Source organism: Chinchilla lanigera, unplaced genomic scaffold, assembly GCF_000276665.1.
Source record: "Chinchilla lanigera isolate Chin_1 unplaced genomic scaffold, ChiLan1.0 scaffold00048, whole genome shotgun sequence".
NCBI classification, from domain to species: Eukaryota; Metazoa; Chordata; class Mammalia; order Rodentia; family Chinchillidae; genus Chinchilla; species Chinchilla lanigera.
Window position 1 is genome coordinate 17,653,315 of NW_004955449.1, and position 72,089 is coordinate 17,725,403.

The following is a 72,089-nucleotide window of genomic DNA, read 5'->3' on the forward strand; positions in this document are numbered from 1 at the left end:
GTACTAGCTACGCCCTTGATTCTTGCTCAATAAAAGGTGACTGAAATTGGTATTCGAGGCTGCACTCCGAGAGGCTGTAAGCCCCCTGATGCCAGACTTTTGCCTCTCTTGTGTTTCTTGCCTCTGTTTACTTTTCTTGTTCATCCATGTGTACCTCATGCTCAGGACCTGTCACTTTAGATAGAACAACTCTCCCAAATGACCAAACAAGAAATTTATTTTTTATACTAACCACTACCCCTCTTATGCTACAGTACGTCCAGATTAATCCAAAGATGAGGTCAAAGTGATGTCTCTGATGCTAATATGTGTACCATGTGGAACATTCTGGCTCCATTCCTTTGTTTACTGTATATTCCATTCCAGAAGTGGAAAATCTGGTTCTCACCACCTTGTATCTATTTACTTCATCATTCACTTTCGGTATACAGGTAAACAGCATCAGAACTGATAACACACACTCCTGTGGGAAACACCATTGTTGACTGCACTACAGTTCACAAATGCAATTTATTTTGTCTTTACCCATGCCAACTTCATTCATTCCTGGAATTATTTAGGTAATAGACTTTTCTCCAAGTCCTTCCCTTGAGACTTTTTACACAGTTATACTCTGGTTATATTCATTATCTATATACTTCTTTGGGATTTCTGTGCCTCCTATTATTTTTGTTATAATTTTCACCTATTAATATCTACACTTTTTGCTATAAAATAGTATGTAAACTTTGTGGGTGTGTCAGATATACAACACCTTATGTTGTTGTTGTTGTTTTTTTTTCCGGTACTGGGAACCGAACTCATGACCTTGCGCTTGCCAGGCAGGTGCTTTGCCGCTGAGCTAAATCCCCTACAACACCTTATGTTAAAGTATCATAGAGAATGATTATACCACTCTAAATATCTCATTTTCTTTGACCTTGTCTCTTCAACTTGTCCCAAATTATAAGTAATTTTTTATCTGTATAGTGTCTGTCTATATTTATGAAATCCCTGAGCTACACACAACTGTACAGAATATTTGGTGTCCCTGTTCCTTACTTACAAATGTCAATATTGTTTTTCCATCAATATAGCTACATAAACAGTCTCACCCTATTGAGATCCACTGATTCATTACAAATCCAGTATTCACATAGTAAACTGAAGTTTCTTTAAGAAAGTATAAGCAAATTCTGTACAATTAGGTTGCTTCTTCTAATTTTGCTGGTAATATACATGCACAGAAATTTTATGCTCTTGCTCTGTACCCTTCCCCTTGGTGAGTGTTCCAGTGGTCTAGAGAACATCAGTTCTTTGCTGTTTTAGAAAATACTGAGCCTGGTACTTCAGTGCGTTGTTCATGGAAAGGAGAATATGAAGCATGAAAATGTGTTTTCAAATATTTCAAATGTTATGTTATAGACATTTTGACACCATGAAATAACTATATCAGTGTAAGAAGATGCCATAAGGGAGAAGCTTGGGCCTCAGTCAAAGAAGAGGAGCTTCTAACTAAATATTTATGAACTTACATGGAAAGAAGTTAGTACATTTGAAGCTTTGTGTAATGTTTAACTTTACTCCATGGTTATGGTCCTCATCCTAACAAGAACTTACAGTGGTTACCGAAGGCAAACAACTGAGCAATGGATTTGAGTAAATTTGAATTATATTCTCAACATTAAAGAGATTATGATGACATGTAAAGATAATGAAGTTATCAGAGTACAATTCTTACTATTGATAGCTAAAACGTTTATTAATATTCAGTCCTTTTTTGTCTCCTGATAGCTTATTATAAGGCAATTGTGCAGGCATGTGAAAGTTTTGGAGGAAACTTTATTACTGTGTTCATTCAACTTCCCATTCCCATTATACTCCTAGTCATCAAATAATCTCATCAAAGTAATGATTTCTATTATTGCATGTGTAAATTGGATATTTTCTCATCTATATCCAAATCACAGGTGCCTCTGGGTTTCTCCAGATTTCCTGACTCAATACACATGTAAAGTTGAAGGTGTCCAGATTTCTTATTGTGTTTGGAAAACAAACACATTTGTCTGTCCCCTTAGGAGAAACTTGGAAGATTCCTTCTCTAGAACTCATTTTTCTCCATTTCTACATTGTTATATTGAAGATATATACCTGAAAGTGTTCCTTGGTTCTTTTATCACTTTTTATTTGATAGAAAAAAATTTGAGGCTATTTTATTCTTCAAGAATCTTATGTCAATTTAAAGCTGTTTGTTTCTACAGTTACTACTTAATTCAACCCCTTATATTCTATATATGCAAAGGTGATATATACACTGATAATTTTCTTCATGCCAACTTTAATTTCATTTGCTATAATAATAATTTCATTGTTTTAAATTGAAAATCTGGTCATTGTTTTCATTCTTAACATTTTTCATCAGCCATGGTTACATGATAATTCAAATTTCTATAAAGGTTTGCATTTCCATAAATCTTGGTTTCACCTCTAGCTAATAAATGTATGAAGAAATGATACATGTGATTTAATAAACAATATGGTATTATCATGACTCTAAACATATTATATAAACAATGTGAAATGTACGGCTCTTTCCCTGATCTGCCTTTTGGGATCCTATTCACTTGCCTAGACAACTTGCCTAGGAATGGTAAATTATTCTCTAGTACCATTTATCCACTGCCATAATAATGTTGGTGGCAGCAATAGTTAATGAGGGCATGTATATGTCTCTGTTAATATAAGATGGACCTGCACATAGACTTGGATGTCAGTTGGTAGGCTGACAGCAGCTGTGAAGACCAACTCAGCAGTAACCTTCCTCCTCATCCAGTGGAATAGACTAGGCACATTCTCATGACATAGCAGAGGTAAAAACGTACAGATGAGGGCAAATGAAAACATCCACGATCTCTTGAAAGGCAGCTTCAGAAATGGCACCCTGTCACATCTACCTATCCAATTAGCAAAACAAGCCACAAAAATAAGAGAGTGTAATGCACTTTCCAGGGGAAAATTCTTGAGTCAAGTAGATTAAAGTAGAAGTAAAGAATTGGAGCCATTAATGCAATCATTGTATCTTACCTCTACTAAATCATTCTGAAGTAAGATCAGGATTTTAAGATCATCATGTTAAATAAAAAAACCAGACTCAGAAGGGTAAGTATTGCCTATTTTCTCTCATATGTAGAATCCAGAGGAGAAAAAATAAGAAAACAACTACATGAAAGTAGAAGAGTAACTATTAGAAATAAGTCACATGTGCAAGTATTGCATTGTCTGATGCTACAAATTGAAAGAGTAGGTAAGAAACAAAATATATAATAGATACTGTGAAATAGGAATAAATTGTTCAAATGGGAAGGGAAGTAGGGAGGGGGAGGGGGAAGGGAATGAAAGTAAAAGAAAAACAGGCTAATTATTAGAGAAGAGGAAAAGGATTGGGGTATGTGAGAGCCAGGAAGGGTAATAGGGAAATAGACATGATTTAAATACCTTACATGCATGTAGGAAAATACCATATTATTTGGTACATTTAGTATGCACTAAAAAAATGAAATTCCAGTACTTTTTTATACCTTTAAGACATTCTTCATGCAGAAATAAAAGAAAAGGTCTATTTTTAGTTTTTGTATTTTTATTATTTTTTATTTTAAAGACAAAAACTAAAAATAAAAAGTTTCAAAATAGCCTAGTAGAACATTAATAATTATTAGTACATTGCATATTGTTATCTTCTTAGTAGTTATTCAGAGTAAAATACATAGGCATGAGATATTGTCCAAATAATATTAACTCAAACCTTTCTTTTCAATAAACTAAGAGAAACTATCTGTGTAACTATTTTAACTATTTTATGTTTATATATTTTTTCTTTTCCCTTCCTTCCTTTCCCTTTTCCCCCATCCCAGTTAATCTTTTCTTTTCAACAAGTTCTTCTCAATTGATAAAATCTATTGTACATGTTGGACCTTATTTATTCATTCAGTTAATCATACTAGTGAGATAATGTGATATTTACACTCATGTGTCTGATGTATTTCACTTATGACTACATTCTTGAGTTGCATCCATTTACCTATAAAAGTTTCAAGTTTATCCTTATTTATGGCTGAGTAGTACTCTATCTAAAAAATACATTTTTAAAAAATCCATTCCTCTGTTGATGGGCAATTGGGATGTTTCCAAGATTTAGCTGTTATAAATTGTGCTACTTTAAATAAAGTTACACGTATAACACTGTGGTATGATGCTTTTAAATCTTCTGAGAAGATACCCAGACTGGGAATAGCTGAGTCAAATTAGACCTCTAATCCTAGTTTCTTAAGGAATCTCCACACTGATTTCAGCAGTTGTTGCATAAGTCTACACTCCCACCAGTAGTGGAGAAGGGTTCCTTTCTCCCCACAGCCCCTCCAGCATTTGTTATTGGTTGATTTCTTGATGGTAGCTATTCATTCTGGAGTGAGATGGAATCTCAGTACTGTTTTAAATTGCATCCCTTGAATGACCAGTGACGGTGAACATTTTTTCATCTTCATATTTCTATTTTTTATTTGTATTTCTTCATCTGAGAAGTGTGTATTCATCTCAGATCCCCATTTTTGGCTTGAGTCTGAATTTTGGAGGCCTGATTTTTTCAATTTTTATATGTTCTAGATATAAGTCCTGGGGTGCAGATTTAGCTCAGCGGCACAACGCCTGCCTGACAAGCATGAGGTTAGGAGTTCAATTCCTGGTACCAGAAAAAAAAATACATATCAGTCCTTTGTCTGAGGGACTATTGGCTATAATTTTTCCTTATCTGTGGGTTGTCTTTTCACTCTGTTGGTGATTTCTCTTGTTATGCAAAAGCTTTTCAATAAGGTGAAACCTCACTAGTTCATTCTTTGTAGTATTTTCCTGCAGTCTGGGTTTTGTTCAAGAAGTATCTGCCTACCCCTATGCCTTCAAGATTTCTGCCTATTTTCTCTTCCAATAAATTTAGTGTTTCTGACTTAATATTTAGATCTTTGATCCACTTTGATTTTAGTTTAACACGTGGAGATAGACATGGATCTAGTGCTAGTCTTTGGAATGTGGATAGACAGTTTTACCAGTACCATTTATTAAAGAGACTATTTTTCTTTCATTGAGCATCTTTGGCTCCTTTGTCAAAGATAATGTGGCTAAATGTGTTTGGAGCTGTGTCTGCATTTTCTGCTCTGTTCCACTGATCCTCAGGTCTGCTTTTTGCCAATACCATGCTGATATTATCACAGTAGCTTTGTACTTTAATTTTAGGTCAGGACTGTAATGCCCTCTTACTTGCCTTTGTTGCCCAGAATTGTTTTCACTATCTTAAGTTTCTTCTGGTTCCAAATAAATTTTAAGAATATTTTCTCTAGTTCTGTGAGTTATGTGAATGAGATATTGATTGGGATTGCAGTAAATCTTTAGAACAGTTGTGGGAGTAGAGCCATTTTCAACATGCTGGTTTTCCTATCCAAGAGCAAGAAATATCTTTCCATATTCTGATATCCTGTTTGATCTCCTTTTTCAAACTTCTGTAATTTTCACTGTACTTATCTTTTACTTCCTCTGTGAGATTGATTCCTAAGTATGTCATTCTTGGATGTTATTGTAAAGGGTGTGGTTTCCCTAATTTCTCTCTCTGTGAGTTTGTTATTTGTATACAGCAATGCTATTGATGTTTGGGTGTTGACTTTGTAGCCATCTACACTTCTGAATTTGGTTACTAGGTCTACAAGTCTTTTGGTAGAGTTTTTGTGGTCTTTTTTGTAAAGTAACATGCCACTTGAAAATAATGATAATTTAACTTCTTCCTTTCCTATTCCTATTCCATCTATATCTTTCTCTTGTATAATTGCTCTGAATAATGTTTCTGAACTATATTGAATAGCAGTGGCAAGAGTAGATATCATTGTCTTTTTCCTGATTTTAGAGTGAAAACTTCCTGGTTTGACCATTTATTATGATGTTAGCTGTTGGTTGGTCATAGATGGTTTTTACCAGATTGATGTAAAGACCAACAATTCCAGTTTTCTGTAGGGTTTTATCATGAATGGGTTTTGGACTTTGTCAAATGCTTTTTGTACATCTTTTGAGATGATAATGTGATTTTTATCTTTGGTTCTGTTAATATGGTACATTACATGTACTGATTTCTATATGTTGAACCAACCTTGCATCTCTGGTAAATATCCTACTTGGTCATGGTATATAAGCTTCTTGATGATTTGCTGCATTTCATTTGCTAGTATCTTATTGAGGAATTTTATGTCTATGTTCATTAGGGAAATTTACCTGTGTTTTTCTTTTTTAGTTGGATCTTCTGTGGTTTTGGAATCAGGGTAATACTTACCTCTGGAAATGATTTTGGAAATATTTCTTCCCTTTCAATTTCCTTAAAGAATTTCAATATTAGTGGCATTAGTTCTTTTCTCCATTTGTTGTAGAGTTCAGCAGTCAGAGAATGAGCTATACCTTGTTGGTAAATTGTTAATTGTATTTTCAATTTCATTGGCTGATATTGGGTTATTTAAAATTTTTATATCTTCTTGATTTAGTGTTGGCAATTCTATTGTGTCTAGGAATTTGTTCACTTCTTCTGTGTGTTGACTTTCAGCTACACTTATGAATTTGGTTATTAGGTCTGCAAGTCTTTTGGTGGAGTATTCTTATTAGAATGTAGGTTCTCTTCATAGGTATTGATTTTCAGGATTTCTGTAGGATCCATTGTGATTTCCCCTTTTTATTCCTAATTGCTTGAATTTGTTTTATTTTTTCTTTCATCTTTTTCAGGAGGCTAGTTAATGCTTTTTCAATTGTATTTATTCTTTCAAAGAACCAACTTTTTAATTCATTGATTCTTTACATTGTCTTCTTAGTCTCAATTGCACTAATTTCTGCTCTTTATAATTTTCTCCCTTGTTTGAGCTTGGAGTTTGATTTTTTTTTTTTTTAGAGCTTAGAATGTTTATTTGAGCTGATTCTGTGTTCCTGATGTGAGAGTTCATCACTGTAGTTTTCCCTTGTAAGACTGTTTTCATTGCATCCCATAAGTTCTGGTATGTTGTAACAGCATTATTGTTTAATTGTATACAGTGTTTAATTTCATCCTTGCTTTCCACTGTGACTCATTGTTTGTTCAGAAGGGTGTTATTTAGTTTTGTGGTTTCTGTCTTCATTGATTTCTAGTTTCATTGTGCTATGGTCAGATAGTATGCATGGGATGATTTCAATTCCTCTACATTTAATTAAATATGTCTTGTGGACTAATATGTGGTCATTTTGGAGAATGTGGCATGTGCAACTGAGAAGAATGTATATTTTGATGTTTTGGAGTACAGCAGTCTTTAAACATCTAATGGGTCCATTTGATAACAGGTTTAGTATAATTCTAATATTTCTTTGATGAGTTTTTGTCTGGTTGATTTATCTATTTGTTATAGAGGGGTATTGAGGTCCCCCACTACAACTATGTTAGTGTGCTTATTTGGTTTTTTTTTTTTTTTGCCTCTGTTAATATTTGTTTTATGTAGTTCACTGTGCTGGTCTTTGGTGTATATATATTTATGTTTGGTATCTCTTTTTCTTGGAGTTTTCCCTTAACAAGTATGTAGTGACTTTCTTTGTCCTTTTGATCCATTTTGGCTTAAAGTTTACATTGTCTGCAAATAGAATAGCTATCCCTGTTTTTTTCTGGGTTCTTGTGTTATGGAGAGTTTTCTATCCATTTCTTTTTTAATTATATGTGTTTCTTGAATGCAACATATTGTTGGATCTTGCTTCTTGATCCTTATACCAGTCTGTTTCTTTTAATTGGTGAGTTGAGACAATTTGTGTTGATGGTTTTAACTGATATATAATGGCTTATCTTTTTCATGTTATTTTCTTGTTATTGGTCCCTGTCTTTCTCCTCTGGTTAATTGCTTGGTTTCCTTCTATTTGTGTTCATGTATTTGTGGTCTTCATTTTCTCTTGCTAATATATCCTTCAGTATATTATGTAGAGCTGGTTTAGTGGTCATAAATTTCTTTAGTTGTTTTTTGTTATAGAAGTATCTTATATCTCCACTGATTGTGAAAGATATTTTTTGTGGGGTACATCAATCTGGGTTGAAGTTTTTTTCTTCATATATAATTTCAAGCTCTCCCTGATTTGAGGGTGTGTGTCCAGGTATTTTCTGTAATTATGATGGGTTTTCCTTTGTAGGTGATTTGTTTCTTTCTCTAGCTGCTTTTACTATTCTGTTCTGTTTCTGAATTTCTGGAATCTTGATTACTAGGTGCCTTGGTGTAGATTTATTTTGGTCATGGCTATTTGGAGTTCTATATGCTTAATTTATTTTCATGTCGAATTCTTTATCTACATTTGGGAAGTTTTCTACCATTATGTCTTTTCTTTTTTTTTTTTCTTTTTGGTATCAGAGATCGAACTCATGGCCTTGCACTTGCCAGGCAGGCACTGTGCCACTAAGTTATATCCCATGCCCTCTGCATTATTTCTGTGAAAAAATATTATGCCTTTTGCTCTGTCTCTGGCTTTCTCACTGACTCCAATCAATCTTAGGTTGTTCTTCTTTGCTTAATGTTGAAGCCATTGGATTGATATTTCATGATCTCTTGCTATTCCTAAGATATCTTTTTTTTTATACTCACTAGACACAATCCTTCTTCTAGCTCTGATATTCTATCCTTGCCTTCATTCAATCTGTTCCATATACTTTCAATGGAGTTTTTAATCTCCTGGACTTCTGTTTGTAGTCAGAAACATAATATTGATTGGAGTCAGAAACATAATATTGATTGGAGTCAGTGAGAAAGCCAGAGACAGTGAAAAAGGCATAATATTGTTTCATGGATTCTATTTCTTTCCTGTGATGGAATTTCATGCTTTCTATTGTTTTCCTGAACTCCTCTATTTTTTTAATCTGTGCTGCCTTAGTGTTCACTTTGATTGTCATTTCTTTTTTCATCTTTGAGATTTTTTCTATAGGTTCCTCCATTTGTTTTTTTCATTTCTGCTGCTATCATTTCAGAAAGTTCCAGTGGTTGTCTTATGATTTCCTCTATTTTACTGTGCTCTGGGCTTGTCCTGTGTGAACTGAGGGTGTAAGGTTGCATTTTGCTTCTGTGTCTTTTCATTTTCTGTTTTCTATTTTTTGTATAGCTTGGTTTTTGGTGTTGATGCTTATGTTTCTTATGGCAGGTAGATTCATCCTTAGTATCCAGGCTTCCCTAAGAAATGTCTGTTCCACAGGGATATATCTAGATGTAGGTGGTTCTTGGTCTTTGTGTTTATGTGAAGAATCTACCTTCCAAATGTGTTGTGGATGAGAAGTTGTTACCTATTTGATTCTGCGCCCAGTCCTTTGGTACTGGATTATGGCAAGGATCCCATACAACCATGGTGTTCTCATAGAGGACAGAAAAATGTATTACAGCAGATAGGGTATCCTTAAATAGTACAGTTAACAATAACAATAGTCTTGAGCATTGCCTGGCTACTGATAAACTGTGGTAACTACTAGCCTGATACTTTTAAAAATAGAAGCAAATTCTGCAGTTGTATAACAAAATCCAGCATATACCAGGAATCTGTATGCAATAATTTTCCCTTTAGTGGGGTGATTTTATTCTGTTGTGAGGGGGTGATTAAAAGGGATAGGGCACAGGACAGAGAGATTAATGAGATCCTGTATAGTGGGAGCAAGGCTGGCAGGCATAGGATAATCACCCAAGTTTTGGGAAACTGGAGGACAAAAGAGGGAAAGAATAGAAAAGAAAGCAAAGGAGTATCAAAGTGAACCAGACAGACAAGAGACAATGTTTATTCACATGAAAGTATCATAAAATCCAGCAGAATAGTTGGTGAAAGAGAGTTAGAAGACAAGTAAATAAAAACATAAAGGAAGGTAATGAATCTAATTCATTAAAGAAAGAGGAAAAAAAAGAGAGAGAGACAAAAAGAGACTAAAAACAGAAAACAGAAGTAACCCTAAAAAAATACAACAAGACCAAATTAAACTAAATTTAAAAAGACCTCAACCAGACAGAGAAAGGAGACTAACCAAAGAAGCACAGAAAAATTAACAAACTCAAATTTCTCTGGTGTTTCTGTTTCTGTGATAGGTCCAAGTCTGATCTCAGAATGATGTTATGTGTTCCAGCCAATTTTTCAGTGGGATTGGTGCTAGTTACAGGGCTGATCTTGGCCTCTGCATATGGAGGCTGGAATTGGCTTTATGTTGCTGGGGTTCTCCCCAGCCCTTTAATGTATATATATAATGGGTGGCAATACCACCTTCCCCTTTCTAGTCCACCTGTCTGTGTACCAAAGCACAGCACTGGTTTATCAAACTTACCAACTGCTGGTGTGTGTATCTATGCCAGGGTCTTTGGGGGTCTTTGCCTGGGGCAGTCAGGCTCTGTGCACCCCACCACCACTCACTACCACCTGTGGATGCCTTGTTGGGTCACTGCGGGATCCTGCCTGGGAAGGTCAGATAATGTGCACCCCACTGCCATGACTACCACTGAGGTGCCTTCCAGGGTTGTCCAGCATCCCTGCCTGGGTTGGTCAAATCACCTGTTTTTGTTTTTGCAGTGACATCAAGCTGAAATCATTTGGGATAAGTTTTAAAAGTGAAAATGTTTGAATACGCTTTATACAGTTGTACAAGTGAGTGCAAGTTATATGCAGTGTTCTGCACAGTGCCCATTAAATACTGACTTTATATAACAGGGTGCAGAGTGAAAAATATGTTAAAATTTAATTTTTGTTAAAATATTTTGAAAGTGTATTTTGATTATATAGAATTTTAACTACAAAATATGTGTAGATTGATCACTTTGGTTTTCATGGAACATAGATCATGTAGTAATATAAAGTAGTGACAAGAATTTTATTCTCTCCTTTTCTTAAATTTTATATTGATTAACTATTTCTGGTCTTGAATAACTTTTTCCCTAAAAATAATAAAGTAATAAACTGAACAGCAAAAAGAAGAAAATTTCTATGTCAGCATAAACTTTGTTGCAGAATCTTATAAAATAATTGGTTAGTTAAAAATATAGAAAAATTATGATGATGCTTGCTAAAGAATTGGTACTGATTTATTAGATGGACTTTTAGTTAGAAATAGCAACTTAGAAGAAGTTACTAACTGGTTTCTTTGTGTACCCCTTCATTTGCTTTATTGTTCCTTTTGTTTTGTGTTGTAACCTTAAACAATTTTTTCATATGAAAACATGAGGACTTGTCCTCTAAATTAGAGCTTTTCTAAAGGGTAGATTGGTTACATGATAACATTTTATGAGTTTGATGTTTGTTTTGAACAACTGAATATTTTTCAAAACCTGGGCTAAATCTCAATCATGGCTCATAGTAATTTGTATGGTCCTTGTACCCTGAATCTTGTGTTTTACTTAAGAGGAAATGCTGAAGTTTATTGATTTCAGAGCCTGGACTTTCACATTTTCCTTTTAAGCTCTTAGTTACTCTAACCTTGTAAAATCTTTCATTTCTAAACCCACAGAATTTTATGGTTCTTTTTCAGCTTATTCTAACTCTATTGTCAACATTTAACTCCTGAACTGAGAGAAACATTATTATCAAAAGAAAAAAAAAAACAAAAAAACAGACAAGAGATGGAGCTAAGACAGGAGTACAGAGGGAGAGATGATGAACTCAGGCATGAGGCTAACTGCAGAAGGGATCGCTGAATGAATTCAGGTGGCCACTTCACCATGGAATATTGGTTTTGTGTGGACAGCCATGTTGGAGGTTGACTCAAATGGTTATTTAAAAAAATTTTTAATATTCAATTTATCTGACCTAAGGATGTAAATGAATGATTACCTGGTAATTTTCTCACCAACAAGATAGACTAGAATTAGCTATTATTTTTTGAAAGTTTTTATGTGCCAAAGATTTTATACTCATTAATTCATTTAATGTTCAATTTTATTAAAAATTGCAGGTAATTAACTTGTCTACTTTTATACAATGAGCAGGTGGTAGAGCTAGCTCTTGAACCCAGAATATCTAGCCTCTGAGGCTCAATGAAGGGTACAATGCTAGGGGAAAAAAAAAAACCTTCTTTCCCCTCCTTTATAAATTATTCTTTAAATAACTCATTATAAACTTTAGAGTTTGTGACTGTCTTTTTCTTAACTCAAATGTCTTCTTCTGTGTGTGAAATGTATAAGGTAAGGGGTTAATAGAATGAAGCCTAACTGAATCTATTCATACTAAGTGTAGAGAGCCAATAAACTCACACAGAGGTATTTCCATTTTTATTTTATGTATTCCTTTTTTTCTGGTTGTGTAAGACAGGATCTCATTGTGCAGTTCAGGCTGGCCTCAGACGCACAACAATCCTCCTACCTTAGCTTCCCAAATGCTGGGGCTTATGAGCATGTACCCCCACACCAAGAAGTATTTGCACTTTTAAAGGGGATGCTTATTAAAACAAGTTAATCCCTCACTGGTGAACTAGCCAGTTGCATAAATCCAACAATAAAATAATTTAGGAGTGTGAAAGATAAATATTTTCAAGTGGAAGATTTTACCCATTAGAATAATTGACCTAAAGCTTTCCTAAGTTGGTCCTGTTCTTATTTAGCAATTTATATACATCATACTTCAACTCCATTCTTATATGTTTTGGCTGAATGACTTTTCACTGCTGTTCTCAAATATGTAAGAGTAGACTTGCAGGAAAAGGAATGAAGAATCTGAAAGGCCTGGAGAAGGTAAAGAAAAAAATGCAGGGGAAGAAAATATAAATCATCATTTAAGATGACCATATGCAAAAAGAGTCAGGAGAACTATAAAAAAGTGATACATAAATAGAAAAATGTGAACTTATCAATTTATTGGGCCTTATTGGTGTCATTGTGAACCATGTATTAGTTATTTGAACACCAAGGCACATGCCCTCTAACAGCTGGCAACACATCAGTCTCATAACACCCAGAACGTATTCTGGAAACCATCCAAATTTATATATTCTCTCTCTCTAGTATGTATCAAAAAAGGGTAAATTAATATACACACATGAACTCCTTTAAATTAGCAAATACAATTTACTCAGATGCATTAAATTAAGTCAACTGAGAGTCTGCAGACAAACTATTCATGTAATTCTGCAATCGTTTAGATTTCAACCTAGTTTCAGGTAAGTACTTTAAGATATGCTTTCCTTCAGCATATTTAGATGTAATCGCTGAAATCTACCTTGCCCACTTTAAAGGAGAATGAAAACCCAAATATAACTGCATTGACAGAGAGTTCAGGAAAAAGTCTACATAAAAATATAATTGAGAATAATTTCATGGAAGATTGTATTTCCACTTTCGTCTTTTCATCGAGTTGTAAAGAAAACTTCCAAACTAGTGATAAATTTTTAGCAGAACCAACTTTATTGAAATGTGCCAAGTGTGAAAACTAACTTATAGGTGCCATATTAATAGAACAGATAAATATATGTGCCCTACTTATAGTGAATAGTAGATTATCTTTTCTGTATCTTTGTAGAGCAGACCTGTGCTGAGAATGTCCTTCAGAGTGTGAAATTGCCCCCTGGTGTTGTTGAACCAGTCAAGAATACTTTATGGATGTGGTTATCTATCCTGACTATTCATTTACTCTGATAGACACTGTTCAGTTGAAAAAAATCATCACAATTATTTCATGAGACTGTATTTGGCCAATGGGGATTTTAAATGTATGTGACAGTCACCCTTTATTTTAAGCAAAAATTTAAATCTGAAAGTTTAAGTGAAAGTGAATATAGCAAAATTTAATTTTAAGAAGCAATGGTTTTCTTTTCACATAAACATTGGACCAGAATTTAACTACTACAAGAAGGCCAGTTACACTGATACCATCTCTCTATCATGTAAAGAAAATACCAGTTGCCCTTCTAAATTGTTCTTCTCTTTCTGAATTCCCAACAATTGCATCATTGATTTAAAGTGTCCCCAGTAATGCATAATTGCAAAAATATTCTAAAATTAAAATGCTTATATTCTTTTACTCATCCATTACTACTGAGGTGTTAAAATAATTTCTTCCATTATATTAACAATTGCTTGATGTATCAAAAGATAATTTGCCATGTAATTTTGTTAAACCTGAAACTGTAGCATATTTTCTTGATAATACCATTAATATATCAAGAGTAAATAAAATGTTTAGTGGTAGGCACATTAATTATTGCTTTCATCTATCGGTGTTTAAAACTTAGAAATAATTAAATGTGCTTTAATAAGATATGGTTCTGAGAAAGCAAAATCATTTATGAATTTCTAGAGGTGCGTGGAGCAGCGTTTCCCTTGAGAGACAGAATTTATGCCTAACACCCTGCTGATTGTTCAGGAGGTAAAGAACCAATAGCTGCATGTACAGAGGTTTAATTTAAAGTGTGTTTCTCACTAGGCTGCTCACAACACTTAATTAAGCTCTGCTGTTTTGGCAATGACAAATGTGGTAGTGCAAAAGGAACCCGAATAGCAGTGACTGAGAAGCTTTTGTAATTTCTTTCATGTGCACTGGCAGCCAGATCCAGGTTAGAAAAGAAAGCAAGAAGAAAAGAAGACATATTTAAGGTATTTAGACAAAGTTGCCAGTTTTAAGCATCTATTTTATGTATCCAAAAGTGCTGCATTATTTAGAAGATTTAATCATGTGGTGTTTGTGCAAAATATGGCATGTGACTATAGAAAACAATTTAAAGTCCATTTCTAGGCCATTGTGGGTTTTGGAATGATTTTTTACATTAGCAATTATTAAACTTGAAGTAATAGCTGACTCAAATTTAGACAAATATGCCATATTTTTATTTTCTGGCAAAATATTTTGTGCTATATTTTATACAGATTACTTTATATATTAAGCTCATTTCTGGGTATATGTTCAAAATTAAGAAAATTTATTACCCAGATCAAAGAAAAAAGCTCAAATTTTATATTTATATAAAGATAATTTTGAAGTGAAGCACAGACAACCCATCTTTAAAATTCTTCCTGTTGAATTGCCTAGTTTGAAAAGTATCCTAAAAGTCCCTTACATAAAACTATCATCACATGGCTGAGGGTATAGCTCAACAGCATAAGGGCCTGCCTGGCAAGTGCAAGGTCCTGAGTTCAATTTCTGGTACAAAAAAAAAAACAAGCTATCATCATTTAGGCACAGCTTATTTATGTAAGATAGTACTTTCAATAAGGCATAGACTTATGACTCTATTCCTGTATTGTTCATATTTCAAAGTTATGTCAAAGGAAATATAAATTAGATATTTACTATATGTGTCAAAACTGGTTACTTAAGAATTTTATAATTGGAAACTCATTTACTTCCCATGACAGTGTAAGCATTCAGTGCTTATCACTAGCTCTCATGTGCAGACCAGGACAATGGGGTATAGGGAAACCAAGAAACTAATCAAAGATCACACAACTAACCTGTGAGGAAGCAAGGATTCCAATCGCAACGGTGTGTTCACAGAACCCATATGCTTATCTAGTATACCACACGACAAGCAAAAAAAATACAAAATCAAATCAAAGATAAAATGGCATTTCCATGGTAGTTATTTTGTTCACTTATCATTAAAAGCTTTTACTCTCTTTCAAGAATCATTGAACAATTCTTCAGCCCTGTCTAGGTACAGAAAGTGAGCCCCAGAGAGGTTAAGGAAATGCACAGTATTGCAGCGCTAATGGTAAGTTTCCCATAGTTAGTCTTTCTGCTTTCCAATATACCATGTTTTATTGCTGTTAATTGCTAGTATATCTTATCTCAGAAACAAATATATACACAGGTTACTACAAATAGTTAAAAGTGGAATTCATATAGTCTAAACTGTATTTTCATTAGTTAAAATATGTACCGATTGAAAAGTCATTATAACCAAATATTTTTGCTTATTTTAAGGTTATAGAATTAAAAACTGTATCAATATGGGCTTCAAAAGTGGTCCTAAATACTTGCTTACACTCATTCTTTCTTTTTCCAACCTGTGTCACAATTTCAAATAGACTCCTCTTAGGCAGAAAAGTTGTACCATGGATTTCAGAGAGTGAAGAATATAATACTTTCTCTGATGGGTGACCATTCATTTCTTCAGTGAAAACATCCAGGGTGGAAAATTGCAACTTTGAAAGACAACATTTTCATTGTTACCCAACTCCAATAAAATATAACTCTGGTTTATTTCAACCTTTAGAATTTGCCACATTTGTTAGCCAGTGACCAGGCGTCAGTGTTGGGTAGTATAATAGAATCAGCTACAGAAAAACAACATAAAACTGTTAGGGAACATCAAAAGTGTAATTAACCTATCTCATTTTAGCTTAGATTTGGGGCAAGGCAATTCTGGAATATACTTTTTAAAAAATGTATAATAAAAAATTTTTATAATTAAATCACTTCACATATTAGGTTTTTATGTACAAAGAAGAACTACTGAGCTATAGAAAAATAACTTTATGTTTTTGTCTTTAGCAATTTAGTGACAACTTACACAAGGGAATGAATCACAATTTTCTCTTCTTCTTGGTTGTATATTCCATTTGACAGATCCTAAGACATAGTACAACAGAATTACCATATTCAAAATACTGTTCTGGGACACGTGAAACACTATTTCTAGTATAAAATTAAAATACTGAGCTCTCAACTGAAGCACAGTTTTAGTCCCACTCACTGACAATGGTTTTTTTCTGTTTTTGTTTTATTTTGTTTTTAGAACTAAAATGGGTAAAATAGATGGTACATTTCTGTTTTCACCTCTTCACATTCAGGCAACTTCAGGTTTAGTAGATTATACATGTTTATTCATATTGTCCAGGTGGAGTATTTTGACCTTATGATTTTAATACTTGCATATTTTTCCAAATTTTGGAGCATGTCTAGAGATTTTTGACAGTTGAAAGGCTTTGCTTTCTCATTAAAATTTATTTTGTGCATTGAAAAGACTACATTTATTATTCAGATAAGTATCTTTCATTTTGGTATAAATGCTACCTTCTTATAGGTGCATTGCTTGACTATTTTGTTAAAATAATGCTTTCTATATTCTTTATCACAGAATCAAATTTTCCTTATGGCATTTGTCAACTATTGAAATGCACCTAATTTTCTCATGTATACAATATTAAAATGTATTCTATTACATCTAATTATAAAGTTAAGTCTGTGAGCATTGTTATTCCCCTTTAAATCTGCAGCATTGGCCCAATAGTTGGAAATTAAATTGCTCAGTACACTTTTACTGGAAAAACAAGTTAATAAATGAAAGAGTGGCTAAAAAATGGTCATATTCCTATGGATTCACTGTTTTCTTTGTATATCATCTTTATCTCTTAATTACTTCCACTCTGTGGAAACGTCTTCTCCTGGATCTTCATTTAGGTTTCTCTTGATTAGTCTGAAGTTTCATTCTTTTTCCTAGAGAGGAAAGAATCATCTGAAGGCATTCATCTCCTAAAATCTGAGATTACAAAATACAAGTTTTCTGAAGTTTGGTAGATATCGTTCTACAACAAGAGACACATAGTCAAAAAGAGATAGGAATAAAATATCAGTTTTCTCATGCTCATTTTGCTTTACTATCCATGTGATATTGGGCATATAATTCTAACCTGTCTGTGATCCATCTATATAATGCATGTATATAATAAAACATCAAAATTGTGAGAAATTACTTGAGGTAATACATTTGGAAAAGTGATTAAATACGTATATAAGTTCAAGTTATAATCATGACAGTAACAATGGTCAGTATATTACAAGAATATGATACTCAATAATTTTTATGTACCAAAATATTCTTATTCTGATTTCTGTAATAGTTTTTCCTGCCTTCAGTAATAGTCACTTAGGTTTGCTCAAACATTCCAAGAAATTGTTCTATCTTCTCTACAATACATTTAAATCAAATGAAAGAAAACAGTACACTACAGGTAGAGGTACGGTGATAATGGTGATAGCTTATTCTTCCTAGCATCAGTTAAGGAGATACAAAGTTTTTCTTTAGCCTTTGCACATTTTCACTCCCTTAGCTCTTCCCAAAAGCTGAGCAACCAAAGCAACTCCCCCTCCTGTATTCTTGCCATGTCCTTTGGAACATTTGAAACAAAGTTAAACTGTGAATTTCACAGCTTAGCCACAATAGTGAATTTCACTTGTCTGGACACTACTGTTTTTGCTCACATCCCGTCACCTAACACGTAGTGGTTACAGAATGTACTTGAGTGGTTAAGGTTGAGCTTCACATCCCCAACATTCAGAGAAGCAATTCCAAGCAAATAGTGAGCAATTCAGCCAGGGCATATTTACCATTGTCATTTATTTTAAAACCTTAACATTAAAACGAGACCATTTTAAATGGTAGATAAAAGGCAGTGAAATTGATGAATGCCTTTTGGCAAGTATAGTTGAGTTTCTATGGGGTTTCATACATTATTGACACTGTCAGTGATTTCGGTGATTGTGGCTACAGCTGGGATGTTATTATTGCCATGTTGCTGTACTTCTGTTGGGAGGCTATTCCATGGTCACAGCTGGAAATGTTAGTGGCATTTGATGTTCATGACCTGCAGTAATTGTACCATTTTATAAGAGGAGATCACAAAATCCATAGTCAAGAATTAAGCTGTGCCCAACCAAGTGACTTATGCTAGTAGGCCAGAGAATGAACAGGAACGGCTGCAGTCAGAATTCAATAGTTGCCACGAGAGACTGAGCAGGTCGCTGGGAGGGTAATGCGACTGCACAATGGCACCTCTCTACACTAAAGTCTGGGGTTGCTGTGTCGGCACTATACACTTCAGTCAAGGCTGTCTTGGGGGTAAAAATTTTATATGACTTCAAGGCCAGGTGAATTCTGTTCCACAAATGTATTATGTAATGAATAACCTTTTACTTTCCCTAAATTTTCTTCTCATATTATAACAGTAATACATGTTTATTATGGATAATTTGAACAATACAACAAAAGATAAAGAATAAATTCCAAATCACTTTTAATCTTACTGCTCAGAGGCAAACAATTTTAATATTTCTTTAGATATCTTTCCATATATATGTGTATATATAATTTTTATAATATTGAATTCATGCTGTATATGCAGTTTTTATTTTCAATTTTGTCTTTGTGTAAGATTGAGACTTAAGTAATAAACTGATTTACAGGAAACAAGAAAATTCTGTTAAACCTCAGAGATAAAGAATATATTACTTCATTAAAAAATATAAAGTGAGCTTTTAGCAAAACATAATAAAATATGTATCTTTTGTATGGATTAGGGTCGACCTTATAATGACAAGACCACACTTAGGAAGATCAAACATGTTACCTACAAAATACAGTACAATGGGCATTGAGAAACATCTATGATACCTTCAACATCAAATTATTTCCTTATAAATAACTTCTAGTTTTCTAAATTCCCATTTGACTAATCAGCATTTGAAACACAGTATCTCTGTATACAGTCATTTATACTGAAATCAACTATTTTTGGTTGGTAAATTGTCAGGATAGTGACATGGGCTAGTCTATCTGTGTCTCCTGAGAGCAAGAGCAGAAAGCTGTAGAAACGATTGGCAGTTTGCTGTAAGGGAAATAAAAAAAAAATATTTCTGCTGCAAAAATTTGCAATTTACAATTTCATTGGGATGGATTACCAAAGTCATAAAATGCTCAAGAACTACCTACACACTAGATTTCATGTGTACCTGTAAATGTTACTGCTACAACTAATTTAGTATGACCCGGGATAAATGGATCAAAATTGACTAATTATACATGTGTTTTTCCTTATTCTGTAATAACAGTTGTCTTTTTGTAACTTAAGTATCATAGTAGAGTATTCCCTGCTTATCACTCCAATCATTTAGACTATCTTTCCACAACTTACTGATTTCACCCAAGTAGTAACCGTTCTTACCCACTACTGGGGCTTTTGAAGCACATATCACTCCTGAAGCAGTCTATCACTGCACTGCACTTGTTAGTGTTTGTCCACTAGTCCTTCTATTAAATACCTCTACAAACAATAACTCAGGGATATTTACAACATATGGTGTAGTCTATGCTGATTAAAGCTATCAGTAGTGCTTCGTTAATAATAATGTTAATAATGACAATAATAACAAAACTAAACAGTAATTGAATTGTTATAATCTTCCACAATATAGCTCACATCTCTCTTTCTGGTCTTAATCCCACTACTTCTCTATGACATTCTATTTTTAACACATTTTCTCAAACGTCTACCCCTTATAAAGATATTTAGTGCTTGTCTCTGTCACTTGGGACATGTTGATTCTGTTTTTATCTTTTCTACAATTATTGTTTGTTAAAATCATTTTCATCAACATTTCCTAAAGGGACGACTGCATCTTCCTCAGCACTGCACCCTAAGGGTTCAGAGAGAGATGTCACCGAGGAAATGCTGAAGAAATGCATGTATAGAGAAATGAATCCATATATTTGAAAGATATGAATATTTGAAGAAAAGAATCAGAATCATCAGATATGATGGTTAATTTTATGTGTCAACTTAATCAGGCTGTGATATGGTAAGACAGTTGATCAAATAATTTTCTGAATATATCTCTGATGAGAACTCTTGATGGATAGATGGAATAAAGCAGAGTGGTTTGTCTAATATGAGTAGCCAAAATCCAGTCAGTTTAAGACTTATGTAAAGAAAATCATTTACCCTTCTGCAAGGAAAAGAAACAGTCCTGCTTGTGTGCCTAAGGTAGTACACTGGTCTTTTCTTGCCTTTTGATTTAAAGAAAAACAGTATTCTACCTTGGGTCTAGAACCTCCTGGCTTTCAGTCTGGAATTCTCACTAATCAGCTATCTTGGTTTTGAGGCCTTCAGGCTTGAAATAGAACTACAACATTGCCTTTCTGAGTCTCCAGGTTGTTAATTCACAAATTGGGACTCCTGATTCTTCAGAATTGGGTGAGCCAATAATTTATAAGAAATCTCTTTATGCACCCAAATATATTCCTGTTGATTTTATTTCTCAGGAAAACTGAGAGAAAGTTTGCCTGAAAACAGAGAACACAAAGATTCAAAACCAAGAATAAACATGATGTCTTTGAAGGGAATGAGAAAGAAAGGAAAAGCAACCTATACACACCTGTATCTATATATCTGTATACCAATATCAGTATATAGCTAATGATATAACTGTGCATCTATATATATCTGCATATCCACATATCTATATATATACATCAATACATATCTCTGTATCTACCTACATATGTCTATATATCTATATATCTGTATATCTATATATATGTAGCCCTATATCTACATCTACATCTTATCTACCAATCTATCTATCATTGTTACATGGATCTTTATAGTTTATAATTTTCACAGTTCTTTTACATTACTCTACACGCCTTAACCGTGATCCAGATTCACTAACATAATCACTTAAGGCCTGAAGGAAAGAGGTTTACTTCGCTTCAGGACTTGCTGATTTAAAAGGTAATAAAAAAGTTTTATGTCATTTTTTTCCCAACAGAACCCCTAATCTGGCCTCTTTTTTTTAGTGAACATGAGAAAAGAATTAATGGAAATAAAAGCAAAGTTATCACTTAAAACAAAAATAATTTTTTATAGCAATATAATGTTGATAGACTTAATATTGGTTCTTAAGTATTTAAACCTATGTTCAAGTTATGAAATGTTAGAAGTATGCATCATTCAAAAAAATCTTTCTTCCTGTTCTGAAGAAGGAATTAGCATGTTTTTGTTTGTGTACAAGACAGTTATAATATGTTAAGCTTAATTATGAACTAACCTTTGTATCAGAGACTATGATTTAAAGAAATGTGTCTGATTGTCAAGTTGACAAAGGGTGGACTGTGATAATTAACTGCTTGTGTCAGTTTGAGTAAGAAACACCCAAAGAAATTGGATCTGCATAGTTCTAAGTGTTAGTTCTAGGCTGAGGGGATTTAGTGAATATTTGATGGGATTTACTGGGTGTGAGTGACAGCAACCAATGGACTTGCCACCTAAGTAGTATAAAAGAGAAATGAAGGAGGGCTCACTTCTGTTTCTTTGAAGGAGCTCTAGTCTTCACACTTACCTTCGATGTTATCTCCTTGCTTCTAACACAGACTCTTCAGTTTTCCATTTGAGACTCTACCTAAATATGGCAAATTATAATCAACTAATACTCAGTCATTATAACTATCTCTTTGAAGGTTGTATAACTGTACAGTTATTTTATATGTGAATATTATATATGTGTGTTTGTATAAATAATGTGTATATGTGTCAAAAGTAAATGAAGCAGCCATTTATTAATGAGATTACATTTTGTTTAAAGAAGATATGTTTGTGTATATATTCACATATACAAAGAAAAAAGTCAGAAAAAAAATATAAAATTTATACAGTGGATATTGGACCATAAAGTATTATCTTTTATTTTTCCTGTTGCTTACCAATATATTTTAAATTTTACAAAGTGAACATAAATTAATTCAAAGCTGATTCAAAGAATATATAACCATTTGAAGGCCTTTTACTTCAGGCCTGTAAGCTATTGCCACCTAGCTGGCACTGTGACTGTGTCTTCAAAAGATAATTCCAGCTTTCTATCAGTCCAGTTGCTTCTGGATGGTGAGGAACATGGTAAGACCAGTGAAATTCATGGATTGAGTCCGTTGCTCCGATTCTTTGACTATAAAATGTGTTGCTTGTTCGGAGGCAATGTTATGTGGAATTCCTTAATGGTAGATGTCATTCTGTGAGTCCATGGATGGTAGTTTTGGTGGAAGCATTACATTACAGGGAAAGCAAATTCAGATCCAAAATAAGTGTCAATGCCTGTATGGACAAAGTTCAGTCCTTTCCATGGTGGAAGCAGCCAAATATAATCAACTGGCCACCAGGTCATGGCTGATCACCCCAAGGAATGGTGCCATATTCTCAGGATTTCAGTGTTGGTTTCTGCTGCCAGCATATTGGGCATTCAGCAGTGGCTATAGCCATCATTCTTGGTGAGTGGGAGACCATGTTGCTGAGCCCATGCATAAACTCCATCCCTGCCAGTGTGGCCACTCTTCATGAGCCCACTGGGCGCTGACAGTTGTTGCTGGAGAAAGAGGTTGATTGCTATCTACAGAACAGGTCATCTTATCCACTTGATTGTTTAAGTCTTCTGCTGAGATCACTTTTTGGTGAGCATTTATTTAAAAAAATACAATTTTTTTTACATCATTTTCCCATATGGAGAGGTCTAGCTGCATACCTCTTGTCAAGTATCTTTATCACCAATTTTCTAGTCATGTTCCTTCCAAGTTACTAACAATCCAGCCAGACCATTGGCTATAACCCATGAATCAGTATATAATGACACATTTGGCCATTTTTCCTTCCAGGCAAAATGTACTACCAAGTGCACTGCCCAACATTCCTTCCACTGTAAAGGTTTCCATTCACCACTACCCTTTGGGGATGTCCTGGAAAGGAGCTGTAATGCTGCAGCTGTCCACGTGTGGGTGGTAACATGCAGAACCATCCATAAACTGGGCTCCACCTTTCCAAAATCCAAATTGACCCACTAGGCATTGTATGCATTGTTTGGTTTTGGGGGGAGCCAGATGCAGCAACTTATCTTTTACCTTCCCACACCAGTGGAATTTTAGAAACTTCACTGAGGTTGCAGGACCCTTGAATTTTAGTTAATTCTCATCCTTTGGCTCTCAAATGGTTTACTAACAAATCCAGAGTTGTTGCTACTCACTTGGTTCAGTCAGTAGAATGTAGTAGTTCAGTCAGCAGAATGCAGTGGGCCAGTTTGATGTCTTGATGGAGAGAAAGGTGATCAAGATCCCTGCAAACCATAGTCTCACTTAGCGGAAAATGAATGTTCTTTTTGTCAGAACATCTTACTAAAATATTTAGTCAGTATTTCCTCTGTTACCAATCAGCTTTATAAATTAATGCATACACTATAGTACTTTATTATTCATTAACTAATAGACAGATTTTGGAGTTATTTTCAGATTTCAGCTTTTATAAATCTCACACTGTTTTAAATATTCATGTACAAGTTTTGGTGTGTATATATATTTTCATATATGCTGGCATATACCTACAAGTTGAATCATCGTGTCAGATTAGATTGTTTTATTTACTAAGGAGCTGACAAATTGTTTTATGTGGAGGGTGCATAATTTTATGTTTCCAATAATTTTGATATCTCTGCATTCTAGCCACTGTCCTTACTGTCCATCATTTTATTTTTGCTTTTTTATTGTATGTGAAGTTGAATATAATTTTAGTTTTGAATTTAATCAATTTAAAGGCTATGATGCTAACCATTTTTCATAGCATTGCTAATTTCTATATCCTCCTAGAATTATTTATTCATATTTTGGCCTATTTTTCATTTGAGTTATTTGTATTTTTATTACTGCTTGTAGCAGTTCTCTTTATATTTGGAATACAAAGTCAGAGAATATAATTTGTAAAGATTTTGTCTCGGTGGGGTTTATCTTGAATCCTTTAGGGGACAGAAGTATTAATTGAGATAAACTTCAGTTTATTTTCTCCAGGTGCTGTATTGAATCATGGTTAGGAAACAATTGCCTAACATACATTACTAAAATTTATGCATATTTTATAAGAATTTTATTTCTTTAGCTTTTACATTGAAATTTTTGATCAATTTTGAGCTTATTTTTGTACATGACATGAGATACTGATAGAGCTTCATTTTTTCTTATTTGGATCAAGCTGTCTCAGAGTTATTAAAAAATTCTTACTCCATTGAATAGTCTTATTATCCTTGAAATAACTGGCAAAAATAATGGATTTCATTCTGGATTATCAATTCAGTTCCGGTTACCCATATGTTAGTTTTCACAATAAAACACATAGTTTTAGTTTCTGTATCTTTCTATTAAGTTTTAAAACTGAGTCCTTCAATTTTATTCTTTTCAGCATTGTTTTGCTTGTTCTCAGATATGTGAATTTCATTAATTTATGAATAACTCCTGTGTTTCTGCATTAAAACTAGCTCAGCATTTAAGACTATTGCATATGTACATTGATTTAGAGAGTACTGCCATCTTAACGTTTTTAAGTTTTATAATTCATGAACAGAAAATAATACTGATTTCATTTGTTCATTCTTTTAAGTTTTCTCAACAGTGCTTCACAGTTTTCAGTGTACAAGTTTTGTATTCTCTAGTTACCTTCATTTTAAGAATGTTATTCTTTTTGATTCTATTGTAAAAAACATTGATTCCTTAATTTCATTTTAAAATTGTTCATTACTTGTGACAAATTGATTTTTTTGTGTTGATCTTGAATCTTGCATAATTTTTGCACGTGTTTGTGTGTATTCCTGAAGATTATCCATACCTAAGACCATACCAGTTAGCAATAGAGATTCTCTGTTGTTTGCAAAGGATGCCTTCCCTTCTCTATTTCTCTTTTCCTCCCTCCCTTCCTTCCTTCCTTTCCTCTCTCCCTTCCTCTTCTCTTACCTTTGCTTCTCTTTACTTCCCTTCTCTTCCCCTCCTTCTCTCTCTCTGTCTTTATTTCTTTCTTTTTCCTTCCTCAAAATTATGCAAATATGAAGTTCTAGAAAGAATTCATGAAGTTCAGCTATTTAGACTTTGACTTCCATATGAGGAAAGATTTTGACTGTTAATATCATACCTTTAATTGTTATAGGTTTATCTTTTGGGTATGTAATTTTTCATGCTATTCTTTTAAAATATTTTTATTTTCACAGTTTTGATAACACTATCTAAATTTGATAATATGCTTAGTTTTGATAATATATCTAATTTGCGTTTCTGAATTAAGAAAAGTGCTTCATCTTTTCGTTGTCACGATAAAGCTTTGTTTATTTTGCATTTCATTTGTGTCTCTTCTAATCATTACACTTTCTTCCTTTACCCTATTTTGGATTTAGTTCACATTTCCTTTTGTGCTTTTTTTTTTTCCTTTTGTTTTGTTGAGACAGGGTCTTCCTATGCAGTTCAGGCTGGCCTAGAGCTCACTTTGTAGCCCAGGCTGGCCTCGACCTCCCAATGATCCTCTTGCCTCAGCCTCTTCAGTGCTGGGATTACAGGCATGAGCCACCATATCCGGCTCTCTACTTTCATAAGGTGGAAAGTTGGGTAATGATTTGGAATATTTAATGATATTGAAGGTTATAGCTATAGATTTCATCTTAAGTAGTTTTATCACTACATCTCATATGTTTTTGTCTTTGGCTTTCTTTCATTCATATCATAATATTCCCCCAATTTCTCTTATATTTTCTACTCTTACACATTTATTACTTAGGGGCATGTTAAGTTCCACATGCTTATGAATTTCTATAATTTTCTTCTGATTTATTTATAATTTAATTACACTGTAGTCATAAAACATACTTTGTGCAATTTTAGAACTTGTACTTCATTTGACTTCTTTGGTGACATTTTAAATAAGATCTAGCCTTCAAAATATTTTTGTACAACTGAGAAATATATGTATTCTGCTATTGGGTGGTGTGTTCCAAATATGTACATCAGATATAATTGTTAATAGCATAAGGAAAGTTTTCTACTTCTTTCTCTAGTTGTTCTTCCTAATTGTTCTACTTATTATTGAAAATGACAAATTAAAAATTCCTACTATTAATGAGTCATATAATTCTTCTTTGATTCTGTCAGTGCATGTTTCATAAATTGAGGTGCTCTGTCCTTTTGTCTATTTGTCTGAAAGAGAACAATTACTGTTTCTTCTGACACTTGCCTAATATTTGCATGATAATTTTTCCCATTCTACTTTCATATTATTTCTAACCTTGATAATTACAGTTAAAAGGGTAAAGAAAGAAGAATGAATTTTTTCAAATTCTTGCTTAATTTCCTAAAGAAAAGGATGGGAAACTAAAGAGCAAAGATTAATAGCATGCTTACTGATTGATTTTCAATTACATCACCACTTATTCTCAATCATCCATGAATAGAAAATATAATTGTGATATCAATGCTCCAAAACTCTGGCCAAAGATAAGGGTGCATTTAAAAAATAACAATGATAAAATAAGAGAGATAAATAAGTGTCTCTCCCTATGTGTAAGGACCACATATATCTCCACAGAATCATAAGCTTTGTTTCTATGTAAGAAAATTGTTTACTTTATATTTGTATGCTATAAATGTTTTGTTTCTTTTTCCCTGTTTAACTTGAAAATTTAAGATGGAGCAATAGATGCATTACATAATATGAATGATTATGACTTAGAAACATGGCTAACAATATAAGAAGAACTTTTTCTTCCAATTTTCTGGACCAATAGTTTTTCTTAGTCAAAAGATTATTTGGAAATCACTTCTTGATGAAGGCTAAATTTTCCTTAGCCTTGATTTAGTGTTCAAGCACAAGTTAAGTATTTATACTTTTCTCGTTCTCACTCTAATAATTGAAATTTGTTTTCTCTGCTTTACTTGTGTACCAAAGTGTTCCTGCCTAATGTACCTTAAGATATAATTGGTGATGTCCTTCACTTTATCAAGAAAAGACCTAGAATTTGAAGGAAGTAACAGAATCATATTAATCATAGGAAGATTATATACTAGCAACATGAAATGAAAAGTTGGTTCTACTTCTCTGCCCTGTGAACATTTCTAGTCCCTATGCAGTCTCACATACAAGTTTAATTGTTTTTAGGGTCTCTTTTCTTTTCATCAAAGATGCTCCATCCTTCACAGTCTTATTATGTATTCAACCAAGAGAAGAACTTATTGCAAAAGAATATTGCTGAGATAATCTTCATGTACACTTTTCCTGTTTACCTACATGAGTCATTAAATAAGAGCATTCTTAATTTGCAGACTATAAGCACAAAGTTGTTTGATTGCCTTGCAGGATTCAAAAAGGAAATCTGGCAAAATTACACATTTGGGGCTAGGGATATAACTCAGTGGCACAAGCACCTGCCTGGCATGTGCAAGGTCCTAAGTTTGATTCCTGTCACAAAATTTTACACATTTGTCTCATTTCTGTTTCCTGGTCCAAAGTTTTGCTAGTTTATGGTTCTACAAAGACAAAAAGAAATGATTATGTTGAAACACAAAAGCCTGAGGTCTCTCATTTTGAATTGGATTCTCTTGAATGGACTTGACCCAGGGACGTTATATAAGATATGTGTCAGATCTGAGACTATGTCTTAGGGCGGTTATGAATCACCAGTAGTCATAGTTGCAGATATGCTGATTTGGCAAGGCTACATGTCCTGCCCTGATCCTCTGGCTCTTGGTAACATTAATGAATACAATTCCTTGCCAAGACTGTACACAAAAATAACCTCTTTGTCATGACTAATCAGAAACTCTTTGCTTTCTAGAGATTTTCATGATAGATCTTTGGATTTTTTAATACTTTGTATATAAATTTCTATGATATATGGAATTTCAAGGAAAAATACATTTTAAAACAGTATGCTACAATAGACCAGGTGGCCAATAATCCTGCCACCATTGCAGTCCATGTGTGGGCCCTGCTTATGCCCTGAGCTGCCTGGGGTCACTGGACCAGGTGGTCCATGATCAAGACTCTATTACAGTCCTCATCGGGGTCCTAAGCATGACTTCAGCTGACTGGGGACTCAGGACCAAGCAGTCTGCAATCTTCTGACACCAAGGTTTATGCCTGAGACCTGGGAAAACTGGGCATTCTCCACCAACTGCCTGGTGACCCCTGACTGAACAGCTCATCTCTGCAACCACCGAGGGGCAGGTCTGGCCCCAGGAAAACTAGGGATGCTAGGGACATTTGGTGAGCTGCCAGGGAAGAGAAAGACTGGGTACTGTGCCTCCAGCATTAAAAATGAAAAGACAAAGGACCAAAATGCAATCTCAGAACTCAACCCCACTCAGAACAAATCCAGGAGAAATTGACATGAGAGAATTTGGTGAGCACACACCTGAAATCACTGAAATGATTTCAATGGAAGTAACAAACAATTCCATCAGGCCATAGAAGAAATCAGATCAGAAATAATCTCTCAGATAAAATTGTCTGGGTAATAACAATAATGAAAGAATCACTCAGCACATCTAAAGAAGACATATATAAAAAATAGATGAGCATAGGAAACTCATGGAAACAGTAAGTGAGCAATATAGGAAAGAACTAGAATACATGAAAAAGATTCAAAGAGATATCCAGGATATCAAAACTTCCATTGAACGCTGGCAGAACCACTAAATAAAGCCAAAGAAAGAATTTCAGATCTTGAAGACAGCATTGTAGCTAATTATCATGACAGGAAGGATCTCTTAAAATTAACAAGGAATCAAGAAATATCAATTCAATAGCTGCAACAAGATGCAAAAAGAAATAGTGTAAGATTAATATGTGTCAATGAAACAGCAAGAGGCAATACAAATGTCATAAAAAGAATATTTTCAGAAGTAATAGCAGAAAATTTCCCAAGCATGGAAAAAGAACCTGACATACAGTTAAGTGAGGCACATAGAACTTCAATTAATCATAACCAAAATAAAACTATACCCAGACATATAGAAATCAACATCCCATTTATACAACAACAAGAACAAAAAACTAATATTAAAAGCTATTAGAGAAAAGAAACAGATCACCTATAAATGAAAACCCATCAGAATCACATCAGATTTCTCAACACAAAAGAGCCAGTTGAGAAGAGCTTGGAGTGAATTACTCCAGGTCCTGAGACAAAACAGCTTCCAACTCTGACTGATGTACCCTGCAAAATTACCCTTCAAATTTAATAGAGAAATAAAATATTTCCATGCCAAAGAACAACTGAAGACCCCCATGAAAACCAACCAACCCTACAAAGAGTACTAAAAGATATTCTAGAAAGAGACAAAAATGACTACAATTTCAAGAACAACAATACAAAGGAATACCCAAGCAGACCAAGCAATTAAACAGAGAGAAAAAGTAGAAAACCAACAGCAAGTAAATAATATGTCAAAGTTAAGCCAACACATATCGGTTTTAACTATTCATGTAAATAGCCTCCATTCACCAATCAAAAGCAACAGACTGGTAGAGTGGATCAAGAAACAACATCCAACAATATGCTGTATACTGGAAACACATTTCACTCAAAAGGAAATCTATAGACTGAAAGCCAAAGGATGGAAAACAATTCTCCATGCAAGAGGCATCCAGAAAGAAAAGCAGGGGTAACTATTCTGTTTGCAGATAATGTGAACTTCAGACAAATAACGATTAAAATAAAGAAGGTCACTACATACTCATTAGGGGAAAACTGCAAAAGGAAGAGATAACAATCACAAATGTGTTTGCACCAAATAAGGGAGCACCCAACTATATAAGACAAATCTTAATAGACATAAAAAAACCAAATAACTAGTAACACCAATTGACTAGAGGACCTAAACACCACATTTACACAAAGAGATAGATCAACTAGATGAAAAGTCAGCAAAGAAATAACAGATCTGAACCAAATTTGAGAACAAATGAACTTAGTAGATGTTTACAGTGTTCCACACCACAAAATCAGAATACACATTCTTCTCAGCTACACATGGGATGTTCTCTAAAATAGGCCACATTCTAGCCCATACAACACACTTAACTAAATGCAGAAGAACTAAAATTATCCCATGCATATTGTCTGAGCATAGTGCAGTGAAATTGGAAATAAATCATCAAAAGAACCAGAAAACCTCCATTAAAAATATGGAAATGATATAACAAACTCCTAAATACACAATGAGTCACAGATGAAAGAACAAATTAAACAATACCTACAAACAAATGAAACTGTAAAAACAACTTACCAGAATCTGTTGGATGCACTGACAGCAGGCCTCAGAGGGAAATTTATAAGGGTGAACACACACATCAGAAAAACAAAAAGAGAACAAATAAATAACCTAATGCTGCACCTCAAACTTTTAGGAAAAGAACAAGTGAAGCCAAAGACCAAAGAAGGCAGGGAATTATAAAGATCACGGCAGAAATTAATGCAACTGAGATGAAGAAAACACTACAAAAAATAAATAAATAAAAGATTTGGTTCTTCAAAACAATGAATAAAATTGAAAAACTCCTACCCAATCTTATCAAAAAAAGAAAAGAAAAAACTCAAATTCATACAGTAAGGAATGGAAATGGCAAAATCACTACAGATTGTACAGAAATTCAAAAGATCATCAACACCTACTTTGAAAATCTGTACTACCATAAGGTGGAAAACTCAGCAGAAATGAACGGATTCCTAGATATACATGAATTACCAAAGGTGAATCAGGAAGAAATAAAAATCCTGAATAATCCAATATCAATTAATGAGATTGAAAATATGATTAAAAACTTACCAAGAAAATAATGCCTAGGTCTTGATGGATTCACAGTGGAATTCTACAAGAAATTCAGAAAAGATTTAATGCCAATACTCCTCAAAGTCTTCAATAAAATTGAAGAGGAAGCAATTCTCCGTAACTCATTTCTGGAGAGAAGTATTATATTGATACCAAATCCAGAGAAACACCCAACCAAGAAAGAGAACTATAGACCAATCTTCCTAATGAACATAGATAAAAAGATACTGAATAAACTACTAGCAAATAGAATGCAGCAAATCATCAAGATAATCATGCTCCATGACCAAGTTGGATTTATCCCAGGAATGTAGGAATGGTTCAATATACATAAATTAATAAATGTAACACACCATATCAATACAGCCAAAGACAAAATTCACAAGATCATCTCAATGTATGTAGAAAAAGCTTTTGACAAAGTCCAGCACTCATTCATGATAAAAACCCTACAGAAAATAGAAATAGATGGTCTATACTTTAACTAATCAAAGCCATCTATGATAAATCAACAGCCAACATCATATTGGATAGACAAAAAATGAAAGCTTTCATTTTAAAAGCAGGAACAAGACAAGGATATCCATTGTCACCACTCTTTTTCAACATAGCTCCTGAATAATTTGGCAGAGCAATTAGACAAGACAGAGAAAAAAAGAATAAAGATAGGAGAGGAAGAAGTGAAATTATTATTATTCACAGATGGTGTGATACTGTACGTGGAAGACCCCAAAAACTCCACCAAAAGACTCCTAGAATAAGTAAACAAATTCAGTAGTGTAGCTGGACACAAAATCAACTCAAAAATCAACAGCTTTCCAATACACAAACACAAAACCACTGAGAGAGAAATTAAGAAAACCATACCTTTTACCACAGCATCAAAAAATTGAAATGTTTAGGAATCAGTCTAACAGAAGAAGTAAAAGATCTATATAAGTGAAAAGTACAGTACTCTGAATAAAGAGATAAAAGAGGATTTTAGAAAATAGAAAGATACTCCTTGCTCATGGATAGGAAGAAACAACACTATGAAAATGGCCATACTACCAAAATTGTTGCATAGATTCAATGCAATTCCAATTAATATACCATTTGCATACCTTGTAGATCTACAGAAAATATTCCTAAAATTCATCTGGAACCAGATGAGACTCAGAATAGCAAAAGCATTCCCAGGCAACAAAGACAAGTCAGGTGGCATCACAATCCCCGACTTGAAATTGTACTACAAGGCCACTGTCAGGAAATCAGCATGGTATTGGTAAAAACATAGACCTCAGGATTAATGGAACAGACTGAAAGTTACAGCTACAACCACAAACACACTTAGCCACTTGATCTTTGACAGAGGGGCCAAAAATATTCACTGGAAGAAAGATAGCCCCTTTAATAAATAAATGATGCTATAAAAACAGGCTAGTCACATGCCAAAGATTGAAAATAGACCCATGCCTATCATCATGCACCAAACTCAAGTCACAGTGGATCACAGATCTCAATATTAAAACAGAAACACTATATTTACTGGAAGAGAAACCAGGTAAAAATCTTGGAGAGATATGGGTAGGCAGAGAGTACATGAACAAAAAGCAAACTGCATGGGAAATACTTCAAAAAATCAACAACTAGGATATCCTCTTATGGAAAAGTTTTGCACATCTAGAGAAATCACCAGCAGAGTAAAAAGAAAACCCACAAATTGGGAAAAAATTTTAGCCAACTATTCCTCAGACAAAGGACTTCAATCTAGAATATATAAAGAATTTTTAAAAAATCAGCCCCCCCAAATTCAAAGTCCAATCCAAAAATGGGCATCTGAGATGCATACACACTTCTCAGATAAAGAAATACAAATGGCAAATAAATACCTAAAAAAGTGTTCAACATCATTAGTTATTTGAGAAATGCAAATCAAAACAACACTGAGATTCCATCTCACCCCAGAAAGAATGGCTATCATCAAGAAATCAAACAATAACAAATGCTGGAGGGACTGTCGGGAAAGAGGAACACTTCATCTGTTGGTGGGAGTGTAGAATGGTGAAATCACTGTGAAAATCAGTTTGGAAATTCCTCAGGAAACAAGGAGTTGAGGTCCCATTCAACTCAGCTGTTTCCCTTCTTCGTAATTTTCCAGAACTGAAAATAGCATATCACAGTGATATATGTGCACTCATGTTCATAGCAGCACAATTTGTAAGAGCCAAATCGTGGAAGCAACCCAAATGCCCATCAACCGAGGATTGGATAATAAAATTGTGATATTTTTACATAATGGAATATTACTCAGCTATAAAGACAGATGAACTCAGGGTTTTTATAAGTAAACGGTCACAAGTAGTGACCGTATTCATAAGTGAAATAAATCAGATGCACATGTGTAAACACTGTATTGTTTCACTAGTGTAAAAACCTAAAAGAGGGAATAAAATCTAAAAGGTACAATAGATATTATGAAAGGGAAAGGAATTGCTCAAAGGAAGGAACATCTGGCATGAGGGAAAAGAGAAAAGAAAGAAGGGAAAAATATGTATAAGGTATACATAGGATAATTAAGATAGTTGTACTACTGATTTCTATTACTGTATTGAAAGGAATAGTTAATGTTTTATTGCTTGATCAATCATATATCTATTTATTTATCTGAGTAACCAATTTGAACATATCAATATGTAATACAACCACCATTGCTAATTTCCTATCATTCTGTCTGAAAATATGTACTGCTTGTTTTGTTTTTGTGTTTTTTGTAAATGTCTGTGTGTCTGTTAATATGTTTTCTTTCTTTTATCTTTAAAATAAAAAATAAAACAGTATGATAAATATTTCATAGACAATAATAATTGAATATTCCTCAAAATCAATGATATAACAAACATGAGTGAGAAAGGTATGTGGGCTTCAACTCTTCACTTAGACAGAAATGAGTATTTTAAGGACCCTCATTGACAATTTTTAAAGCTTCCACTACCTGATAATATTAGTCCAATTAACCTTTTTATGTTAGTATAATGAAATATTAGAGATTGAGTAATTTATAAAGAAAAAAGGCTTATTTGGCTTATAATTATTGAGGTCGAAAGTCTTAGGCAACACAACCTAAGCACTCATCAGTTACCCTCACCCTTCTGCATCACATGACAGTGGGAGCACGCATCAAAGGAGAGGTCACATGGTGAAATGGCAGCACAGGAACCTAGGGAAGACCAGTCTTGCTTTTTACAATAGATTGTTTCCAGGAACTCACTAAGTCCAATGAAAAATCTTAATTCTCCAGACAGCAATATCCCCAATAACCAGTCACTTCCCACTATACCCCATATTTGAAAGGTTCCAACTATTTCCCAAGCATCACTACACAGAATACCAGTCTTTCAACACAATGAGATTGTATCAAAACAACAATGGTGAAATGAAAAGTAGACTGACATTAAGTATATGCTTATTCTCCACTGCAATAGACCTGAGCCTCCTTGGTTTACCACTGACCAACACCTCACCTGTGTACTCTGATCATCTGCTTTTAAAAAATTTAAATGGAGACAAAGACAGATTACAATATGTCAAAAATATATTCTTGCTATCAAAATATGAGAATAAATGTGTAGTAATTCAATAGATATAGTTCATCCTAAGCAATTTTAACCATATTAAACTGACCCCATCCTATGCACTTCCATTTACTCTGTATAACTATTACAAATCATAGTATGCAATGAATCAGGTTATGAAGATATGATGTTCAATAGTAATTAACTTTTAATGAGACTTTTATCTGGGTAGAGATTTTTGTCTCAAAAATTTTAGATTTTATTTTTAAGGGCAATTGCATCTACATTGATTCACAGAACAGTTACTGTAATTTGATGATAATTAGGATGATATGTAGACTAAAGTCTATATTGCAAAAGATCAGACACATAATTGAAAGAATATTTAAATGATGTGAAAGACATCTGTTCTTCAAACTCAAAAAATAAAATATTTACTATAAATCAGTAACACATTTTATCTACTCATTAAAATAAGCTTTGTATTATATCTTCTAGGTAATTCAGCATTAACCTTATCAACATTTCTAAACTATACTGTAATTCCAATTTGAATTACTGTTCTCTTCTTTTTTCTTCCCTTCTCATCTTCCTCATGTTCATCCTCCATTTTCTTCTTCATGTATAATAAACAAAATTATTCAAATTTTTCATTCCATACAAAAAATTTAAAAATCAACATTGACCTAATGCTATAACTCAATATGCAAAGTACTAAAGTACAATTAACAAATGAATTTCTATGGTTTATATCTAGATGTCCCCCCAAAGCCTCAGGTATTCATAGGTGGGACTTTTGGCAGATAATTGATCATGGCAGCCTAAATAATCAGTGGATTAGTCCACTGATAAGTTTATAGCCCAATGTGATGTTGGGAGGTGGGGCATGATCAGATGAGGCAAGTCACTAGGGGGTTTGTTCACCTTCATTCTCTCTTCACTCTTTCCCTTCTCCCTCTCCACCTCTCTGGCCCCCTTCTTATCTCTCTCTCTCTCTCTCTCTCTCTCTCTCTCTGTCTCTCTTTCTGTATCTCTCTGTCTCTCTATCTCTGTCTCATCTCTAAACTATCTCTGCTTCCCAGTGCCATGCCATGAGCTGCTTCCCCTCTGCTATGCCCTTCTGCTGTGTACACTACCTTGTAGCCACATGAGGATGGTATGGAAGGTCCAAAAACTATGAGCTAAAATTAAACTTTCCTCTTTTAAGTTGTGGGTATCATGTCTCATTTATGAGGAAAGTGACTAAGAAGTGAATCTACTGGAAATTTAGCAACAAAATGCTCAGCACTTTGAGGTGGTATTGATATAGTTTCAGAACCCAATAGAATTTACAATGAATTGCAAAATTAAATATGTTTGCTAAATGCTGTAATAAAGGTTTTCCAAGAAAAAGTAATCAAGAAGGCAAAGGCATAGAGTTTTCAGGTGATTTTAGAGACTCCCCACAGTTGAGTATGGCTGTAAAAGGGCATGTGGATGAACACAGTGGAATCACAAGGCTGGATACACTGTCAAAGCCTAAAACTAGGGTTTTTCCTGTCACCAAAAACAATCTGGATTTACTTCTACAAAGCAGTGACTTGATAACAATTGGATTTTAAAAGTTTCTTGTTTAAAAAGGCTGTGCAAAATAGAAATTAAAGATCCTGGTTAAATAGAAAAGGCAAGATAACATTTATTCAGATGGTACAAAACTCGAGCTCAAAACAAAAACTTTAGAGTACAGGAAAAGGACAAAGAAGAGATCATAACTAATGGTCTGAGTGGAATATGGGTGAATGCAAGGAAGGCATTCACACCTAGGCAATTTCTAGTGTGTGTCTCTGTCTCATCAGTGCACCTTCCTTACTGCCTTGTGTAAATGGCATTTGTAAGTTCTCAAGTAGCATCAGTGTGCTTGACCTGTTATCTTGTATCAGTGATAGAGAAATATGAATATAATTTATGATTGTGACATATAAAATTGAAGTTCAATATATACTTAAAAAGAACTTGATAAAACTCACTAATATGTCCTAAAAAATCCAAGTAATATAGAAGAACATTACTGGAATATATTAAGACCTATTAAATGGCAATAATAACATCATTGAATGCTGTTGTAAACAGCAGAATGCCATATAATTTTATTACATTAGGCATAGCATAGGACTTTCTTTTCTTCCTCTGATTAGTCAATATTATCTTAGTCATGGTACAAGTCTAATATATGAATATAAAAAGAAGCAAAATCAGTTTCATAAGTATTACTAAAGACATGTCTATTACTTTATTATAAAAATATGCATAAGCAAAAAATACTCTGTCTATCTGCATAAAAAGGGAAGTTGAAGACTACACAAGAGTAGAGTGGTGCAAAAGTTCAAGGCAAATATAGAAGGATTTCTTACAATTCAAAAGTAAATTAAAATTATATGGGATAAAATTTGGACTAAAATATTGCCAAAATCTAGATTGATTTTATTAAGCTGGATAAACATTTCAGTCTACTTCTTCAAATTATGAGTGATGTTTAGATAAAAGGATCATTACAACTTTAAAATATGAAACAATTATAGCAAATAAAGTAATAAGTGATAATTTGTATATACATATGTCATTAATTATATATTTTGCTATCTAAATATAGTTAAGGAACATTTTATTTCTCTCTGAAATTTAACAGTATCTTCCACTCTAAAAATTGAAGTAAGAGTGGTCAAGACACACTGTTCATTGTGAGATTTGTATGGGCCTTTGCAATAATTTTCAAAGCTGCGTTCTTATTCTGTAATCTATTTTGTGAGCCCTGTTGAGAACAACTGCCCCTGTAGGCACTTGAGAGAAGCAGAGTTCAGGTAATCTCATCCTTTGCTCTGCCTCAAAGTGGTTAACCCTCTCTTCTTTCTGTGCACACACCAGTCAGCATAGACACTTTTCATCATTTCCTGAAAACCCACAGCATCAGAATCTCTTGGATTTTTAGATAACTCTAAGATCATCATAAAGGGACTTTGGGGCACCTGACAAAGCTGCTTCACTCAACTACTAATTGGATGGAGATTTTCAGCATTTAAACTTAAGCTCTGTGGGCATTTAAGGTTGACCAAGATTTAAACTGGATATAGAAGAGAAAATAACTGGCTTCCCTTATTCATTTCCAGTGTGAGCATTGGGGAAAAAATCTAAAGACCAGCTTCTGAAGTTCTACAAGTATCCTTGGTTTGTGCCTTGTTTTAGCACTTTGTGAAAATAAGGCACAGAAAAAAAAGACCCAAACCCACTCACATAGTCTGGGGATAGGGAGAAAACTTGGAACAAAAAAAAAGAAGGGAAAGGTAGTGAGAGGAGAGGAGAAAGGCATCACAAAATACAATCACCAAAAAGATATTTTACATTTGTCCAAAATGAGTTTTGTCGACACAGTCTGTGTTTGCTAGCAGAAACAATATACCAGATTGAGAGTACCGAAGTTAGAAGGCATCGCACTGAACAATATAGAAGTGGGTACAGGGAAAAGAACAGAAAATGGAGCGTTTAGACTTGAGAATATGTTGACAAGTATATAGGGGAGCTCCTTCATGATTTTAATCTTCCAAACAGGAAAAGTTCACTGCTTTCATGCAGAGGATTCTCAGAAGCCGCTAGTCATCTGCTTCCTTATTAGGCAGGAAGTTGGTGTCACACATCTTTAATTCAGAGTTGTTTGTGGGACTGTTTGCTTCCTAAAACCTTAGAAGAGCCAGGAAATGGCTAAGAGACATTTTCTTGCACTAATTTTCACAAAAATGTGACTTAGGAGCAAATGCTGACGAGCATAATATCAGAACTTGACACAACACATTTTTTATCACTATACCTCCTTTATATGATTACTAGACTGAATATTATTGCACTCAAAAATATACTAAATGCAATGTTTTTTAGAGTGAGAAAATAAGTGCACTCACAAAATAAAATTTTCTTCAGATGAATTAGTAAATAAAACTTTACTTTAAGGTTAGTCATGTCATCACCCATATTCCACTCTCTAGATAACTTAAAATGGCAAATATCTTAGTTTCAAATGACTTTTCCTTTTTTCTCATTACTTTTGATACAAAAAAAACATGGCACCATGCTATAATATAAAGAGTAACTCTAAAACTACTTTTATGTGATAAATTACAGGCAGTAATATGAAAAATTAACTATTATCTCCAGTTACTTAGCACTAAATTTAATATTGGCTAAATTCCAACTATTCAACTCCACTACTACAAACGCTCATAAAAACCTGATGCTTTTACAGATTATCCTTTGCTGCTTCTCTCCTTTCCTATAATTTTCATTATTTTATTCTGCCTACAGCCCATATTATTTGTGAATTATTTATCATTAGCTAATATATATAAACAATTTATAATTAATTGTACAGGTATATATTCATTAGTGTCAGAAAAGGTAGGAACCAGGTATTCAAAGGATTGCCAGGATAATGAGCTCTGAAAATCCTCTCCTCCATAAAAACAATGAGAATATTGGCAAAAACAATCTTTTTTTAAAACTCTGTAAATTTACCAAAGGCTTACAACAATACAGAGTACATCTATTCAAGAAAAATGGCAGAATCACGGTAAGAACTGCAATCTTTGTGACATCTAGATTTGGATTATACCCATCCCTACTCTATCTCAAAAGCAGCTTGAGAATCCAAAAGCCTATGGTTTTAGTCAAAATCAGCAGTCTGGAAGCCAGTGCAAGGGTAAGAATAGGACTGAAAAGATACCAAGATGGTGGAGGGGCAAGCAGCAGAGAAAAACCTTCTTTGAGGGTTGCCATCCAGATGCTGGAATATAGCAATGTGAGGAAGACAAGAAGCAGGGATGTGGGTCCCCTGGACCCAGGAAGGTTCTGAAGCACAAATTGAATCCCACAGAGAGAGTGAAGAGAGAAAATTCAATCAAGAAGAAGGAGATAGCCAGCAGAGCCTTTTCCCTGAGACGGAACTCAATTATGCTAGTGGAATATTCAAACCTACGGATACACGGACTGCTGGTGACCCAGAGACCTCCACAGAGAGATGCAGCAGTGGAGGGGAGCAGCAGACATGAAGGGCTACACTAGCTGGTGGTGAGTGCTGAGGGCTCAGTCGTCCTGCTCAAGAGAGTGGTTAGCCAGGAGCCATCTATTAAACTATTAAACTATTTAGTAGTTTAATAGTGAATCTCTTCAGTTATCCATTCATATCTTCAGGCCTTTCCAGAATTGTCAATGTCAAGTTATCTCTAATCCACTAAGTCTAGTTGTGTTTTACTTGCTCTGAAAAATGATGAATGGTTATTTGCCATTCAAAGTTATATTTCACTTCTAAAAACAAGTTTAAGAAAACCAACATTTAAGAGTTTGGTTTCTGCCTCCCTGACCAGCGTGCAAGGCAGGTGAAACCTCGGGCACCCCCTGGGGCCTCTGTGGCTACTTGCCACACCCATAGTGTGTTGCCCCAGGCTGGGCTGAACCTAGGACAACTTCAGGAAGCCTCCTGAGTCGGGGCTCTGCCTCCCTGACCAGCGTGCAGGGCAGGCGAATCCTTGGGCACTCTCTGGGGGCTCAGTGGCTAACCACCACAACCATAGGGTGTCTGCCTGGGCTGGGCTGAGCTCCAGACATCTTCGAGAAGCCCCATGAGTCTGCTCTCTGTCTCGCTGACCAGCGTGCAAGGCAGGCGAAACCTCAGGCACCCTCTTGGGCCTCGGTGGTTACCCACCACACACATAATGTGTCAGCCTGGTCTAGTCTGCCACCACTCACCATTACAGGAGCTACATTGATCACTGGGGGATCTTCAGGCTCTCACCCTGCCACTCACAATCAGGACAGTGAGACTGCACTACAGGGAGTCTCTGGTTCTTCAAATATGACAAAATGAAGGAGCAAAATGCAATCCCAGACCTCCACACCACTCAAAACAAGTCCAGGAGGCATCAACGCAGAAGAGGCTAGAAGTCATACACCTGAAATTTCTGAAATGATAGCAACTGAAGTAAAGAAATAGCTCCATCAGGCCATAGAAGACATCAGATCAGAAGTAATGTCTCAAGTGAGAAAAGAAATGGCAACAGTAATGAAAGAAATGTTCAACATATACAAAGATGACATAGACAAGAAAATAGAAAAGCATAGACAACTCAATGAAGCCTTCAGGGAACAATATAGAAAAGAACTAGAAGGTATGAAACAGATGGAAACATATATTCAGGAACTTAAAAATTCCACTGAAAGCTTGCAAAACCACCTGAACAAAGCTGAAGATAGACTTTCAGACCCTGAAGACAGCATAGCAATGAATGAACATGAAAGGAAGATCTCTTAAAAACAACAAGGAACCAGGAAATAACAATTCAATAACTGCAAGATGAAGCAAAGAGAAACAATGTCAAATTAATAGGTATTAATGAAACAGCAGGTGTCAACACAAATGACATAAAAGACTATTCACAGAAATAATAGCAGAAAATTTCCCAGGCATGATAAGAGAATTGGACATCCAGATAAGTGAAGCGTATAGAATTCCAGTTAATCATAACCAAAATAAATCTACACCCAGACATATAGTGATCAAGATCCCTGAAACTCAACAAAAGCTCAGAATATTAAAAACTATTAGATAAAAGAAACAGATTACCTATAAAGGAAAGCCTGTCAGAATCATGGCAGACTTATCAATACAAACAATCAAGGCAAGAAGAGCTTGGAGTGAAGTACTTCAGGTACTGAAAGAAAACAACTTCCAACCCAGGTTGATGTAACCTGCAAAGCTATCTTTCAAATTTAATGGAGAAATAAAATATTTTCATGATAAAGAACAACTGAAGAAATTCATGAGCACAGACCAATCTGACAAAGAGTACTAAAAGCTATGCTAGAAAGAGATAAAACAGATCGCAACTTCAAGAACAGCAACAGAAAGGAACCAACAAGCAAGGCAAGCAATTAAACAGAGGGAAAAAGGAGGATACAACAACAGGAAAATAGCATGACAAAGATAAGCCAGTATATATCAGTTATAACTATCAATGTAAATGGTCTCAATGCACCAACCAAAAGAAGCAGACTTGCAGAGTGGATTAGGAAACAAAACTCAACTATATGCTGTATACAAGAAACATATTTAACTCAAAAGGAAATTAATAGACTGAAAATTAAAGGATGGAAAACAATACTCCGTGCAACCTGAACCCAGCAAAAAAGCAGGTGTAGCTATTCTGCTTGCAGACAACATGAACTTCAAGCCAAGAACAATCAAAAGAGATAAAGATGGTCACTACATACTTGTGAGGGGGAAGTTTCAAGAGGAAGAGATAACAATCATAAATACCTATGCACCAAATATAGGAGCACTCACCTATATAGGACAAAATGTAACAGACACAAAAAATGATATAAGTAGCAACACAATCATAACAGGGACCTTTAACACACCACTGTCACAAAGAGATAGATCAACTGGACAATAAATTGGGAAAGAAATAACAGAACTTAACCAAACATGTGAACATATGGGCTAAGTAGACCTTTCACAGTGTCCTACCCAACAGCATCAGAATACAAATTCTTCTCAGCTGCACATGGGACTTCTCTAAAATATACCACATACTACATAGAACATGTTTAAGTAAATGCAAAGGAATTGAAATTATCCCATGTATACTATCAGACCATAGTGCAATGAAATTGGAAATTACTGACAAAAGAAAACATAGAAACTCCATAAAAAGCTGGAAATTAAATAACATAAATTAAATAACATTTTCTGCTATTACTATCCTGAACAATCAATGTGTTACAGATGAAATCAAAGTAGAGATTAAAAGCTATTTACAAACAAACAAAAATGGAGATACAACCTACAGGAACCTGTGGGATGCAATGAAATCAGTCCTCAGAGGGAAATTTATAGCAGTGAACTCCCACCATGGGAAAATAGAACAAGCACAGATAAACAATCATATGCTGCATCTCAAGTTCCTAGAAAAAGAAGAGCAAGTCAAACCCAGAGCCCAAAGAAGGCAGGAAATTATAAAGCTTAGAGCAGAAATTAATGCAATGGAGACTAAAAAAACAATTCAAAGAATTAATGAATGAAAGACCTGATTCTCTGAAAGATAGATAAACCCCTAGCCAACCTTATCAAAAAAATCAAAGAAAAACCTGAAATACATGCAATAAAGAATGAAAGGGGTGAAATCACTACAGATCCTGAAGAAACTCAGATCATCAATACCTACCTTGAAAATATTTACTCTCATAGGATGGAAAACACAGAGGAAATGGACAGATTTCTAGATACATGTGAATTACTGAAGCTGAATCCAGAAGATATAAAAATCCTGAATAACTCAATATCAGCCAGTGAAATTGAGAATGTATTTAAAAACTTTCCAATGAGGAAAATCTTAGGTCCTGATGGATTCACAGCTGAATTCTACAAGCAATTTAAGGAAGAGTTAACTCCAATTCTTCTCAAACTCTTTAATGAAATTGAAAGGGAAGGAATTCTCCCCAACTCATTCCTGGAGGCAAGTATTATTCTGATACCAAAACCAGAGAAAGACCCAACCAAGAAAGAGAACTACAGACCAATCTACTTAATGAATATAAATGCAAAAATTCTAAATAAAATACTAGCAAAGAGAGTACAAGTCATCGAGAAGATTATACACCATGACCAAGTGGATTCATACCAGCAGTGCAAATATGGTTCAATATACACAAATCAAACAATATAATACACCATGTCAATAGAGTCAAGGACAAAAATCACATTGATCATCCCCACTGATGCAGAAAAAGCCTGCAACAAAGTCCAACACTCATTCATGTTGACAACCCTACAGAAAATAGAAATAGATGGGCTTTACCTCAAGCTGATCAAAGCCATCTATGATAAACCAACAGCTAACATCATATTAAATGGTTAAAATTTGAAAGCTTTCACTTTAAAATCAGGAACAAGACAAGGATTTCCACTGTGACCACTCTTATTCAATAGAGTTCTGAAAATAGTGACTACAGCAATTACACAAAAGAGAGAAATTAAAGGAATAAAGATAGGAAAGGAAGAAGTAAAATTGTCGTTATTGGCAGATCACATGGTACTCTACATAGAAGACCCCAAAACCTCCACCAAAATGCTCATGGATTTAACAAACAAATTCTGTAGCATAGCTGGATACAAAGTTAACACTCAAAAGTCATTAGCATTCCTGTACACAAGTAACAAACACACTGAGAGAGAAATTAGGGGAACCACACCTTTCACAACAATGTCTAAAAAGATGAAATATATAGGAATCAATCTAACAAAAGAAGAAAAAAATCTATACAGTGAAAATTGTAGTACATTGAAAAAAGAGATCAAAGAGGATATCAGAAAATGAAAAGATATTCCTTGCTCATGGATAGGAAGAACCAACATTGTGAAAATGGCCATACTCCCAAAATTATTGTACAAATCGAATGCAATCCCAATTACAATACCATTAGTATACCTCACAGATCTAGAGAAAACTCTCCTACAGTGTATCTGGAACCAAAAGAGGCCTAGAGTAGCAAAAGCAATCTTGGGAAACAAAGGAAAGGCAGGAGGCATCACAATTCCTCACTTAAAATTATATTACAAAACTACTGCCATAAAATCAGCATGGTACTGGCACAAAAACAGACCTGAAGATCAGTGGAACAGATTAGAAGATACAGATACAACTGCAAACACACTCAGTCATCTTATCTTCAACAAAGGGGCCAAACATGTTCAATGGAAAGAAGATAACATCTTTAATAAATGGTACTGGAAGAACTGGCTTTCCACATGCTGAAGACTAAAACTAGACCATGTCTTTCACCATGCACTAAATTAAAGTCAAAATGGATCAAAGATCTAAATATTAAAACAGAAACACTAAATTTATTGGAAGAGAAATTAAGGGAAAATGTTGACAACATTGGGGTAGGCAGAGAGTTCATGAACAAAAACCAAACTGCACAGGAAATACTTCAAAGCATCAACAACTGGGATCTCATCTTATTGAAAAGTTTTTGCACATCTAAAGAAAGCACCAATAAAGTAAAAAGAAAACCCACGAATTGGGAAAAAAATTTAGCTAACTTCCCCTTAGACAAAGGACTTCTATCTAGGACATACAAAGAATTTTTAAAAATCAGGCCTCCCATATTCAAAGACCCAATCCAAAAATGGGCATCTGAGATGAATACACACTTCTCTAATGAAGAGATACTAATGGCGAATAAATACATGAATTCAATGTCATTAGTCATTCAAGAAACTCAAATTAAAACAACACTGAGATTCCACCTCAACCAGGAAAGAGTGGCTATCATCAAGAAAGCAACCAATAACAAAGGCTGGAAAGGCTGTGGGGAGAAAGGAACCCTACTCCACTGCTGGTGGGAGTGTAGACTGGTGAAAACACTGTGGAAATCAATTTGGAGATTCCTCACCAAACTAGTATTGGAAGTCCCTTTTAACCCAGCTATTCCTCTTCTGGGTATTTTCCCAGAAGAATTAAAGACATCCTACCATAGGGATATATGTACACCCATGTTTATAGCAGCACAATTTGTTATAGCTAAATCTTGGAAACAACCCAGATGCCCATCCACTGAGGAATGGATAAAAAGCTGTGGTATTTTTATACAATGGAGTACTACTCAGCGATTAAAGATAAGCTTGAGGCTTTTGTAGGTAAATGGATGCAGCCATACTCATAAGTGAAATAAATCGGACCCACATATGTAAACATCATATTGTCTCCTTGGTGTAGGAACCTGAAAGACTAGGTAACACTCAAAACGTACAATAGATGATAGGAAAGGGAAAGAAATTGCTCAAAGGAAGGAATGATTGGAATGAGGGAAAGAAGAAAAAAGAAAGAAGGAAGGCAAAATATCAATAGATGTATGAATAGCTGAGATAATTGTATTGCTGTTGTCTGATGGTGTATTGAAATGAACAGTTAATACTCACAATTTTTCATGTTCTGAGGGACTTTGTATGCTTGTGTCTACTGGTCTGAGCAACTGTTTTGGAGGTAACAATATGCAGTGGAATTACAGTGGTGAACTCCTACCATCTTGTCTAGTGAGACTCTCTAATATCTCTAATGGTTTATTGAAGAATTATTTTCTTAATCTCTTTAATGGTTTGAGCAATCTTTCATTCTTACATCTGATAACCTGAGCAACGTAGTTGAGGACAGTGGTATACAATGTAACAACCACTGTTGATTTGTATTAATTTGTCTTCAGACCTTGTATCACTGTATATTTTTGCTTTGATTTGTTTATGATCATGATACTGGTATGCTGCTACTGTTCTATTTTTTTGTGTGTTTCTCATGTACTACTCTCTTTAAAACAAAAAAAAACCCTAACATTTAAAAAAGGATTAGCTCATTGTAAATATATGTATCATTGTTTTTTAATTCAAATGATTATTTGATATCTTTAGTCTATTTCTTGTGTAGAAGCAAAATTATTTAAAAATTTGGAAAATGCTATGATTTCTCCCAAAATATTGACAGTGTATTTTTATTTGTGTGTCATGGCTCTGGAATAAATGTTTGCTTTAAAAATCAGATCTTTTTTGCCAAATTCTAGGAATTTAAGTCTTGATCATCTCATTATATAATTTTAGCAAGAGTGTCCTCACAAGTATATTTACTGTTTTTCTGAGTTTTTAATTCTTTTAGCATAGAATGTCATTTATTTGCAGTTTTTGTTAAATTTTTGACCTTTTTAGCCTTCCTTATTTTTTCCCAGCTTTTTTTGTTTTTGTTTTTGTTTTTGTTTCTGTTGGTTTTTTTTTTCCTGTACCAGGAATCAAGCTCAGGACCTTGCACTTGCCAGGCATGCACTGTGCTGCTGAGCTAAATCCCCAGCCCCTTTTTTTCCTGCTTTTTGAACTAGGGTCTTGCTCTGTAATTTATGCTGGTCTGAAGTTCACAGTGTAGCCCAGGCTGGCCTCAAACACACAGCAATCCTCCTGCCTCAGCCTCCCAAGTGCTGGAATAACAGGCACGTGCCACTATGCCCAGCTGCTTTCCTTATTTTCTGATTCTAAATTTAATGTTGCCAAAGAAATAAAGTGTCTGAACAAACTTTTAACTGAACTAATAATAATTTTATGTAAACTTCCACTTTCATTGTGAATTATCACATTCTTTTAAAAAGAATTTGTACATTTTACTGCTACATTTAGAGAAATCATTAGTATCTTACAAAATCCATAATGCAGTAATTATAAAATAGTAATGTTTCTAATGGCATATAATAAGAGTATTGACATTAAGAGTAATTATTTTTATAATTGTATCACTAAATCAGTAAAGCATAATAGTAAAATTACTAAATAAAAAATATAAAGCAAAATTTGGCAGAAATAAATATAAAAATAAAGTCCACAAACATTGTTGGTGGCTAAAAAGTGAGAAAAACTTAATAATAAAGAACTAAGTGGTATGATCAGTAAAGCTGACCTCATAGATATTTTAAGAATAATGAATCAAATAGCAAAATATATTATTCTCAAATATGCATAAAGCATTGATCAATATATGCAAAACTGTAAATCAATGTTCAGTGCATTTCATGAAATCAGAACCATGCACTACATTTTCACTAACCATATAGTATTTAATTGAAATTAATAATAAATATTTGAAAGTTATATAGTACACTATTTACTAAGTACCCTGATGCTCAAAGATAAATCATAAGAAATATTGAAACAAATGATACTAAAAAGGCAGACTACCAAAATTCATGAGGGCCAATTAAAGCAATCCAGAGGTAAACTTTCAGATTTAAGTGGTACTTTCTAAAAGAAGTTAAGCACAGGATGAAAGTTTCAAATTATGCATGAATCAAAGACTGTACTCAATATCAGTTTTATAATCCTTTCTAAGATATGAGCAACTTTAGAGCACAATCATTAATCTTTTTGAGTTTATTAGTTTCAGAAGACGTTTTCCCCTTTCTTTACACATGTCAACCTAAATTACTTTCCTCCATTATCAATATCTCATGTCTCAATACAGAATCCTTCAATGTGTTTATCTTGATAAGGTTAGGCTCCTATAACAAAGTATTATAAACTTGGTAGTAGACAAATAACAAATTTATTTTGCACAATTCTGATAGTTTAAAAACCCAATATCAAATCACCTGAAAATTCAGTTTCTAGTGTGGTACAGTCCCTTGAGTAGTAAATGGCTTGTTCTTGCCATATTCTCACATTGCAGAAAACATTCAAAGAAGTTTTTTGAGCTTCCTCCATAGGGTATTTATACCATTCACAAGTGCTTTAAAATGCTCCAGCTATATGCATACCATCAACTTGAGGGCTAGGATTTTCACAAATGAGTTAGCTTCTTATATGTCCCGTTTGTAAGTTTTATTTAAGAGAGGTTGAAAAAGGATCTCAAGGACCTCTCTTTGTACTTCACAGAGACAATAGAAATTGTTAGATAGAATTACTCTATAATCTTGATACAATCCTTATACATCTAACTGTATACATTCAAATTATGTTTCTTTTGTGGCACAACTAAGGATAAGCTCAACATCCCTTGTAAAGTTCCTCTCTGCTTTTCTGAAAAGTTTCTTTTCATTTTCATGAAAACTTACTGTTACCTACTACTATTTTTTCTGTTTCCTGTATACTTCCAATGAGCTTTTTAATCATGTTCAGTTTCTCTTCTATAGAAATATAAAGCAGCAGTACTTTCATTACACGTAATATCTATTTAGTTTTAAATTTAACCTATCTCCTCCTGAAACAACAAAACTTCTGGAATAAATTCTTCATATTGACCCAATTTACTTTTTATTCTTTGTGGTTTGTCTATTTCTGTCACTAAAGCTGCTCTTGCCAATGTTGTTATTGTTATTCGTTTTAATGAATCATATATATACATTTCATATCTCTTGTCTTATTTTATGAGAAGCATTCAGTCTCCTTGAAAAGTATTGTGTGAACAGTATTCCGATGTATTCATGTCAGAATGTTCTCCCAATTTTTCCAATATCTTTAATAATTTCTTCTTAATATCCTTTGTTGGCACAACTTTCTATACTACATTACTCTTATTATATTTTAAGTTTCTCTCCTATCCCTTTTTCTTCCTGTACTACTTAATTTGTATGAGATGACATATATTTTGAATTACAAATATAATTACAACCATGCACCACATAATGAAATTTTGGTCAATGACAGATTACATATGTAATGATTGAACTATAAAATTATAATAGAGCTGAAAAATTTCTATTACTTAGTGACCCCATAGCTGTTGTAATATCATAACACAGTTTGTGTCATGCTAACTGGTAAAAACAAACCTACTTTACTGATAGTCATATAAATGTATAGCATATATAATTATGTATAGTGTACAATACTTAGTAATGTCAAAAAATACATTTGTTGCTGTCCTACATATTTACTATACTATACTTTTATTCTTGTTTCAGGTGTTACTTTTACTTTTAAAATATTTACTATAAAACAGTAAGCTATATCTCATATTTACTACATTTCTTGTTGCATCATTCTCTTCTGCATTTAAATAGACTTGTGCTGTTTTGCCTATAATGCACCCTACACATATAAAGTCCATGTTAAATGACTGACTTAAAAACAAATTTCAGGTGATTGAAGAGAGGGGAGACAGAAAATCAGTGACGGTTATTGATTACCAGTCAGGTATATCCCATGCCACCATTGCTCTGATCCTGAAGAACAAAACCAAAGTGACAGAAACTACTTAAAAATTTATATTAGACATGAAGATACTTGAAATGATTTGGGCCTAGCACAGTGACAACTGTGTAGTATTCAAGAAAATCAGTATACACTGCCAGTGTAGCATAGGAACAATAAATAAGAATGAATGAATGAATGATGACTTGGTACAATAAGAAATCATGAAAAATTACCTTTTCCTTGATGCCTGCCTGAGTTACTATGCCATCAAAATAGGAAAATAGTATGTGAAAAATTAGAAGTTTTCAAGACTATGCTCTCTGATGGTAATGCTCCAGTGAATTCTCTATCTCAATATTAATTTGTTTTTTGCCTTGGAAATATCATCTCTTTTATCTAATTAATGGATCAAGGAGTTGTAACAGATTTTAAATCCTATTAACTAGTGAAGGCCTTTGCCCAGTCTACTCTTACAGCTGAGGAAGACACTGATGCACCTGGATTAGTTATGACAGTTGTCATTGTATTGTGAACATTATTTGACTTTAGAGTGATGTCATCAAGGACTGTAAATGATATCTTAGAAGAAGCCATTCAAGAAGTTGGTGTATGATTTCAAGAAATTTGCCAAGTTGAAAAAAATCAACAGAATTGTAGTTTAGATGGCAAGCAATTACAACCTGGGTGTGAATGCAGATTCGAGCACGGAGCTTCTAGAGATTTTTCCAGAGATATTTACTAACGAGTTCATGGAAGTAGAACAGAAAAGCATAGCTGAAAAACGAGGAACCTACAGGAGAAATAAAAAGAATATTCAAAAGATTAACAGTGAATCATATAGCAAAAATACTTACTGATGTTAATTAATTCCTTGTTGTTTCAAAAGTTTGAAAACATGAACCCCAAAACTGAAGAGTTTTCATTAATAAAGAGGAATGCTAATAGTGTTTCATGTACTTAAAAGCAAATCTATAATGAAAAAAGTATAAACCAAGTAAATAACCATAAATATATTTCTAGAAAGAATAACATGCCCAAAAGAAGAGCACCAGAAGTCCCTCAGGAGGTGTTTCAGAGGAAGGTATTCTTATCATGGGAGAGATAGCTGCATATATGCTATTGCCCTGAATCTTTCCAGTAAGAGAAGATATAGGGGTGGAACAAAGTTAGACTCATGATTCTGGACCTGCATAGATTTAGGCTAGATGAGCACTGGTTGGTACATTGTGTCAATTTGAAAAGCATAGAAGTTTAACTAAACAGTTCAGCAGGAGGTCAGGGCCCTCATTTTGTAAACATCCTCATTCTGTGGAAGAGGAGGGCATGGAGATGGTGTGAGTGCTACACATGCTGTAGGACAGACAGCCTGCATGCAATATAAGGAAGAGGAGGCTTATTCTCCTCCCTTTGTTCTTGCTTTTACTATCTTCTGCTGCCTTGCAGTGTTGCCCCTGTGCCACGTCACCCTACCTTAGAGCCAGCTGCTTAGGGATTGAAACCTCTACAAAGTGTGAGCTAAATAAACTTTTCCTGTTTTACTTTTGGGTATCAGGTATTTTGTCTGAACAACAAAAGAAAAGTAACCAAGACAATGTATTTGTGTTTCACTTTTGAACAAAACTGTTTAAACAATAAAAAAAGTTAAACACAGAAAAGTTATTGAATTAAGATTCAAAGAAAGAGAATGCTTTTATATTTGAATGTATTTGTTTTTAAACTGAGGCTCATTACATAAAGTCAAAACTGTAAATATTTATAGAGTAATGAATATTATAACCAACTCAGGTTAATTTATTAATGAAGAAAGTCCGTCGATAAATGTAGTACAGCTGAACTGTACAGTTTTAAATTCTGAAGTTATTCAGTAGTGTAGGACCTGCCATTTACTCACCTCTCCCACATTGGCTCATTCAGAGCAGGTCCCAGCCTGAAATCTCATTCATATTAAGTGCCCTATACCCGTGTAGCACACTTTATATTTTGTAGAGAAGTTTTACTATACCTTGAGTAATGAGTAGACATAAATGCTATTATGTTAAAGTTTAGTATTCAATAAAATAACATGCTGTACAGGTTTGTGCAGAAAAATAAGTTGTGCCAGATAGCCAAATTATGTAGTAGGGTTGAATACCTAGGTTTCTATAAATACTCCCTGTGATGTTCACACAAAGATGAAATCACTTGATGTATTTCTTGGGACATATCCCCATAGTTAACCAATGCATGGCAATCTTCTTATTGACAGAATTTCATGAATTCTAGAAACAGAAACCATTTATACATCAATATTTTGATAGTTTTAGCACCTCAAATTCAGTAAAATTAAAAGTGAGTTTAATTTCTCCATTATGAAATTTCTCTTCTTGAGTTACTTTGGTCTATTCATATTCCATTCATAAAATTTAATGATCTTTGTTTTTCTTGCACTTATTCATGTTCCTCATTATATACTGTTCATGTCAAAAGGAAGATATTTGTAAAATTGCAAATTTGATCTTGATCCTTCTCTGATTTCTCTTTTCATGATAGTAAATCAAAAATAATTGATGACCATAAGGTACCATAAAACTTCTTTAAAATAAAAAGATAAAAACTTGCAATGTTTCAGCTCTTCAAACTGAAACAAATATGGTTATGCAAAATTACATGCCAAGAAATGTAAAGTTTATTTTGTGAGAAGTTGCTACTCATGTGAATATTAGAGACATAATTAACTGAGCAATGATCAAAAAATATACCCTACATCTTTTTAAAAGATTTAGATAATTTAACAACTCCAAGTAATAGATAAATTAATATTAAGATAGTAAAATTAAAAATCATCAGGTTAATAAAGCACATAAAATGAATATTAAGGATTAGAAACTTCTTACATATACACATGTAATAAAAATACTGTTTAGGCAAAAATGGAATGAAATTTAAAATATATAGAACATATTAATGAAATATTTTAAAATGATTTTTCATAAAATGCCTGATACATACTGATGTACTTCCCATTTCCCCTGATAGGTAGGGCTTGTTTTAGCAGCTGTTGCCAAACAGCCTATAGCAGTGGGCTTCTGTAGGATATGGCTGACCAGCAGAGTGAGTTTTCATAAAGACTCCAGCTTTCTAGGATTAGAGACAATTATTCAACCACACAGACACCTACTTTGGCCCACCACGGGACAAGCATGATTGGTCACATGTACACCAGAGATTTGCTTGCGATACCTAAGTTATTTCAATCCTATACTTCTCTCTACCCCACTCTACTTCCAAGTGCTTGCTAAAGTTTGTGTTAGCAAATACTTCCAGAAAATCTAACCTACAGAGAGGGGTTATTCATGATTATGAAAAGATGAGAGTGTTTCCATGTTTTATTTATAGTGTTTTCAATTATTTTACAGAAAACCTTTTCTCTTCTTATTTTTCATAGACACTTTTATAATTACATAACAACATTCTATTATCATTAAGTAAAATTTTGGAAGTTACAAAGAAAACTTTAAGCAAAAAATAAAAATCCGACTCTGTAATTAATATGATCAATTCAACATCACACTTTCATCAATAAAATTAAAAATCCTAACTAATATTTTTTGTAAAGTGACTATAATGAGAACGTTGTCTTTCAAAAACAATGCTTGTTACGTATCATAACAGATTCATAGCCAATAATTTTATTACTTTTGAAAAATAACATATAATCAAGTACCTCCTCCATAAAATTAGACCATATATTTGTCCAAAAATGTGCAAAGAAGCAGTAGCTCTTGGAAAAAATAAACAAAAATAATTACAAACTTATAAAAATGCTAAAAATGCTGCAATACTGTACATGAATGAATATCATCATAAAAGTGTTAATAAGCATGTGATTTAGACTTATAAAATTATTAATGCTAAATATATATATATGAACAGATTTCAAACTAATAACTTACAACCACATGCTAATAAATATTGCAATCTCTATGGAACTAATGGAGTTAAAATGTAAGTTTTTATTTTAATAAAATAGAGAGAATAATACATAAATAATCTTAGATGAAATTGAAAATTATTAGAATTTGTAAATAATAAGTGGAATTGATCACTTTAAAGACATGGTTGGATTTTTGTTTACTATTTAAATTTTGTTTATGACTTCCAAGTTTTTGCATAATGATAGTACAATGTGATAGTGTAATTATAAGATTATGTGTAAAAATGAAAAGGAGAAAATATGACCATTGTGAAATAAATCAAAACACTATTCATGAAAGATAGCACTCTCATCTTTTAATAGTCATAGAAAAACCTTTTCTGTAGCCTAGATCTTCTTTAAGTAGATCCTAACCCAAAAATTTAGTAAGCATATATTACTTAGTTATTAAGATCTGTGGAAAGTAAGATGGGAAGCAAGATTGAATACAGAGATTTTGAACTGCAATAATTATACCAGAAATTATTCCAATTTCAGATGTTATCATGTTCTTTGTGATAACTGATAACTAAAGATTACCAGTTAATTCATATTTCATAGTCTATTTTAAATGAGTTAATTAATTATTTAACAATGCTTTCATAACTTTGATATAAAAAAATTTCATGGGCAAATGTGGAAAGAAGAACTACTAACAAGTTGCATTTATGATAATGTATTTGCTTAGCCTGGATAATGTCTGTGCTAGGTACTTCACATAAGTTATAAAGTAAAAAACTCTCAAACATATGAAAGGGAAGAATATTGTTTTATTTGCATGTTACACAGAAATATACTCATGTTAAGTAGACTTAGACAAGATGACCAAGTTTACAAAGCTAAAGAAAGAGTGAAATGAGATATGAATTCAAATTTTCTCACTGTAAGGCTTAAAGTATGACATTCTATAATCTACAAAGTCAAATATCATAAAGATAATATAAAAACCTTCCAGCTATTTCTGCAGATATAGTTCAATGGTTGTGTGCTTATCTAACAAGACTGAGGTTGGATCACAAGTACAATCAAAAATAAATCTAGGTACATTTTATCATTTTTGATAATATGATGAAGTTACCAAATGTTATGTTTTCTAAGAATAAAAATAATCCAATATTGAGAAATATACTGATATATTTCTTCAAGTGTATAGTTTAATGAAAGAAATCTTAATGCTTCTTAATATATGCTAAGAAAGTGATAAAAAAATCTAAAATTAAAGACAACATGGCTGAATAGAGAAAGAGCCTCATTCAGAGTTACTCAGAGAAATTCAACTAAAACACAGGTAATTGGAAGAAAGAGGAGGGACATATACCCTGAAACTATAATCAATCTTATATAAAAAAATAAAGTTCAAGCAAAAAAAACCCTAAAAGTTCAAGCAAAGAAAAAGTTCATTGACAGCAGAGGAATTGGGCAGCAATTCTTTGGACAGCACAAGAATTTTGAATTTTTTATTTTATTTTATTTTTGTTCTCATTTGGTTGGTTTGTTTCCCTTTCCTTTTCCTTTTCCTTTTCCTTTTTTTTTTTTTTTTTGTATTTTACCTATATTTTTGTTTCAATCTATTCATGCTCTTTCCCCATTTCCTTAATTTACCCTTTGTAGACTTAATCATATTGTCCTAGAAGTGAATAATCTCTCTAAATTTTCTGGTCAGATTCAATAATCTCTTGCTTACTCCTTCATTCTTTCTCTTATTCCCTTTTCTGTAGCTTTCCAAATCTTGCACGATTATCCTTTGTTTGCTAGCCTGGCTTATACTTTATTTCTTTTCAATTACCTCTGTTCTATCCACTGTCCTTAAATTTCACCACCACAGGTAAAACCACTCTGCCGAGGGGAAACACTTTGCATACAAGCTTCCAATTTATGATCAGTTCTGTTGTATAACTAGATTTTGCTTCTATGGTTGAAGGTACATAATTAATAGTTACCACAGTTTGTTAGTTTCTAAACTGTTCTTGATGCTATTGTTATTGCTAATTATACTACTTTAGCTAGGATGTCTTATCTATTTTAATGAGTTGTTCTCACTTGTGTAGCAATACTGGGAACTTCTGGGATAATAATCTCACTGTACTCTGCACCACGGAACTGGAGACTGAGCCAAATAGATACCAACATCTCACTCTTAATTAATTTGGAAGGTAGGATCTTGGGACAGGCACAAATCAAGAACTTTCCACACAAAGAAGATACCTCTGAAAAACAAACCTTGCCAAGAGTGGCCTTCAAACTAGTGATAAAGTTGACTACTACAAAAACTTAAAGGATCAACATAGAAAATAAACTAAAAACTTTTGAAATACAAAATGAACAAAACACAGGAGCAAAATGCAACTTCAGAACTCCAGCTTATCCACAACAAGTCCAGGAGACAATGAGACACAGGAAAATGGAAGGCTGTCTTGGTTACTTTTCTTTCATTGGTGAGACAAAATACCTAACACCCAGAATTAAGGAAGGAAAGGTTTATTGAGCTCACAGCCTGTGGAGGTTTCAGTCCATAGTCCATAGTCCATGGAGGTTTCAGTCCATAGTCCAGTCGTTGGCTGGCTCCAAGGAAGGGTTACACATGTCAGAGGGCAACAGTTCATGGCAGCAGAAGATAGTAAAATCAGCAAGAGCAAAAGGGAGGAGTTGCTGCATGCAGCCTCTTTCTTTCGCTTACATATCTGGCAAATTATCTGGCCCAGGGTGGGTGTAGCATTCACACCCATGAATCAATCATAAGCCCTAGAAGCCTGCCCCATGACTGCATGAGGCATTGTGAAGGACATCTAGAATCAACCCATAACATTCCACCCCTGGCCTCCCAAAAATTCATGAACATCTCTTCATGTAAAAGACACTTTAGTCCAGCTCTAAGAGTTGCTACAATCTAAACAGTTATAGCATTATGAAAAGTCCAAGTCCCAAATCTCCTCCAAGATGTAAGGCAAACTCTTAGCTGTGAGCCCCTGTACAAATGAAAAGCTAAACACTTCCAACATTCAATAGCACAAAATAAACATTACCATTCCAGAAGAGGGATATAGAGCACTGGGACCAAAGCAACTCCAAATTCCAGCAGGGCTAACATTATGTCCTGTAGTTCCATGTCCAGCATCTGAAGTAATCTGTGGTACATTGTGAGCTCCAAAGGTTTTCCATGACTCCACCCCTCTGAGATTTCCAGTGGTTACAGCTCCCACAGCTTCTCTCTTAGCCCCTACTTTGCTCCCTCCTTGCTGCTTTCCTCAGACAATCCACGTTCCTGGCTTTTCCAAACTTCTGAGGTCTCCACTGCACCTTTCACTTCACACTCACACTTTCACACACTGCCATCTCAGGGGCACTCTGCCTGGCCTCCTAGGCCTTTCAAAATCCAGGTGGAAGCCTTTATAGTCTCAGAACTCTTGCATTCTGCATGCACCTAAAACCAATGCCATGTGGATGATGCCATGGTCTGCTGCCACCTGGAGCAGTAGCCACACTTTCCTCTCTCTTCACCATAGGGGCTGAGTGCCTGGATCACTGGGCACTCTGCATCCAATTTTGTGGAGCAAATTCTCTATGCCACTGCCATTCTAGAACCTGGTGCAGCCACTGCCACCTTCTGGGACATGGTGCTTTGCGGCTTCCTTCTTAAAGCAAAGTCTTTCACATTTGCAGTTTTGAGGCTGCAAATGGTAGAGACTTGCTGCTTCTTGTGATGCCCTCAGGCCATTTTTTCCATTCTTTTGTTCCTTCTCAGCAATAGAGATCTCTTCGCCCTTATCATTGCAGTCCATAGCTTTACTGGAGCTTCATTTCTAGCCAAACTCACAACAGTTTAAATCGTTCTGCTGGGCTCTTTGCTCTTGATTTTCAATATAAATGTGACTAAAAGCCCCCAACAATAGCCATGCCACAGCCTCAACATTTGACTGCCTTGAAATTTCATTTGCCAGATTAATTAGTTGACCACCCTTAATCTCAGTCTCAGGCAAAGTCTCTGGGCACAAGTAAAATGCAGACAAACTTTCTGCCAAGCCATAGCATACATTATCTGGAGTCCAACAACCAATGCAGTCCTTTTTCCCAGCAGACAACACCCAAACCCAGTCTTTACCAGCAAGATTTCTATCAGCCTCTGGTCTTCAGAGCTCTTACCAGAATCTGCCAGACAGAACCGCCAAAGGTGTTCCACCTCTGCTCTTTTAGGTCACACCTCCAAACCTTTCCAAATAATTCCCATAAGCCATTTTCAAAGACTCTTGAACCACACGGTCAGGTATAGTCACAGCAATTACCCCATTTCTCTGGTACCAAATTCTGTCTTGGTTACTTTTCTCTTGTTGCCAAAACAAAATACCTGACACCCAGAATTAAGGAAGGAAAGGTTTATTTAGTTCACAGTCTGTGGAGGTTTCAGTCCACACTCAGCTGACTCCAGGGCAGGATGGTATATGGCAACTGTTTATGGTGGCAGAAGATAGCAAAAGCAGCAAGAGCAAAAGGGAGAAGTGGCTGCAAGCAGCCTCCTTGTCTCCCTTACATATGAAAACTATCCACTCCAGGGTGGGTATAGCAGTCACACCCATGAATCAATCATAAACTCTCAAAACCTGCCCCATGACAGCATGAGGCATTGGAAGGATATCCAGAATGAAACCATAACAAAGACACACACCTGATATTTTTGAAATAATAGCAATTGAAGTAAAGAAACAAATCCATGATGCCATAAAGGAAATCAGATCAGAAATAATCTCTCAGTTAAAAAAGAAATGTCAAAATTCATAAAGGAATTGCTCAGCACATCTAGAGTAGAGCTAAATTTAAAAAACAGATGATGATAGGAAAAGGATGGAAGCCATGAATGATTAATATAGGAAAGAAATAGAACACATGAAACAGATTCAAGCAGATATCCAGGAAATTGAAAATTCCAGTGAAAGCTGGCAAAACCGCTTCAGTGAAACTGATGATAGACTTTCAGACCATGAAGGCAGGATAACAGCTAGCAATCATGAAAGGAAAGATTTCTTGAAAATAATAAAAGATCAAGAAATAACAATTCAAAAGCTACAAGACAGCACAGAGTAAAATAATATAAGACTAATTGCTGTTAATGAAAAAACAAGAGTGAACACAAATGACATTAAAAAAAAAAACTATTTGCAGAAGTAGTGGCAGAAAGTTTACCAAACATGGAAAAAGAAACTGATACACAGTAAGTGAGGCATATAGAACTCCAACTAGTCATAACAAGAATAAATCTACACTCAGACATACAATAATCAAGATCTCAGAAATTCAGCATGAGGACAGAATATGAAAAACTCTTAGAGAAAAGAAACAGATCATCTATGAAGGAAAGCCCATCAGAATCATGGTCTACTTCTCAACAAAACCCTCAAATCAAGATGAGCTTGGAGAGAAGTATTTCAGGTCCTGAAACAAAACACCTTCCAAACCAGATTAATGTACCCTGCAAAACTATCTTTCAAAATTAATGGAGAAATAAGGTACTTCCATAACAAGGAACAACTGAAAACATTCATGGTCACCAAACCAGCACTACAGAGTGTACTGAAAGATATTTTTCTATAGGGATGTTATGAATTGGTGCTTGACTTTCTCAAATGCTTTTTCTGCATTTATTGAGATGATCATATGATTTTTGTCTTTGGTTCTGTTAATACGGTATATTACATCATGATCCCTGACTTGAAATTATACTACAAAATTACTGTGATAAAATCAGTGTGGTACTGGCTAAGAACAGAGCTGAGGACCAATGGAATAGATTAGAAGATGCAGTACACTACAAACACACTCAGTCACCTTACCTTTGACAAAGGGTCAAACATGTTTACTCGAAGAAAGATAGCCTCTTTAGCAAGTGGTGCTGGAAAAAACAAGCTCTCTACATGCCAAAGACTAAAACTAGACCCATGTCTATCACCATTCACTAAACTAAAATCAAAATGAATCAGAGATCAAACTATTAAATCAGATATACTAAACCAACTGAAAAAGAAAGTTGGTAGAAATTTTGAAGGTATAGACATAGGTAGAGTTCATGACCAAAACCCAGACTGCATAGGAAATACTTTAAACAGTCAACAGCTGGGATCTTATAGAATTAAAAAGCTTTTGCACAACAAAGGAAGTCATCATCACAGTGAAAAGAGAACCCACAGAATGGGAACAAGAATTTCTCTATCTGTAGAAAAAGAATTTTTATCTAGAATATATAAAGAAATGAAAAAATCAGACTCTCCAAATTGAAAGACCCAATCCAAAACAGGTCATCTGAGATGATTACACACTTCTCAGATGAAGAAATGCAAATTGCAGATAAATATATGAAAATATGTTCAACATCATTGATTATTCAAGAAATGCAAATTAAAACAACACTGAGATTCCATCTCACCCCAGAAAGAGTGGCTATCATCAAGAAATCAACCAATAGCCAATGCTGGCAGGGCTGTGGGGAAAACTGAATCTTTCTCCATTGTTGGTTGGAGTACAGATTGGTACAACCACTGTGGAAATTAGTGTGGAGATTCCTCAAAAAACTAGGATTCGAGGTCTCATTTATTTTCTGGGTATCTTCACAGAGGAATTAAAATATACTACCGCAATAAGTGTGAACCAATGTTTATAGCAGCACAATTTGTAATAGCTAAATCTTGGAAACAACCCAAGTGTCCATCAACCAAGGAATGGATAAAAAAAAATGTGGTATCTTTATACAATGGAGTACTACTCAGCCATAAAGAAGAATAAACTTGAGACTTTTATAGGTAAATGGAAACAACTTCAGACCATACTTATTAGTGAAATAAATCAGGCTTACACAAGGAAACATTATGTTATCTCTCTGGTGAAAGAAACTGAAAGAGTAAATAAAGTAAAAAAATGTACAATGGGAAGAAATTGTTCAAAAGGTAAAAGGAACTAAAATAGGTGAAAGGGGAAAGGACAGTAGGGAAAAGGGAAAAATGCAAGTCAGTTATACTATTAGTATCTCTGAGTTCATTAAAAAGAAAGATTTGTGCTAAGATTGGTTGGAGAAACTTTTATGCCCATATCTTGTACACTGAGAAGCTACTTTAAAGATAAGAACATGTAGTGTGTTAACTATTGTTATTCTCCTACTATTTTGTTATGAAATTTTATTTTACCTTTTTACATAAAAATATTGAAATTCATTTTAAAACAAAAAAAATGGCATTACTCAATAAAATTATGAATAGTTAAGTTCAGGCAAACATACTTTTATTTTAACCAGAGATTAAAAGAAACATGATATTGACTCTCAAGATAAAATGAAAATGAAATTTTTATTAAATTTTATATTCTTTGTTTCTATGTTTCCTACCTATTATGTTACCACTATATGAAAAGTGTACAGAGGAGCTATAGCATGGAATAAGAGAACCATATTATCATTATTTACAAGTTATATAACTTTTATACTGGTACACCAAATAAATCAAGTGAAAAAATTAATAGAATTAAGATGTTTCATTACAGATAATAAAATAAATAAAATCAAGATATCTTTATGAAAGTAATACCATAAAAATAGAATGTAAGATAAATTTCTTCACAATGCAAAGAAAAGCTGAAAATCTAATAAATACATGCATTCAGGTCTTAGAGAAAGAAAACTATGAAATTTTAATGAGGAACATATATATATTTAATCATGTATACATATGTACATTTCTATGTATATATATTTATGTATATGCATATTTTATCATGTATATGTTTATAATTTTTGGTCTACTAGTATGAGGCATATCACTTTAAGTAATGAAAAGAGATTAGGTTCTTGAAATAGTTTACAGACTAAGCCTATTACTGTCATGAGGAGATAACATACCAAAATATCCAGGCCACTCCAAACTAAAATACAATTATTTTTGTGCTTCTAAAAAGAAAAATGGAACTATTATTTGAATGTAACTGAACTAAATTAGAAATAAAATATCAGCAAGTGAATGATTAATGCTGATCACTACAGAGGGTGAATCAATGTATGGAAAAGCAGATTAGAAAAAATGCATTTTCACATACATAACAGACATTCAACATATTTTACATAAAATTGAAAGAAATATACTCCTACCTCTACAGTGAAGGGCATTTTTAGAATTCTTTGTCCTATTAGAGACATATATGAGTATATTGAATACTACCATTGGATTTGAAAAGTATCAATCATGTAACAAATAAGGAAAATATTATATTTGTTCTCATTTTGTTGGAATAGAAATAAAACACTATAGATTTTCTTCTTATCTCTTCATTGGAGTCTTTTTATATGTTAAATCTTCCAAGGTAAAATACGAACCAGAATAGTCCTCTTCCCTCGAAGTGACTTGCCCTCTCACAGCATAGCCATATGATACTTGAAATCTGTACTTGAGAATAGTCCACTTCATTGTTTGTTTCAGTACTAATCCTAAAGTATGTTACTTTGGAAGGTAAGAAAACTAATAACTGTCATGCAAAGAAAACATGACCCATTAATGTAGGTCTTGCTTTTTCTGTACATGTTTGTAGTATGTATTGATCAAATTTATCATGGGGGATATGTTCATGTACATCACACATTTTAATTACTTTTGTCCCGTTTTCCTTCCCTTCCTCAAACCATTCTTCTCCTCACCATTTGCAAAATCTATATTTCCATTATTTTTATTTCAATTCTTTGTTTCTTTAAATACTTTTTGCTTCCTTTCCTCTCCCCTCCCCCATTTCTTATTCCTCTTCCCATTTGAGAAAGTTCTTCTGACTTCCTACTAACCTCTATTTTTCTCCTTACTTATACTCTTGATTATAAATCATTCAAAATGCTTATACACAAACACACATAATCACAGTTCAGAAAACTTTTCTTCAGTTAATTAATTTGCTATGGACTGAAATGTGTCTCTCCAAAATTCAAACACTGACGCCTATACCAGGTAGGCCTTTGGGGAGATAATTAGACTTAGATGGGACTATAAGGGAGGGGTCCTCATGTAGGATTATTTCCTTTATAAGTAAAGAAATATATGCCAGAGGTCTTTTTTTCATCATGTGAGATGAGGATGCAGTAAAATAGTTTCTGCCTTCAAAACAGAAAGTGAGCCCCCTCCTGAAGCCTAATCTGGCATGACCCGGACCTTGGAGTTCCCAGCCACTGTCAGTATAAGAAATAAATATCTGTTCATTTTGTTTAATCACCTATTAACTATATTTGTTTAGATTCTTTAAATTTTTTAGGTAGGAAATCATATCAGTCTGATGATGAAGCAAGTTCATTTCTTAATTTATCATATGTATTACTTTAGTTTTATTTTTCTTGTCATTGCAGTGTTGTGCTTTCCACTATGATTTTTATCAGGAGCAGTGAGTAAAATCACCTTTGTCACTCTTCAGCACTTAGGAAAGAGAAAGAGTATTTAACAATTAAGTATGATGTAAATTGCAGCTATTTTATGGAAGTTCTCTAATTGATTTTCCCCTCTATTTTTAGTTGGCTGATATTTTTATTAGTAAAAACATGTCAAATCATGTCAAAAGTTTTCTTCTATATATATTTCTCTAATTGTTTTTATGTAGAACTGCAGAAAATGTGGTATAACTTGAATGGTATTCAAATATTGAAAGAGATTTCAATTCCCAGGATAAACCCCTCTTTGTCATTATATTTTTGTCTTTTTATATATTACTAGATTCCATTTGCAAATATTTTGTTGAGAATTTACATATTTTTAAAGAATATTATGCAATTTTATTTCTTTTTATCTGTTGCTTGATTTTGCTATCAAAGTAATTGCTTGCCTTACAAAAATGAATAAAAAGCATTCACTTCCATTTTATGCAGAAGAATGTGTGCAACTGGAATTAAGTTTCATGTAAGTGTTTGGTAGAAACCACTAGTGAAGCCATACTGACCTGAAGTTTCCTTTGTTAGAAAATTTTACTTACAAAGTCAGGTCCACAAATACATATTTGACAATTCAGACTATATATTTCTTCTAGAGTGAGGTTTAAGCATTTTACCAATTTTATTGAATTTGCTTAATTCGTGGGATTAAATTTGTTATTCGTGTTTAACTCCCTATTATTCTTTCTTTGTCAGAGTTGCAAGTGTTTTCTCTTTATATGTCTGATAATCTCAGTTTTGGCAGCTCTCATCTCCTTTTCTCTCCTCCTTTCTTTCTTTGCCTCCTCTCCCTCAAGTGACTTATATTTATCAATTTAAATGATTGTTTCAATGAACCAGCTTTTTATTTGATAGCCTCTGTTGATTTTCTTCTTCAGCTTCATTAATATCTAATCATGCCTTAGTTCTTTTCTTTTGCTTGCTTGTGTTCAATATTTTTCTACTTTAGGGTTTAATTTTTAATAAATGATTTATTTTATAATTAATATTATGACCATTTATATGACACATATGCTTTATATTTTGTCTATAATTATATCCTAATGCATAGGTTTATATTATAAACTATGATGCCATTATGTATCTGCATATATAATTTTATATAATTACATAATTGTTACAAAAATAATCCAATTTTCCAAGAACTGTTTTAACTGCCTCTCATAAAGTTTTATATGATGTTTTAATTTTTATTTAACTCAAAATAATTTCTTCTTTTCTTTGAATTACTCATTTTTCTAATATGCTGTTTAATTTTTAAATAATTTGAGATTTTATTAATGTTATCTGTTAAAGATTTCCAAATTATGGTTTAATTAAAAGCAAACTCATTTTATTTAAAGTTCAGGCATTACATTTAGGTTTTAGATCCATTTGGGGTTGATTTTTATACAGAGTGAGAGATAGGTTCAAGTTTCAGTCTTCTTTATGTAAGGATCCAGTTTTCTCTGGACTATTTATTGAAGAGGCTGTTCTTTCTTCAATGTATGTTTTGGGTTTTTGCTTTAGTATCAGTTGGCTGTAGATATGTGGGTTCACGTCTGATATATGTGTGCTGTACCATCATATTTCTTGGAGAAACAAGTCTAATTTAAGTTGAACACATGGCTACCAAGCTTGTTTTTTTTTTTTTAATTTTGATTTTGTTTTGTTTTGTTTTGTCTTTTTAAGACAAGGTCTCGCTATGCAGTTCAGACAGGCCTTGAGCTCACTTTTCAGCCCAAGCTGGTCTCAAACACACAACGATCCACCTGCTTCAGCCTCCCAAGTGCTGGGATTACAGGCTTGTGCCACAATGCCCTGCATGGCTACCAAGTTTAAAATCACTTATCGTGACTATAATATTGTTCCATGTATTCCTATAAATAAATATCATTTAAGGAGTGACTCTGTATGCAATTTACATAGGAAGATACTTTTAAAGGAAAGGCAAATTCTTTACCCCTTAGCTACTGTTTGGAGTAGGAATGGAATAACTAGAACTATAGCAGTCATCTTTGATCATGTGTTATCCTACTGAGTATGACAGAACAGAAAGCTAGCATTTGGATTTCTTAAACGTACTTTGCAGCCACAAACACATTTTATGCACTGATATCATGGATTTTTTTCTATTATATGCTGAGGAACTAGCTTCTGTGTTCTCATCTATATAATGTGGAATAAAACATGGTTCTCTGATTATTTTATTAGATTTATTTTTGCAAAAAATAAGTGAGTTAATATATCAAATTGTGTAGCCCACTAGACAAGATGGTAGGAATTCACCAATGGTTGTTATATTGCAAATTATTCTCTTTAATGGTTTGATGAATCTTGCATTCCTACATCTGGTAATCTGTGCAACTTCATTGAAGATAACAGTGTGAAATATAGCAACCACTGATAATTCCTATCATTTTGTTCTAAAACCCTGTATCATTTTTATTGTTTTTGCTTTGTTTCATTTTTGTGTATGTTGTTGGTATTTTGCTATTGTTTTTTTTAAATTCTCCTTAAAATAAAAACTAAATAAAAAATAAAAAGTTGTGTAGCCCAGTGCCTGTTATGTAGAATATTTTTAAAATTTAACTATTTTTATGCATTATAAAACAATTACTTCTTCTTTCAGAACTACATACATTATAAAGTCTACTTTTTCTCTATTTTCCACAATCCATTCAGCCAAAAAAAATATTATTGGTAATTATTTGAATACACAGGTGCTCCTTGACTGTGAGGTTACATCCTGAAAGACCAATCATAAATTGAAAATATCACAAATCCAGGGGCATTAATTTGCCTATTCTATCAATAGATACATCACAACTCAGTGCAGCCTACTTTAAAAGTGTTCAGAACACTTACATTAGACTACAGTTGAGCAAAATCATTTAACACAAAGCCTATTTTATAATAAAGTGATGAATATCTCATGTACACTCACAGATGGGCATTTTGCAGACATGATGGGATGTGAAAACACAAAACACGATATCCAAAAAAAACGCTGGCAACACAGTATGCTGCAAAGTATTGATGGTTTACTGTCATGATTGTGTGCCTGACTGAAAGCTGCAGCTCACTGCTGCTGCCCAGCATTACAGGAGATGTAATACTGCATGCTGCTAGTCCAAGGAAAGATCAAAGTTCGAATTGTGGTTTCTCCTGAATGTTGGTTGTCTTCATGGCATCATAAAGTATAAAAATTATGTTGAACCATTATGTAATAAGTATTAAAGTATATGATAATATATAAAAATCAAAGTGGCTAAAGAATAAATAAAAGTTCCATGGAAGTCCTTTGATTTCTTTCATTTTTTAGTTCTCAAAAGTATTGCTATCTCTCGTATATGATGCAAATGTCAGTTATCACTATATAGTAATATATCATTCTATGTATAAACACACCATGTTTACAGAGGTAAGCAAAGAAATGTGCTTACTCTTACAAAAGAGTCGTAAAACTAAATATTTAGGCATATGTAGCAAGATTTAAACATATGTATTTATATACTTAAAATTTTAGAATAAATCATATTTTGATAATATTTCACTAAATTGTTTCATTCGTCTCATTTTGTCATCAATAACTTTCTACAAAACATCACTGGAAGATTAATCCATTTTTTAGGTTATGTAAAAGACATGCAAAAAATTTGCACTATTTTAAGATAAGCATTAAAATTTCACATCTCTGTCAGTTGTTCTGGGGTGACTTGGATCCTGTTCTATTGGCAACCCTGAAGTTATATTGCTAGTGAGAACATATAATCTATTTGGCCAACAGTTATCCGAATGTCAAACAAGAGCTGCAATTTTGTGATTTGTCTGCATGCCCTTATGTACTGGAAGTAAGGGTAAGGAGGATGATGCACTTCATGGTTTCTTTTTCTAAGCTATGTAATGGATAAAGTTGTCTTTCAAATTAATATGAAATCAGATGGGTGCTGAATCACAGAAGCTTCTGTGGTAGATACTGAATGAGATCCAGTTTTCTTGTAAACAGAATACAGCAGATGTAGGAGTTACATTTTGTAATGGAAGTTGTCTTATCACAGGCCTTGCTTATTGCTCTCTGATAAGTACTATTCCTTATTTTATTGAACCAGTGAGTAAGTAGTGGCATAAAGTATGTATACACTGGCTTGTAAGTTAAGGCCTCAGGCAAACCATTTTCTCTTTTGTATTCTCTCATTTTTTTTTTTTTTTTTGTGGTTTTTCTCCGGTACCGGGAACCGAACTCACGACCTTGCGCTTGCCAGGCAGGCGCTTTTGCCACTGAGCTAAATCCCCAGCCCCTGTATTCTCTCATTTTTGCAAGACAATCCCAATGTTAAATTGCTGTCTCCTGAAAAGACATTTTATACTTTGATCTCCCCAAATAATAGCTATGAAGCATGCTTTATATTTTCTAGACTTCAGATATGATCCTTAATCAAACAATTTTTATCATTGTATAAATGAATGACTGTTACTTAAACATTAAAATGTATGATTTGCATAATAAATACACATTTCCTCCAAACAAAAAAAGGTTCAAAATAGTGTTCTAGTAACTTGGTAAGAGAAAGTGAAAGTGTTAATTATCCTGTGCTAGAATGGCACTTGCCTAATACTGATGTGGAAGCAGATACCATATTTATCTTAAACTACCCCAGAGCAAAGAATCTGTGAAGACAGTTACCTTTGGAACCATATTTATCATGTAAATAGCTCAGAAAAGGATACTGCCAGTTACATCTTTAAAATACAAAACTGCATGCATTTCACTATTTTGTAAATGCCAGAGAGATGCAGCATCCGTTAGAGTTAACGGCGCGGCACTTTTGTGTTCAGTAGCATGAATCATTAATCATGAGACAGGCCATATTCTTGTACTGCTTCTGCTTTCATTACTTGGCCTAATTAAACAGTTCTCTGAACTGGAATCTCAGATTCCTCTGTTACAGATTATCATTAATTATGGTGAAAGTGCTCAGAGATGTTGGACTCAATTATATTCTACTCAACTCTGGCACCGTGTGATTCATTGCGCAGCCTGCTCTGCAGATGTACTCTTTTCTTATCTCGCACTCCCACTTTTGTAAATTGGGCTCTGGCAGCCAACAAACTAAGAGTTATGTGCTGCGTTTTCATTAAAAACATGTTGGAGAAGCACAGACCAATTAAGGATTCTGTATTTCATAAGGAGTGATGAGATGAACAGTGGATTCTGGGAGAATTAGCCCAGTGAAGAAGCAATCTCAATCTCATTGTGCTGCTAAAGTTCACGCCTATTTTGTATTTGGAGTACAATTGGTTAAGTCTCTGGCTTGAAACTATTTAGAAATTTCAAATAAATAGAAAAAAATTAAAATTTGGTTTGGTGCTTGTGTGAGCTACTGGAAAACATTCTCAGTGACATGTGCCAAGCACATTATAACTCAAAAGACACTAATTTCATCAATTTTGACAGTCATTTACAATGCTATGTAATAAAACCTGCTCTACAGCACTAGGTCTAGGCAGACTGGGCTAATATTTTATCACAAATAAACCCAGAATATCAGGATTTGCAGGCTTTGGATAGTGTTTGAGGCATGTGTTTGGGGGAAGGGGAGTGTATGATTTGACATATGGCACATGTAAATCAAATTATCTCAAATTAATTCTATTGCACTTAAAATTTACGTATTTGTTTAAAGATGATTTCTTTCTTTCTTCCTACCTTCTCCTTCTCTCTATTTTCTTTCTTTGGATTAAAAGCTTTTCTTTTGTTTTGAATATTATACTGATTGTATACACAGTACATTTTAGTAATTAAAATAGAAGAAAGCATGCAATGAAATAATTTTTCCTTTTTCCCTACTGACTATAACAAAAAACCAGATACTTAAAAATCAAAGGTAATCTAGGATTTCATGACAATTAGAAGAGTTTATGTAATTGAAGTGTAGAAAATATAAAACTGAATGATATGAAATTTTATTTGTCCCTATCCATTAAGAAGTTGGATGAGTTTTGATACCTTGTGGATCAAAATTTAGAGATTGTGTAGAAATTAAACTACAGCAACAAACATGCAAATACATTTGAGAAAAATCTACAAAGAAAATCCAGTTTTCTTTTCCTTTCCTGCCATGAATTTTAAATTATAATAGAAATTATCTGCTTGTAGAACAGTAGTCCTTAAATGAAATCCATTGTCATTCAATTTACTCCTGCTGTCATTTTTAAATAAAATCATTAAGTAAAAAAGTATATAATAACTAATACTATATGTAATAACTAATATTAAGAATAATTTGTATAATGTGTGAAATGTGTGATATTAATAATAAAATGGCATAATTATATCATTCACATGGCAGGATATGATTTCAAAGTTGTATTTACTTGGACAGAAGAAAGCATAAGAGCTTTAACTGCAAATCAATCATTTAGTTAAACGTAACAAATGAATTAAAGTCAATGTTTCCTATCTAGCAAATATGTGATTCTTATTAGTATGTGAGAACAACATATAAATATGTTCTATTCAAAGTAAATATGAGGTTCTGTATCCCTCTATTTGTTTCCACTTTAAAAGTATAGTACCAAATCACATAGGCAAAACTGCTGCTTGTCTTCCTTTGTTTCTCATTTGAGAGGTTAACAAAAATAGCACAGGAATAATTCCTATTTCAGAGGTATTTCCAAGGGTGAAATACATTTAGTATTGTCTTGGCTTGAGTCAACTTGTCTGGTCACCTGTATCATCATTATTTCTAGTTTTCTGATTTTACAAACATCATCTTTGTTTACTTGATATTAAAAAGTGTCCTCATCTTAATTCTATCTTTCTACATTTTAACTGGATGTGTTCACACAGAAGAACAAGGCCAAAAGCAAGGGAAAGAGATATCCCCTTTTTTATGCTTATATTTTCTAAAAGTATCTATTTTGATATTTCTTGAATGATCTCAATTTGTGTGTTCCCAAAGACTATATGTCCACTTTCCCTGAAAGCTGGTCACAGAAAGAATCGAATTAAAGAAAATGTGAAGAAAAAAAGTTCTAAATGTAAGTCTTTTGGCTTAACAGTTTGTAGGTTTTCATATCCTGCAGTAGTTTCAGGTTTTAATATATATGAAAATCAGTGGTCTTGTATCTATGCATATGTGTCTTCGATAATATAATTTTGACAGATGGTGAGCTGGATAAATCTAGTCCCTGACTGTAGAAAACCTTGGCTTGACTTGCACTCTACCAAAAGTTGTTCTAAAAGGCATTAGCATATATTTATTTTTTAAATAAAGATGCATTTTTTGGCCTGCCCTGATTTCTCATTGAGATGCTGGCATCCTCATCTTTGACTGTCCCATGTACACATTTTACCTGAGCTGTTGTATGTTTTTTGAACACGATTATTCCATGCATAATGCTGATGACTATACGATTCTACATCTCTTCCTTATTAAAAATAAATATGTTACCTTGCCCCTGTTGGCACCATCTAAAATTCTGACAACAATATCCTACTTTAGAAAATATAAACCTGGAAACCGGGAAGCAGTTTCTCCCACTAGCAGCTCCAGACAGACTGCTCATTGAAAATGTAATACACTGCTGCCGTGTCACAGGTCAGCTGGCAAATGGCAATCTGAATTTTAAAAGGAATATGAATAAAATTCTGTTTTATTTTGAAAATGAACTTTCTGCCCTCCATCATGAATCCAATATATGTCTTAATCTTCTGTGCTCTTGAAGCCTGCGGCTCCTGGCTGAGTCCTTTGACTCCTGATCCTAATAAGGAAATAGGTTGTTTTCTCATCTTCGTCTCATTTTTAGAAGGGCTGAAACAAACAGTCCCCTATTTCAAATGTAATTGACAAAGCATAAAAACATGTATGTTATATAATTTTAGGTTTACAACCAAGCTCAGCACTGAGATGTTTTATTTTTAAATTTGATTAAGATGTTATACCTTTGGAAATGTGCTGTCAAGATTTGAAATCAAAATTTCCAAGTGTATGATGCGTGTTTACCTTAGAACTGCACATGTGAAGCTGATAAAGGATAGAATAGGTAATAGGACACTTCACTTGGGAACATTTTCATTTAACCTGGACATTATTTATGACCGTGAAGAGAAATGTAGAGAAAGAATTTTAAAAATATATTTATATCTATTGTTGTTGTTTAAAAATCACCTGGCTGGATGCCATGTGTGTGTCAACTACATTTGCTAATTTGTTAAATAAAAATTAGTGGTTATGCTCATATCTTTCTAAACTTACTGTTTTCACATTTATTTAAATTTGTGATTTCTAGTTAGAAAACAAAGTAAATTTTTAAAAACAAGATTTTGATTGTTGAATGGGTTTATCCTTTTTCATTTAAATATTCTAAAAATTTTATACTGCCACATTGTTATTATTTTTATTAATTTTTATTCTTATAATAAAATAATTATCTGAACTGTTTTTAAAAAGAGAAGTGGTAAAAACTGAGACACTCAAAAGTGCAAGTGCAATTAAGCAAAGTATGCTGCTATTTTACCTTGTAATCATATTTATGTACCATTATCACAACCTAACTGATCATGCTAAAGAAATAAACACTGACATTTCAATGAGTGTGTGTGCATGTTCTGTGTGTGTGTGTGTGTGTATACATTAGAGAAAGAGAGGGAGAGGTAGAAGTGCATGTGCACCTTTAAGCAATGCATTATTTTCATAGTTGAATTTTACTTTAACCTAAAAGATGTTCATTATTAATTTTTCAAAATATATTTACATTTAAAGTTATTTGTTATTGTCCAGCCTGTAAAAGGTTAGAACATTTACCATACTTACAGAGATGCTTTATTAAAGCTTCATACAATTTTATTTAAATAATTATGTTACTTCCCTGCTCCCTTTCCTGGTGTTCCAATAGTAGGTGTAAAGGAAATATGAACTAAAATAGGCCTGATGGAAACACTGACAGTTCAACAAACAATTACTAAATTTCCAAATATTGAATTAATGACTATGTATACAAAACTGAGTAAGACATGGTTTAGCAACAATAAA